Below are 61,252 nucleotides of genomic sequence, written 5' to 3' on the forward strand. Positions count from 1 at the left end.
TCGAGTAGATGGGAGTAGAATTCGTCGAGTGTCATGTCGTCGACTTGCAGGTTGATGGAGGTGACGAAGGCGTCGTAGCTGCTATCGAGGCCGGTGAGGATGAAGACGATCATCTCCTCATCGCTTTGTGGCCGGCCGGCGGCAGCAAGTTAATCGCCGAGCGCCTTGGCTCGTGCGAAGTAGTCCGCCATGATGAGATCCTTCTTCTGCAGCTTGGCCAATTGTCGCCGAATCTGGGCAACCCGCGTCCGCGACTGGGACGCGAACATCCGCTCCAGTGCTGCCCATACTGTGCCCGATGAAGTCAGACCGAGCACACGGGAGAGCACTTCCGGGGAGAGCGTGGAGAGGATGGCAGACAGGATGAGTTGATCCTGTGTGTACCAGGCAGTGTATGCCGGGTTTACGACCGATGGAGCATCGTCAGCGGTGGACGCCGGGACGTGCTTCGGTGGAGTCTCGATTTCGCCGTCGACGTACCCGAGGAGTTGGTGGCCGCGTAAGATCGGAACGATCTGCGCCTTCCACAGCAGATGTGTGTCGCGGGAGAGCTTGACGGTGACGAGTTGTGCGATGGACGGGACGGAGATGGGTCCTGTGGCCATCGAACCGATGGAAACAGAGCCGCCGGTCTTGGCTCCGAGAGTGCCCGAGAGCTGAGATTGGGCGGTGGCAGCAGCAGTGTTGGGAGATGTCATCGCGTTGGATTTTCAAAAGTGAGGCTCTGATACCATATTAAAACACGAGGGATGTGTTTGAGGATTCCGTGCATCAACAGGATGCCGGCTCAATCTAGATATATAGCTCGTAGGCTTACAGGATAGATACAAGGTTGGTTATGATATGTCCACAACAACTCGGATCATTATCATACCTAATTCTGTTATACATGTTTATCAACAAGTAATGCACCTGGACTCTACAGCTCGTCTAACAATGCGCACAACAGGGGTAATTGCCCGCCAACGGCGCCAAGACCAAGCCGGGTTTTACAAGGAGGATGCGGCTGCCATTATTGATAATGGCGAGAGGGTATAACGAGCATCTCTCGACCCGGTCGGTGATATCTGGTGACACCTTGCTCATGTCGATTCGGCAGTGCAAATTCCAGACTACATGTGCTCCAGGCTCACTTACTAGAAACCATATGTCGTAGCATGACAAGTTAGGAACATAATCGGAAAAGAGGCATAGGTGCCCATCAAGCTCGGTCAACCGGTGCCTGGACAAACTCTCGCCGTCCATACCGAGTGGTGGCGGCACAATCCCGAACGTCTGGTCAGCGAGGGAGAAGGAGACGATGACCATGTCAATGGGTGTGTCGGCAGAGATGGGAACCTTCTTTTCGGCTAACCAATGCACGTGTCCTTGCGCAAAGACGCTTGGCTCATAAGGTATTACCCAAGCCGGCGGCTTTCCTTGGATTGGCTGCCAGTGCCCGGCGGAGTTGACCACATAAACCTCACACCCCACCGACGTGGGGAGCCCCCCGCGATCACATCCATGGTAGGAGATGCGCACAACTTTGTGCGTTTTGGTCTGATCATCATAGCCGAGCCCTAGGCTCTCATAATGGTTGTCCGAAACACCTTTGTGGCATATCTTTTGGCGGCCCTCTGGAAGTGCCATCATGTGACCGCTTGATGGGTTGCACACGTAGTTCACATGATCCCTGGACGAGTCTTCGAGGACGACAAGGCCGCGGCACTGAAGTGCGACGAGGCGAAGGGCGTGGCCATGGATTCTGTGTGGAACCGTACCGTCATTGCTGTTATGGTGGTCCTGAGACCACATATGCATCTGTGCTCCGTCGTCGAACGAGTAATGCAAGAAGAAGACCCTTGGGCTGTGGCGGCGGTTGGCCAGGCGGTGGTGGCGATCGACAAAGTGTTGCGAGGAGAGCGCCGCGGCCCAGGCATGGGAGAGACAGCGGCATTGGCCCGCAGACTTGGCCGGCAAGCGCGCCAAGATGTCCATGACGATGTCGTCAGGGAGGGAGGGGCATGGCGCCAAAGGCAAAGACACCGGGGGTCCTGGTCCTCCAGAGTCGATCGCCAAAGTGGCCATTGTTGTTTCGAGTTTGGGCTTTTGTGTATCGTACGCGTACGGATTTACAGGCGGCGGCGTGTGGTGTCTCTTGCCGGCCTAGAGTCGATGGATATAAAGAAGATCAATACGGAGATTTTTTTTGAAAAAAAGATCAATATATATGAGGAACCCGAGCCGGAAGCACACAGTCTGTGTCCGGTTGGAAAAAGTAACGGATTCGTGAGTCCAGGTTGCATGCGGGAAGCTTTAGTGTATGCAGACAACAGAATTAGGAAGCAATAGTCCTTCGTGGATTCCCTTTCCGTGTTGTCCTGAGGATCGTCGAGTCTAATTAGATTATTTGTATAATATCTCTGCACCCGACACTTTACGTCCGACATTCGCCCGAAGCACCGATCGAACAGACATAGTGTGTGGTAGCCAACTGAATCGTATGGTTCATTCATCAGTGTATCGGATGGACACCAGAGACCAGACCAAGTTTCGTCATACGCATAGACGAATTCACCGTGAAGACACCTAGGATACGTGTCCGGGCTCCGCGGCCCCACCTGCCAGAGGTCCGGCGAGTTTCTACGGGCTCACGCACAGGCGTGCCCGAAGACGAACGAACATATAGATCGTTTTTCTGGCCCACGTCGTCTCTCTCCTTCTTAATTTCTTTGGCCCATTACTTACTTACCTCTGTCTGGCTTGGTCTTGGGCCTGGTCTTTTCTCCCATGTCAGCAACTCTCAACCCAGCCTTCTCAGAACCCGCTAAAAAAAAAAAACTCAACCTTCTCGGAAAAATATCTCTCAACTCAGCCTGGACCCTGGGCGATCGATCTGCCAACGATGGTCGCTCCTCCCCAGCAAGGGAACTTCTGCTCACCCTCTCCCAAAACTCCAATCCGCGAATAAAAATTTCTCGATTATCCTAATTTGGCTTCAGAAAATAAATAGAGATTATTGTGGATTTTTTCTTGTCAACATTAGCACTTATATTTGCATGATATGTATCTAAATATTCGTTATTTTCATTCGGTAGATTATAATCAAGTTTTTGAGCTTGTCATGTGGCTGGGCTATGACGAAGTGCTACCTCCGCTTTTGGTCGCCGGAAGTGGTAACGGAGAAGTGAGATAGGAAAATATTAGGTACCAGAAAAATTGCAGATATTCTTTATCCGTGAACTTGACGAAATATCTCACATACGGTCACCGGTACCTTTTATTTGTATGTATGAGTTAATAGCCTGTGTCATCTTAGCTCAGATCGTTTTCATTTTGCCCCCTTGAAAATAATCCACGAGAACCAGAAAGCATTTTTTGCATTTTTTTCAGGGGTAAAATGCAAAAATCCGAGCTAAGTTAGCATAAGCTACTAAGTCATACGTACAAAATACGGTACCAGTATACCTGGGCATGGGTGGCCTGGCCCGGCCCAAAGCCCGGTGCACTGAGCCGGGCCCGGGCTTCACTTTTCTGCTCAAAGCCCGGCCCAAAAACCTGAAAAAAACCCGAAATGGCTTAAATTGAGTTTTTTTAAGGGAAAATAGGTATAAAAATACCTTTATTTATTCCGAAAATAATTATTTTAATGGTTAAATGGCCTATTTTCCGGGCTTCTGGCCGGGCTTCTGGCTTGACCGTCTGGCTTTTATGAAGTCCGGCCCAGCTCGGGTTTCCCAGGTATAGGTACCAGCGACCGTATGTGAGATATTTCGTCAAGTTCACAGATCGTAACTTTCGATTTCTAAAATACAGTGAGTATACTTTGTTTGGCGCAGCCATGGGCGTGAATATAGTTACAGTCCTTCATACCGACTCGAGCAAGGAGATCAGTGGTATACTTTGTTTGGCGCAGCATGATGGCATTTTTGGAGCGAGACACTTCAATGCCAAGGAAGTAGTCCAAACTGCCAAGGTCCTTCAGGGCAAATGCAGCACTGAGATCATGAACCAGGCGCTGTCCAGCAGCAGAACACGAGCTTGCAATGATGATATCATCAACGTAAATCAGCATGAATATAGTTACTCCCCCTTGCTGATAGACGAACAATGAAGTATCAGCCTGAGACGGGCGAAAACCAAGCTCCTGCAGTTTGGAACTGAGCCGCGAGTACCAAGCGCGCGGTGATTGCTTCAGGCCATATAACGACTTGTCCAGTTTGCAGACAAAATGCGGAAGTGTGGGATCCTCATATCCAGGGGGTTGTCGCATGAACACATCTTCTTCTAGAACGCCATGGAGAAACGCATTCTTGACATCCAACTGACGAAGACACCAATCTTGTGAAACTGCAATGGACAAGATTAGACGGATTGTCGTGTGCTTGATCACCGGACTAAACGTCTCCTCATAATCCACACCATATCGCTGCTTAAATCCCTTGGCGACGAGCCGAGCTTTATACCGATCAATACTGCCATCCGACCGATATTTAAGCTTGAACACCCACTTGCTATCAATAAGGTTGCAGTGAGCCGGACGAGGAACTAAATGCCAGGTTCGGTTATCCAGTAGAGCTTGGTGCTCTTCATCCATGGCACGACGCCAATTTGTATCCGAGGCAGCTTCTATGTGATCATGTGGCTCGTCCTATCGCCGTGAGAAAAAAACGCAGAGAATCCGCCGAGGGGCCGCCGCGAGACCCAGCCGGTGGAGTTGACGATTCCACCGGAGCTGCCGCGCTGTCCGATGCGGCTGGATCCGCGTGGGCGCCGTGGGATGGAGACGCAGTAGCAGACGCGGAATCAGGCACGTCTGGCGCTGGCGCGGGAGAAGGTGGCCCCGTCTCGGGAGCCGTGTCGTCGTCCATGTGGTCCGGAGACGAGACGCCTGCATGGCCCATGCGCATGGACTCGTCCGGAGTAGCGTCGTTGATCAGCGGAGCAGCTGCGCCTGTAGTCTGCATAGAAGGAAAGAACGGATCAAACTGCACAACATTAGGGAAACCGGTCTGTCCACTGCCCACGTGATCATCTACACCATGCTCCACAGCCTCGGGTTGAAAGGAGGATGACGGAAACGATGTGGGAGATAACAGTAGCTGATTATGAAGAATGTCAGGTGTCGTGGGAGGAGATATATCCGAATATGGGAACACTTGTTCATCAAAGACGACATCTCGGGAGATATAGATGCGGCCAGAAGATATGTGTAGACATTTATACCCCTTATGTAGGCTACTGTATCCGAGGAAAACACATCGTTTGGAACGGAATTGGAGCTTGCGATCATTATATGGGCGTAGGCACGGCCAACATGCACAGCCATATGTCTTGAGAAAGGAGTAATCTGGCTTGACACCGAACAGACGTTCGAGAGGAGACTGCATTTGGATAGTGCGACTAGGCATGCGGTTAATGAGAAAACAGGCGGTGTGGAAAGCTTCATCCCAAAACCTAAGTGGCATGGATGCTTGGGCTAGCAAGGTGAGTCCTGTCTCTACTAGATGGCGATGCTTGCGTTCAGCCGAACCGTTCTGTTGGTGTGTGTGTGGACAGGAGACATGGTGTTCAATGCCAATGTTGCGAAAGAAGGGGTGGATCTTCTGATACTCGCCTCCCCAGTCGGTCTGCATTTTAAGGATCTTACGATTAAGGAGTCGTTCAACATGAGCTTGAAATTGGAGAAAGACTTTTTCAACTTCAGATTTATGGCGAAGACAAAACAACCAAGTAAATTTGCTGAAATCGTCTATGAAACTCACATAAAATTTAAAACCTCCAGACGAGGGACACGCAGGCCCCCAGACGTCGGAGAACACAAGCTCAAGAGGTGCTGAAGAAACTCTATGCGACCTAGGAAAAGGAAGCTGATGGCTCTTCCCTTGTTGACACGCATCACACACCGATGCTTTATTTTGTTCCCTAACACACGGAAGATCAAACTGATTTATGACTCGATCTACGATAACTGAGGATGGATGCCCTAGCCTGGAATGCCATCTAGCAAGACTAGGTTTATTTGCTGAGAACACAAACTTTGAGAAGCTTCTATGGCCGGTGGAGATAGGATAGAGCCCTCTTTCACATGGTCCGCGAGCCAGCACCTTCTTCGAACCCCCCTCCTTTATGAGAAAGTAATAAGGATGAAATTCGATAAAAAGATTGTTATCTCTGGTGAGTCGATGAACTGAAAGTAAATTCTTGTGTGTGTGTGGAACATGTAAAACATCTTGGAGAAGAAGAGGCTTATGTGGAGTATGAATATAGGATTGACCAACGTGAGTAATAGCCATACCAGCTCCACTTGCCATGTGCACCTGATCACGTCCACCATATTGCTCCCGAACATGCAGCTTGTCGAGGTCACCGGTGATGTGGTCAGTGGCGCCGGAGTCAGTGTACCAGGCGCCATCGAACCCTTGCTGATGTCCAGAGGAGACGTTGTTGATGAAGCGTTGATCCTCGGGCTGGAAGTTGTGGTCGAAGCGCTGGTAGCTACCTGCTAGCTCCATGCTCAGATGGGCTCCATGCAGAACGTCAGAAAGTCCATGCATGCATGCTCAGAGTGAAGAGGAAGTCACGTCCCTGCTAGCTCCATGCTCAGATGGGCTCCATGCAGAACGTCAGAAAGTCCATGCATGCATGTATCTGCTGCGCGGCTGGCGTGCTTCCATCGCTGCTTCGCGTCCCTTGGCGTGTGTCGTCGTCGCCGCCCTTACCTCCTTGGCGTGTGTCCTCGCCGCCGCCCTTACCTCATGGACGAGGCTGCTGTGTACCGCCGCCGCCTGGGGCGCGTCTTTTCTTCCCCTATCTCTGGCCTCAGGTGCTGGCTTATATAGGGTTATCGGCAGGGGATGAAGGTCAGGAGAATTTCCTAAACCACTGATATTTCTTGATTGATGGCCGATCTCGCTGATACTTCGCCAAAGTGATTGACGAGCTAGCTAGCCAACTCCTCTGCGCACCGCCTCGAATACTTGGAAACCAGCGATCCTCTCTGATCAGTTAACGATCTCCTGATTCTCTCATGTCATGTAGGGCACGCAGCTGCGTCAAGTTCCAAATATGAGGCAGGGGAAGCCTTCACGCGCAGGTTGGGCCATGCAGCGTGTGATGAATCCCCTATCTTGCATGCAACATATACGCATGCATGTGCTGGTGGTGTCCAGCTGATTTGAACTCATATGCGTATGTATACATGCATGTGTATATGGATTAAAGGAGGACTGTTTAGCTAATTAAAGCTCATACACGTATATACATGTCTAATGAAATAATTGGGTACAAAATCTCATCGAACAGAGTTTTAATAAAATTTAATATTTTGTCAAAGAGTTTTTGGACTTTGGACAATCTCAACAGAAAATTTTGGGTCCTAGACAGAAAAGCAAACCAAAATCACTGAAATTCAGAAAATATTTCATCAACTGAATTTGTAATGGTCAAGAATGGTAAGACAACATGGAGTGCCTGTGAGGTTTCTTCATTTGTTTGACTTCTTCGTATTTTTCCGCAAAGGTTTGACTTTTCCAGGAATATATTTTCCTAAGACAATGGCCCTCTCCAGGCTCCATTGGTTCTCATAGAAGAAACTGCCAAAACGATCGTGATATGTGTCGAGCTGATTTGATGTTGCAATAATTTTATGTTCTCTTCATTTCTGTGTCTTAATTGTAAGCATTTCGGTGCATTTAATAGAATTTTCATTGGTACGAGTAGGTATCAATATCGCGTCAGGCAAGTTGCACCTGCCGCCTAAATTGGTCGTTCAGCCATTCGGTGTGGTATGTGGAATGTTTGCCGCTCTATCTTGTTTGACTTCAACAAGATAATTAATTAAGCGTGGCTGCTATGCAATGACATGAATTATTGTGGGTTTTTTTACATCAAGAATTATTGTGTTTCTTCGTATAATCGTATTCCTCAAAAAAAATTGTGTTTCCTAGTTATGTCGATTGCCGAGTCCGCCGGTAGTCCAAGTAAGAACGAAGTTTCCGGTCTTACAAGAAACTCATGTCCCTGTCTCTAGGCTGCTCTGAACCATGCGTGATTAGCAAAGAAAGTCAATGAGATCAATCGATTCTCGTCAAATGGCCAAGACAAACCATTATATATCCATCCAAACTCTGAACTGAAACGATAATCAACGCTCGGCCGCTCGCCTCACAACCATGAGAGCGCTCACGGTCCTGACCACCCCGGCCGCCTTCCTCTTAATGATCACCACAGCGACCACGCTTCGTCTGGCTCTCGCGGCAAGTGATGACGATAATCAGCACCGGAGAAGCAGCATCCTGTGGCGCGGCAGCTACCTGTCCGTCGGCGACGACGCCCTGGTGTCCCCGAACGGCGCCTTCTCCTGCGGCTTCCACCGCGTGGCCACCAACGCCTACGCGTTCGCCATCTGGTACACCGCCCCGGCCGCCGTCGTCCCCACCCTGGCCTGGACGGCCAACCGCGACGCGCCCGTGAACGGCATGGGCTCCCGCGCCGAGCTCCGCGGGGACGACGGGTCCCTGGTGCTACAAGACTTCGACGGCCAGGCCGTGTGGAGCACCAACACCACTAGCACAACCGGCGCGGGCGCCGAGCGCGCGCAGCTGCTCGACACCGGCAACCTGGTGGTGTCCGACGCCGAGGGCCGCACGCTGTGGCAGAGCTTCGACTGGCCCACGGACACGCTCCTCCCTGGCCAGCCCATCACGCGGTACAGGCCCCTCGTGTCCGCCAAGGCCAGGGGATCCACCTACTCCGGCTACTACAGCTTCTACTTCGACAGCTACAACGTGCTCAACCTCATGTACGACGGCCCGGAGATCAACATCAACTACTGGCCGGACCCCTTCAAGACGTGGTACGACAACAAGCGCATGGCCTTCAACAGCACCCGGCAAGGCCGGCTCGACGAGCGCGGCCGGTTCACGGCCAGCGACAACCTGCGGTTCAACGCCTCCGACTACGGCGATGCCGGGGTCTTGCGGCGCCTCACGCTGGACTACGACGGGAACCTCCGGGTGCACAGCCTGGTGGACGCGTCCAGGGGGACGTGGCGCGCCACGTGGGCGGCGCTCCCGCGGCTCTGCGACGTGCACGGCATCTGCGGCCGCTACGGCGTGTGCACGTACGAGCCGTCGTCCGGCGCGGCCGCGTGCTCGTGCCCTGAAGGGTTCGTGCCAAGCGACCCCGGGGACTGGAGCAAAGGATGCCGGCGCGCGTACGGTGACGTCGTGTGCGGCGAGGACGTCTTCTTCGCGGAGCTCCCGCACGTCGACTACTGGGGATTCGACTACAACATGACCTCGGGGGTCACCTTCGAGACGTGCCGAGAGATCTGCCTCGACGACTGCAACTGCCAGGCGTTCGGCTACAAGAAGGGCGGGACCGGCAAGTGCTACTCCAAGGTCGGCATGTGGAACGGCCGGGGCCCCGACGCCAAGCAGTTCATCTACTTCAAAATCCCTACACGCGTCCAGAAGGACCTCAACCTGTCTTCCTCCTCCGTACTGCGCCTCATCTTCGATGGCCATGCCTGCGACACGCGTGAACGAGACGCCAGCATCGGCACCGGCATCGGCTCCCGTTACCTCAGAAATTCCGGAGGCGGCAAGATAAACTTCGTCTACTTCTACAGCTTCCTGGCGGGGCTGTTCGTCGTGGAGGCCGTCTTCATCCTTATCGGGTATATCTTCATCTTCGTCTTAGCTGACCCGGCCGCCTCGCGACGCGTCCACGACGAGGAAGGCTACAGCTTGGTGCTCAGCAACTTCAGGAGGTTCGAGTACGACGAGCTGTCGCATGCGACTTGCGATTTTGCAGAGGAGCTCGGGAAGACCGTGTACAAGGGCGTCTTGGCCGACGGCCGGGACGTGGCCGTGACGCGGCTGGCGGAGGCCGCCGACGAGGTGTTCCGGTCGGAGCTGAGCGTGATCGGGCGGATCAACCACATGAACCTGGTCAAGATATGGGGCTTCTGCTCCGAGGGCTCGCACAGGCTCCTCGTCTGCGAGTACGTCGAGAACGGCTCACTCGCCGAGGCACACTTCGGCGCCGAGAAAGAGACCCCGCTGGCATGGCACTCGCGCTACAAGATCGCCGTGGGCGCCGCCAAGGGGCTGGCGTACCTCCACCACGAGTGCCTCGAGTGGATCCTGCACTGCGACGTGAAGCCGGAGAACATACTGCTGGACGCCGACCTGGAGCCCAAGATCACCGGCCTCGGCCTGGTGAAGCTGCTGAGCGGAGAGTACGACGCCGATGACGCAGCCGGCGGCCAGGTGCCGTCGTCGTCCCGGGCGCAGGGGACGAGGGGATACGTGGCGCCAGAGTGGGCGCTGAGCCAACCGGTCACAGGGAAGGCCGACGTGTACAGCTTCGGCGTCGTGCTCCTCGAGCTGCTCTCCGGGCAGAGGGTAAGCGAGTGGCTGGTGATGGAGGGAGAACGCACGGGGTTCCAGCGGCTCGTAGCGTTGCTCAAGGACGAAATGGAGCGCCAAGATCGGACATCGGTGCCGGCGTGGCTACCGGAGTTCGTCGATGCCAGATTGCTCGGCGACTTCAGCCACTTGCAGGCCGCCGCGATGCTGGACTTGGCTGTCACGTGCGTGCATCATGACCCCAGCAGGAGGCCGAGCATGAACACTGTTGTGCAAAAGCTTATCAAGTCGCAGGAAGGTGTAGTACTGTCATCGTCCCTGCGCCATGCGTGTCCTGCACCTGTCCGAAGAAATTCAGTGTAGAGTTCTAGGCTTGGTTTAAATCTCTTGTGTTTAATGTATCGACTTGATGTGCTATGCCAGCCTCTACCAACTAATTTTGATCATTGGAGCGGTTTTAAGGTGGGGAATGAACTGTTGGCACAGATGACTCTGTCGACTCGTGTATTTCGAAGATATACTAAGCAAGAACAACAAAAACTGACGGAGTAGTATTTTCCGATGTGCCCTAACAAGGAGTAGTAAGTTGCCGGCGCGTTGTTATGGAACACAAAAAATAGACACAAACATGAGCCCACATTACCACTTTTCAACATCTTGGCTACAAAACTCAAGGAGGGAGATCAGTGACCTTCACGTCACCTAACGTACGGTAGCGGAGCCGTGTCCAAATCTCAACCCCTTCACTTGTAGTACCTCCTCCTACCTATTTTGGTCTTGGTCTGGTTCTGAAAGTACTCCTCCAGAGAAGGATAGAAGAAGAAATCCAACACGTCCCGCAGAAGTGGATAACTGAAAAACTAAAAGAAAAGAAATACTATATGCACCTGTGAAGCCAAAATAAATATGAAAGGTTACATAGCTATATATGTATATATCTTCCAAGAGGAATTATAATTCTGCAATCAGTTATAGAGGAAAATGATCTCCATGTTTTCACCTATGATTATGCAAAAGTTTGTGGCTTGCTACTTTTTCAGGTATTATGATTGATGGTTTGTTCAATCAAAATATTGCTAAAGTGTCAACTATAATTCAAGCTATGTTGCAAGCTTCTCCGTGTAGCAGTACTAAGTGGGCGACACTTTTTATGGATCGGACAGACTATAATTCAATTCGAAACCTCAAAATTCTTTGCAGGACACACATGGGGGGCAATTTATGAAAACCTTTACACCGTACTGCAACAACCAATTGATATAGCTTACCATCATATAAATTATAAATAGCATTTTTCTAGCGTTAAATAGCAGTTTAATTCCAGACAAAGAATGTTCTTTTTAAAGATCTGCTTCCCAATCAATCAAACATAAGTTAACTAAAATGCAACTGTAGTTAGTGAACTAAAATTGCAAAGCAGTGTCAGCAACTTATCTCTAGTCTCTCCTAGTCTCCCTCACTGAATCCCCTCTCCCACTGCTTTTTGCTGCTGCGAGTTGCGACCTGCAGGCTGTCTAGCTGCTACCTACTACTGTGCTATATGCTGCCGCTAATTGTTCTTTTTTGGTAATTGCAATATTTTGATCTTTTGCAGTTACAATGTTACTGTATTCATGCCGTACGTAGCCTTCAAAATCTGCCCTCCACTCTCAATCCAAGGGTTCTCCTTCTTCCCCTATCATGCAGTTATGTTTTCCTTTAATTTAATTGGTACCATTTTCAGTACTGAACTAGTTTGGATATGCACGGTTTTCTTTACACAGGAGTTATAATTCATTTTATTTTGGAGATACACATCAACCATACTTGTTAATATGTTCAGTCATTAAACAAAAATACATCTCTTAAAAAAGTTTAATAAAAATATTAAAACAAACTTCTGCATTTTGTTCATCTGTTTTAAAAATCTGCACCTTGCTCTTTTGTTACTAGATCTATATCTCCTTATTTCCATATTGTTTGGCGCCAAGTCTAAAGACATAAGAGATTTTTGCTCCATATTATTAGGTGTTTGCTTTCATTTAGTACCAAAACTATAAAGGAGGAAGGACAGCCTTTGGATTGAGAGTGGAGGGCAGATTGTAAGAGCTACAGCATGAGACAGAAATAACTCAACTGCAGACGATCTGAACCCGGAAGGAAGCATGGCTTGGAGGCAGACGCAAGCAACAAATGGGGCAGTATTTTTTATCATGTCTTGAAAAATTTCTTTCATACATGACATTTTTAATTATTTATATATATTATATCTCAAGATGAGATCCAAGGTGTAAACGGTTGAGAATGCAGAGGGAATACATTTTAAAAAATAATGATAGCATGAGCTTCAGGTCGCATTAATCAAAGTTTTCAGAATCCTAAGTTTGGGATGGCTTGGCAACAAGATAAGTGTAGCGTAGGGTTATTTACCTGTCAAAGAGTCTTTGGTGATCTGAAATGCCTTCATCTCCATTTGTTTTCCGAACATGCTGTAGCAACAAAAGGAGCAAGTAACCCAATTTAGTACTCGGAGTACTAGTCCCTCTATTTCTAATTAATTGGTGCCGGCTGTTTTGCAAAGAAACTCCTGTAAATCTCCAAAATAAACCTGCGGTCGGTCTTATTAGAACATTTGCAAAAAAAAACCTGTTGTTTTTCAAAATCAACGCGCAGTCCACGTTTAATTGAAAATGTGTACTGTAGGTTTATTTCGAATTTACAAGGATTTTTTTGCAAAATAGCCGGCACCAATTAATTAGGAACGGAGGGAGTACTACGTAAGATTGATGTCAGGGGAACACAAGCAAATCAATTACTCCCTTCGTTTCTAAATACTTATCGTTGTTTTAGTGCAAGCTTGGAGTAAAAGTTAAACGCTGTAGTGCAAGTCGATGCGCCTCCTAACCTGCCTGCAAGCATCGACCAAGCCCATGGCTCGGCTCACATCACACACCACACATCACACCGTAAATGTGGCACGACCAATCCATCATGGACCTCATTTTCCTCACTCACCGACGACAACAGGGGTGGAGTGAGGCAAGGTGGGTCGTCGACGGCGTGTGAGCGACCGAGAAGACATGGTGGTTCTGTTGTTGCGAGGAGGTTGGACGGCGGCGGACCAAGGGGAGACGAGGTCGTCATGGGGAGCGAACTGTGCACAGGAAGGGGAGACAGGAGATGCGGGGGCACGGGGTGACTGGGATCGGATGTTCTTTTCGATGCGTGACCGGAACTGGAAGCGATCGCGCGATGGCATATTGGACGAAGGAAACATTGCAGAGATAGAGATAAGAAATAAAATTGGGGTGGTTAGGAAAGGATATCATGGTCTGCAAGGATAGGATACGATACGGGAGTCAAACGAACAATACAAATTAAACGGCAAATCCGGTCAGGACGAACCTTAAAAGAAGGGCACCGCACCGTGCATCGATCGATCCAAGTAAATTAAACCTCAAAGTCGTAACAGCCATGGCAACCGAAGTCGCCGCCGCCGAAGAGGAGGAGAAGAAGAAGATGCAGATCTTAGTAGTCCCTCCCTGGCCCCGCAGCTTCCCGGAGCCCAGCACATCGCCCTAGACGCAGAGACCGGCGACACGGTCGCGAGCGTCAAGGCCAAGCTCGAGGCCAAGGTGGGGATCCCCCCGCGCCGGCAGCGTCTCTTGTTAGCCGGGACGGAACTGGCGGACGACGGCCGCACGCTAGCCGACTACGGCATCGCCCTCGCCGACGACTCAGCAACAATCCATCTCGTGGAGACCAAGATGCAGGTGTTCGTCCGCATGGTGAAGGCCGGTCCGGGCTACAGCCAGACCTTCTCCGACCTGGAGAGCAGCGACACGGTGGAGAGCTTCAGGGCCAAGCTCCAGGCGCGGACGGGCGTCCCGCCGGAGAAGCAGCGGCTCACCCTCTGCAAGGACCTCAAGGACGGCCACACGCTAGGCGGCTCCGGCGTCTGCGGCGAGTCCACGCTGCAGTTCAACCCCAGGCTGGGTTCCGTATCCCGGCGAGGAAGGTGGAGCTGTACCTGCGGGACACGGACACGGTGCGCAGGATCAAGGAGCTCGTGGAGGAGGCCGACGGGGTGCCCGTGGGCTACCAGCAAGTCTTCTGCGGCGGCAGGGAGCTCGAGGACGGTCTCACGGTGGCACACTACGGCTTCATCCAGTCCACCAACACGGTGTCCATCTCCTGCCAGCGGCCGGCGGGTGGCTACCCCACGAGTAGAAGTACTACTAGTAGCGACGCCGCCGGCGAACCGCCCGTCGCGAAGCGAATCAAAACTGGAGCTGACGTCCAGCAGCTGAGTGGCACGGCGGAAACGCCGGAAAGGACAGAGAAACAAGACGAGGAGGAGGGGAAGAGTTGTACGGTCCCTGCGGCAGCGCCTGCCTTGCCCGTCTGCAGCGGCGAGGGGCGGGCTAACTTCGTTCGCAGGCGGGTGCACCAGGGAACCGGGCAGCTCGGCGAACACCCCGGCATGCCAGGTTTTTTTTCCGAAAAGGGTGGAAACCCCGGCCTCTGCATCAATCAATGCACACAACCATTTTTATTGCAAAGTTATAAAGAGTAGGTGTTACAAGTCATCGACAAGCGATCGTGGATACAAAAATAAGCCAGCTAAAAACATCATGACGAATCTATAATTGAAAGCGTCTAGTACACCGGCAGCCAACCTGGTTGAAGATATCCCGAGATACGATCTCCAGCCGGTTGCATCCAATATCCATAAGTCCCCACAGGTGCACAGGAAGCAGGAAACCCCAAAGACGGATCCAGTGCGTAGCTTTGAAGATAACCTGCAAAAAGTTGTAAACTCTGGATCGATTAAAAACCACATCATTCCTGCAATTCCAGATAGCCCAACAGAAAGCCGAAACTCCCATCCGCATATGAGCTTTAAGTTTTTTCTCTACCCCATTAAGCCAGTTACCAAACAGATTAGTAATTGATGTCGGGGATGGAAAATTAAAAGTAATAAAAATGATGCGCCAAATAATACGAGCAAGAGGACAGGAGAGAAAAAGATGTTGAATGCTCTCATCAGCATCACAGAAGCAACATTTTAAATTCCCTTGCCAATTCCGCTTCGCAAGATTGTCTTTAGTTAAAATAACCTGCCAATCTAAGAACCACATAAAATTTTTGACTTTGGAGGGAATCTTTAACTTCCAAATATATTTTCGACGAAAAACCGTTTGCCCATCCATAAAGTCCGCGTACATAGACTTTACAGAAAAGACGCCCGAGGGAGTAAGACTCCAAACAAATTTGTCGGGCTCAGTCGACAAATTAACCGTCATAAGCCCGACAAATTAACCGTCATAAGCCGCTGGACCAAGTGCAACCATCTTATCCATTTGTCCCCAATGAGATTTCGTCTGAAACGAATATTCAAAGGAATCGTCTGAAAAACCGCGGCAACAGAAATGTTTTTATGCTGAACAATGCGGTATAGGGATGGATATTGGTAGGCGAGCGGCGTAGTGCCAAGCCAGGTGTCTTCCCAGAAACGAATTCCAGTCCCATCCCCAAGGATAAAACACCTGCGATTAAAAAAATCATCTTTAACATGCATGAGGCCCTTCCAAAACTGCGACTCAGTCGGTTTGGCCAGCATTTGGGAAAGAGTGCTATTCTGGAGGTATTTATTTCATAGCATCTCTTGCCACATACCTTCCTCGTTAAGTAGCTTAAACAACCATTTGCTAAGGAGACATCTATTTTTAAACTCCAGAAGCTCAATGCCCAAGCCCCTCGGATCTTTGGGGCGACAAATAATATTCCATTTGGTCAATCTGTACTTGCGCTTATGCTCGTCTAATTGCCAAAAGAAACGAGATCTGTAAAAATCCAATCTTTTACAAACTCCAACGGGAATCTCAAGAAAGGATAACATAAACATGGGCATAGAAGTCAACACCGAATTAATGAGGGTTAGGCGGTCACCGTAGGACATTAACTTCCCTTTCCAACAACCCAATTTTTTCTCAATGCGATCGTCTACAGATTTCCATTCCTTATTAAGAAGCGAGCGATAATGAATTGGAATTCCCAGATATCGAAACGGGAGAGTTCCAGATTCACATCCAAAGATGCGCTTGTAGCTAAGCACCTCATCTTTGGCATTACCGAAAAAATCTCACTTTTATGGAAATTGATTTTAAGACCAGAAAGTTGTTCAAAGATACAAAGGATTAATTTCATATTAACGGCTTTCGCTAAATCGTGTTCCATGAAAATAATCGTGTCATCTGCATACTGAAGAATAGAGACACCTCTCTCAACGAGATGAGGAACTAGAGCTCCAACTTGACCATCTTCCTTGGCACGAGAAATTAGGATGGCCAACATATCCGCAATAATATTAAACAAGATCGGGGACAGAGGATCGCCCTGTCTCAATCCTTTGCGAGTTTGAAAGGAATGATCCACATCATCATTAACTTTGACTCCCACGCTCCCTCCCTGGACAAATTGCGAAATCCAGTTGCACCACATTGGGTCGAATCCCTTCATGCGGAGCGCTTGTTGTAGGAACGGCCACTTGACTTTATCATAGGGCTTCTCAAAGTCAATTTTAAAAAGCACCCCATCCATTTTCTTCCGATGAAGCTCATGGATGGTCTCGTGAAGAACAACCACACTTTCTAAGATGTGTCGTCCTGGCATAAATGCTATTTGAGTCGGGCTAACCACCTGGTTAGCGATCCCCGCAATGCGATTAGTAGCAACTTTTGTAAAAAATTTAAAGCTCACGTTAAGCAGACAAATAGGTCTATATTGCTGGATTTGAACAGCATCTTCTTTCTTAGGAATCAACGTAATGATCCCAAAATTAAGTTTATACAGGGCAGCTGGCCGGTTTGAAGCTAGCAAAGAGAGCCATCAAATCAGATTTAATAAAGTTCCAGGAAAACTGATAGAACCCCGCAGGAAAATCATCAGGTCCGGGCGCTTTGTTATGTTCCATCTGGAAGATGGCATCATGCACTTCCTGCTCGGAGAATACCGCCACGAGAATGGCATTCTCTGCCGCAGGTATATCATCAACTTGGGATTCCACGAGGGAGAAAGAATTCGGTTCCAAAACTCCAAATAATTTCTTATAAAATTCAGAGATATAGAGTTGAAGATTAGCCTGCCCTGTGATGGTCCCTTCCTCCTGCTCAAGTTGAAATATCTTTTTCTTTCTGCCAGGTATCGCATATTATAGGGGTTTACCAGAGTACATCCCGAGCATCGGCAAGTGGCGCCTCACCGTCTTTGTGCTGGAACGGGAGCATGATGAGTAGCCAATCGATCAGCAAGGCCTGCTTTGCTCGATCTCTCGTCCTCCGCCTAGCTTGTTGTTGATTGCTCTGATGCTAGTCAGCAGTCAGCACTACTACTATCATAGTATCATACGAATAGATCAAGCATATAGATACGTAGCCAGATATAATTAGGATTGCTACCATTGCATTGGGAACAAAAATCAAGGAATTGTTAGCAGTAACCATAGTACCCAGTATAGAGTTTGTTTGAAAATGAAGTTAGAATTTTATGCCTTCATTATGATCGAGTTGAAGTTTGCAGTTAGTTAATGCGTTTGGACACATGCCTTTTTCCAATTTGCAAATTGCAAATTATGTTGCGTGAACGTTCTCCCTGGCGTCTTCTCGCGCAGCGCGCGCTCGCTCGTCTGATGCGGAGAAGGAGGGACGCGCTATCTCGTCGCGTGGCAAGGCCATGCCGCGCATCCACGTCAGCGCCAGCGTGGCATCAACTGCTTGTTTGAACATTGGTAACCGCGCCTGCTCCCCTTCGCCTGGCATAACTTCCCAATCCCCCGCCCGTCGCTCATTAATCTGCCGGAACCACCCAAATACACTTCGCCCGCACCCATCCCTCTCCGCGCGCCTCCCGGTGTTCACCTCCGTCGTCAACCGCAAGTCCGCCGCCGGCGAATCGAGTTTCTGTACCGATCAAGCGGCGCTGTTACCAGGTACCGTTTCAGGGGCGAGATTTTGACACATTTTGGGAGCGGACTCGTGAGATTCTAGCAGCGACTAGTATCAATTTCGTTCTGGGAGTCGGATTCAATTCCCTTTGATTTTAGGATTTTGGCACATTTTGGGAGCGGACTCGTGAGATTCTAGCAGCGACTAGTATCAATTTCGTTCTGGAGTCGGATTCAATTCCCTTTGATTTTAGGGTTTTCCACCGATTAGATCGGCGTGGTGAGGGTGGGGCAGGCGGGAGAGGATTCGATGGCGTTTGATGGCTGATTGTGCGAGGTGGTTGATTGAGCGAAGTGGTTGTCTGATGCATCGCGGGTCATTTCTGTTGTTGTCCTTATGTCGCTTGGTGTTGGGGAGGGGCCGGGCTCGAGCGAGATTCTCTTGGGGGGTGGGTGGGGCTACAGAGAGCTGATGAACTCAGCCCCCCGTTTCTGTTGCTTGGGGTGGGGGGATACGGAGAGTGTCGGGGGGCTACGGGGAGCTGATGAACTCAGCCCACCCTCACTGCATGCATTGTGTATTAGGCAAGGGGTTCGTTCTGCTTTTGACCATCATCCGGTCACTAGTGGTCATGCATGTTGATTACTGGAGTTGATTATGCACTCACTTTTAGTGGTTTGGTAATTCTCGTTGAAACTGGCATTCGGGGCGGGGGGGGGGGGGTTACTGGATTCAAAAACGGATGAAATTGGTGATTTGTCGATCTATGCACCCAGGGGTTTGGTTCCGTACGTGTTTTTGGGACTGAAGTGGGGGGGGTGTGCGACGGTTTCTGAACTTGGAATTGTGTGATACAAAGATGGTGGTATTTCCCTATTTTGGTTTGCGTGGTTTCTGTGGGCGTGTTCATGTACTGAATCTGGGATGTGTGTGTGCTGTGGGACCGAATTTTTGGTGGATGTGTTGATTTCTCTCATGATCTGGAACAGACAGCGCTGGTAACTTTTTACGGTCCATGCACGACCAGAGGGGAAGGGGAAGGGGAGGGGGGCGCAATAACTTTTAGATTCTCATGAACCATTCTATAATTTAATTCAAGTGTATTATGACACTAAGTCTGATAATTGTTGCTAATCACCAGAGGTGGCAGGAGCCATGGTTAGAAAACGGGGGGAAGTTGATTCTGGCGACGAAGACTTAAAGGTATATGTTCTGTATTTTATACATAGATGGCTCACTTTGGCAAATCTTAGTGACACTCGATGGCAACTTTGATCAGGCACATTTTACATGTAGATGGTTTTACCTGGCAAATATTGTACATACTTGACAGCAACTTTTACCATGAACATTTTATTTTTCTTGGCAAATCTTATACATACCGGATGGCAACTTTGTAATGCAGAGTTTATTTTTATTTGCAAATCGTATACATACTACATGGCAACTTTATGATGCACATCTTTTATTTTTACGTGTGTAAAAGCCATCTGAATTGGCCCCGGGGGGGGGGGGGGGGGGGAGGCCATGCTAACTGAATCATCATGTTACTGTTATTCTCTTTAACGGGACTCTCCGTATCATTTTTTTTTGTGAATTTATATGCAATGTGTCATAATGAAGTCTCACTAGAAACCCATGTATCATTACTTACTCGTTGTACGGCATGTAACCTAGAAGGCACGTTTTGTAGGTTTGTAGTGGGCTCTACTCTAGACGACAAGCTTTTTTTATGCTATCTAGTGTACTTATCTGACACATAGTACATAGTTTTTGATCTGTATCAGCCTGTTGGTGTAAGGAACAGGGCTTCCCCATATGGGCTCACCAAACTATACAAGGGCTTTAATGGTGCTCAAAAGCTGGATTTCAGGAACATGGAGTTTACTTCTTTCCTCCATATAAATACCACTAAGCTTCACAATAAATTGATTGATTGGCTTGCGGGTTGTTATGACCCTGCAGCTAGGGGCCTTCTTATTCCCGGCAGGGGCAGGATCCCAATGACCGAAGAATCTGTATACAATGCTCTTGGGTGCCCACATGGCACGGAGCCTATCCAATATAAGGTGGATAAGGATATCGAGGCTCGGCTTGCTCCAGAGATGTTCCCTGGCATGGATTGAAGCGACCGCCCCCGTATACGGGTTCGATCTCTGTGCTTTAGTGCTAGTCCCTGGATCGACTCACTAGCACACACAGTTTCAAGATGTAATATCATAGAACAAAGGTCTCAATATTACAACGAATCAACCAGAATTTAAAAGGTACTTACAACTCGCATAACCTCACGGGTTAGCTGGAAATAAAACAACTGTTTAGCAGTGGAAAACGGAAGATACAAGGGCACATCAACACCACGGTGAGAGCGTGTTGGAATGTAAGCCCGTAACCCAAACATGCAGAACGTACATCTTACTCGTCGTCGGAGCTTCCTGCATCATTAAACGATGCAGCCACTAGGGTCAATACATTGAATGTATTGGCAAGATTCACTAGGAGTTATATCAGAACCTACCAAGTATATGCAGTATTTGGTAAGGTGGAGTTCAGGCTATTTGCGTGGAAGCAGAACATAAATTACCCTACTACAAAGGAATGTTATAATAATGTTAACTAATGGACACGGGGTAGACACACCCATGCTCCTATTAACCTAGAGTACATTGAAGTGGATTCTTCAAGTGCTCCTACCCTGTTCAAACCATTCATTTTATTTAAGAAATTGGAATGAGTGAGACTTTCCTTACAGCCCCAATATCTAGTTGCTCATGATTGTCCGTAACCGAGGACACGACTAAGTACTTAGTTTTGACGCTCTCGAGAGGTTGTACACTTTACCCACAAGAAATCGACGTGTTAATCCCTTGCTGTCCTCAGGGTAGAGTAGCAACGGCATCGATTACAGGAATTTTCAGACCATAATCACCCAGACCACCTGAGGGACCTACGTTCCCACCTACACGGCTACATCTGCACAATCCCTCGGATCCAGGATCCTATGTCTTACATCCATCCTGGCAGAGCCCATATTACCATGTGGTTGTACTGGAAGCTACTAAACAGTAAACTAGTCCAGTCTCTGTTACCCCAGGTGGCATTCCACATTTGCAACGTACGCGCTCCCCGAATCCACGGGAGAGACGTCCATGGACGATCCATTCCTGAATCCACAGGAACTCGACTCAGAGGGACCCATAGAAATGGACCTGACGCCGCTAATTCTCAAAATCCTCAAAGCAGCCCACCCAGGATGGTTCATTGAATTTGTTGTTTTGCCTTACATCTAACAAAAACATTTCATATAGCCAAAGGCATAACAATATCATAATGTAGTTATTTCCCCCACGATACTACCATAGCCTAGCATTCAACTACAATCGATGGCAATTTGGTGGCAAGGTAATGGCGAGGGTAAACTATACTACCTTGGATTTATAGCTAGCATAGAGGTACGAGTAATAGTCCTATCAATGCATCTCTACCAACAACACTAATGCATAAGTATTTTAAAACAACAATAATAATGGGATATGATCAAAGTGAACTTGCCTTGTCCAAGTTTGTGGTAATTCTCGCACTCTTCGCAACAACAAGGAATACACTCCACACAATCTAAAATAAAAGGAACACACACAATAAACACAACATTCAATACAAAAGCCATGCCATGATGCATATGCTATGATGATGCACACAAAGGTTACTTCTAAAGTACAAAGTTTCGTTTCGGCTTTGAAAAGTTTTTCAAATGATTTGGACAGAGTATACAACATCCAAGAGGTAATTACTATGCATGAAACAAGGGTAGGGTTTAAATTAAAAGATTGCGTGGCTTTTGCAACATAGAGCAATATTTAACTTGTATGCCATGATTATACACAAAATAATTTCTTCTCTGGTCTTAATGGACAGAGAACAAGTTTAAATAATTTTATAGCAAGCTAACATCCTCAAAACTATTTTGAAACAATTCATTTGAAATTTAAACCATATTCAACCATTCTGAAATAGCTATTGTCTAAGTTGTTCAAAACTGAATTTAAACAGTGCCAAAATATTCTACAAGTTGTGACGATTCCAGAAAGGTGCGGAACACAATTTTTGGACAAACGGTTTGAAAGATATGATGCTTTGAAGTTGCAGGGGCTTTTCTGCAAAAGTGCATTATCTAATTCGGCCGAATTAAAATAAAACAAATAATGATAAAAAAATTCTCGCCACGTGGCAGCAAGCGATTGGCCAGCACCTAGGGTTTTGGCCGGCGGGGTTAGCTCGCTAGACGGCGGCGGCGGGCGGGTCGCGCGGGGCGGCTGCGCGGCGGCGGGCGCGGGCTGCGCGGAGGCGGCGCGCGGGTGGCGCGGGGCACGGCGAGGCGGGTCGTGCGGGGGGCGCGGCCAGGCGGAGCGGGAGGCGGAGGCGGGCGGCTCTCGCGGGGCTGCCGGCCGCGGAGCAGCACGCGGGCGCGGGCGGAGACCGAAGGCAGCGCGACGAGCGGGCGGCGGCCGGCGCTGAGGAAGATGGCCGGCGCGGGCGGCCGGAGGCGGCGGCGGCGGCCAAACGCAAACGCGAGCGCGTCACGGCGTTCGGGACGGGGAGAGGAGAGAGGCTAGGGGAGTGGCGCAGGGAGAACCTCACCGGAACGGAAGAGAAACGCGAAGAACGGCGGTGGCAGCAACGAACTCTGGCGAGCAATTACTTTCTAACTGGTGCGAAATTGGACGTGGGGTTTGGGGGAAGTGGAAGAGGAGTTCGAGGGTTTCGATATGACGCGCGGGGTTTCGGATTTGGTGGTTCGTGCGCGAAGAAAACAGAGGTGGAGTCTTGGGCAGTTCGCGGACGTGCGTGGCCGGATTTCTCGGATGGAGGTTGAAGATGACGCGTGGGTCCCACCGGTCAGTGAGAGCGGGCGGCTCGGGCTGGGCTGAGCCGGTCGGTCCAGTCCGGTTCGGTCCGGTTCGACCGGTTTTTTTCGGTTTTTCCTTTTCTTTTATTTATTTTCTGTTTTTGAACCTTAAAATTGACTCGAAGCTCCAAATCACTCCAAATAAATGCAACAAAATTTGTAAAATCATATTTTCATATGATCTAACTTTTGGAACAAAATTTCCTCAAAATAAAATATTTAAAAATACATTTGCCTATAAAATGGCTTTTAGGGCCGTTAGGCTATCGAAACAAATTATTTTTCAAAATACTTTCAAAAGCCAACTTATGGGATAGCTCTATATATGCATTAAATTCCCTTTTACCACAATACCCTCATGGGTTAAAATGCAAATACTCAAGAGTAAGATCAAAGCCCAAAATCAAATAAAGGCGTTTATGCAAAAGGGTTTTCTGGGCAAATTTTAGGGTTTTGAAAGTGATCAAATGCAAGGGTGACATGATGCTTATGATATGCAATGCATATGAAGAGTTTTGAAAGTTGGGATGTTACATGGATTTATCCAAAGCACCACTCCACAGTCAGGTCAACACCATCTTGAAGAATATGACGGAATCCGGTGACAGATTCAAGAGGCTCGTTCTGTTGTACATCATGAGCACTATATTGGCACCAACCACCAGCACCAGGATAAGCAATAGGTGTTATCCTGTTTTGGTATGTTTTTTTGTCCGTATGCAATTTCTTAATCTCGCAGCATGCGCAATATAGATGTTATGGCAACCATTTTATACATTTTTATGGAAACTCTTTTATATATGCTATGGCAACTTCAGAATTACGTGCTGGCAGTTTACATGTTATGTGTATGGCAATTCTTAAATTTATTTTCCCGCAATTTTTTCATAAATTGCAACCCGATTCGTATTCTTGTAGCATGCAGTGTACTCAGTTGGCAACTCCTTTATACATGTTATGGCAACTTATGATTATGTGCTGTCAATTTACAATTTTTGCACGTGTCAACTCATAGCATTTGTGTTCATATTTCTAACAACATCACTTTTTTTTGGCTTTTTCAAGGATGACATTGCCAAAGTGCACAATTATAACTTCTGCAAGTTTGTCCTTGACCAACTCCATGAGAATTTGTCCAAGAAGAAGCTAAACAAGGGCTGCCGTCTTTACCTCATTGTGTGCCACTCGACATTTTGTTTTTTCTGCGGATCCAACTTTCATTATGTCTGTATTGTCTTATTTAGGTTGCTCACCTTTTTTACATGTTGCATGGGCAGCTGTTGTATGTTGATAGTGTGGATATCAGCGAACTTGAAATATCCGTGCCTACTGCTCCTTTTGGAGTCACTGCATGGACCAACAGCTCGATCAATGAAGTTATGAAAGCAGATACCAAAGAAGATGGCTTTTTTGGAAAACTGCAGGTTTATTCCACCACAGTCTATCCACCATTCTTTTGTTACATGGCACTGCAAGTGTTTTCTTTTTCTTTTTTGATGCGTTTTTATGACATGTGTTCCTATGATCCTTTTTTTCTTTTTCGGCCCAAGCTTGCATGCGACCATGCTGTGAATTATACATATTTTGGTGGCCCCGAAAAGTTTTCTAGGTGGATTGACATGAATAGCCACCCTGACATCACACCGAAAGTTAATTCTTGTAATTCTCATGTGTAATTCAGTCCCTTCTTTGTTTCTCGGATCCAGATTGTGCCCTCACATCAATTTTCTAATTCCACTGTTATGCTCACCACGCTTTTTTCCTACATTTTTTTTGTAGATGCGGAATAAGGTCGAAACTATTGTGGGTCAGTTCGCGTCAGGTATGACTTGCCTACTGGGCAATCTCGTGCAGGGGTGGACCGGGCTGACGCCGCCCGAGAGTGAAGAAATGACGCGCCGTTTTGCTACGGTCACTGGCGGCGTGCCCACACGCTCTCGCACTGCTAGGGGCAGGTTTGAGGGTTTCACTTACCCAAGCGACACAGATACCGATGATGAGGAACAGGAGCTAGACGGTGGTGACAGCAGCGATGGCGACCCACCCCACAACCAAGATGGCGACAATCAAGATGCGGGAATGGATGGAGACGACGATCATGAGGGTCAAGGTAGTGGGGCTGATGGCGGGAATAACAGTGACCATGGCACGCACACGGACAACGATGAGGCACCACGCAACGATGGACCCGGCAGCGAACATTGTGGTGGTGGAGGTGAGACGGACGCTGGTGCCAGCGTCACGGCGAATCCGATAGATGTGCACCGAGACATCACGAGAATCGTGGCCGACGAACTGAATTTGAAGAGGCAGAGGTACAACTTTTAGCTACCTGTTCATGGCATTTTTTTTCATTTACAACTGAATTTGAATGGCAAATTTGCCTTTTATCCCATGGCAAATCTAAATGATATGAGCATGGCAACTTTACTCCTCACATTTTTTTCAACTTCTGAATGGCAACTTTATTTTCATAACATGGCAACTTTAATAGCAGCACCATGGCAACTTTACCTTTAGCTACCTGTTCATGGCATTTTTTTTTCATGTACAACTAAATTTGAATGGCAAATTTGCCTTTTATCCCATGTCAAATCTAAATGATATGAGCATGGCAACTTTACTCCTCACATTTTTTCAACTGCTGAATGGTAACTTTATTTTCATAACAGGGCAACTTTAATAGCAGCACCATGGCAACTTTATCTTTCATACCATGGCAACTTTAATTGTATCACCATGGCAACTTTACCTTTCATACCGTGGCAACTTTAATGCATATGCTTGTCTTTTTTTTTGTCAAAACAGGAGCGAGACGTTGTCTGATGGTGATGTCATCAAGTGTAAGAAACCGAGGTATGTTTTCCCTATTGACCCTTTTCCCTATACGTTGTGCGACAATTAACTATATGCCATTTTTTATGGGAATGTTTTCTGGGTTGTGCAGACCTACAAAAATGGTTCCGACAAAGAGTACTAGACATGTAAGGAGGTCTCATCAGTTTTCTCCAACCAAGGGTGGTGCAGAAGAGATAGACCCACCTGCCGTCGGAGCCCCTTCTATCACTAAAAAGGCAAATACGAAGCTTGCAATTCCTTCAAGGAGATCACCTCATCTCCGCCCAAACCCGGATGGGTCACAAGATGATGATCCGACCGACGCGGCTCATATACCCGAGAAGTAAGATCAATCTTTCCTTTTTTTTGCACTGATCCCTTTTTTCACATGGCAATTATATAGATGCACATGTGGAAATTCTGGTCAATTAGTTGTCACTTTTCGCTGCCAATTTGGACACATGATGTTTATTGTTTTCACACATTTTTTCCACACGCCAACCATGTGTTTACTTACTTGCTATTTTTGTTTCACGTGTTTTAGGGTGGCACGATCTCGTGCTATGGAGCGAGCAAAAGACAAATAAAGAGTTATCCATTCACTACACAGTACCAACGTTGTTTTTGGCAGGCTGCGCTCTCAGCTTAAATCATGCACCCCCAAGTCTTCAGCCCAGATGTTGCAGATGGGCATATTGTAGACGTGCCAAACGTGCCCCCTCCTGCCGTTGATACTGCTGCGGTGGAACACCCCAATATGTTAGATCCCAATGAGGCAGATCACAATGTGCCAGATCCCAAGGATGCAGACGGGCCTACTGTTTATGCTCCAACGTCAAAGCTGCATCAAGCTGTCAAGGCGAGTGCCCCCGTGGGGTCGGCCGCCAGGCCTATACTGGTAACATTGCCTGCCCCTGGAGTGGTCCCCGCCTCTGGCAGCAGGGCCGTTCATGCGGTGTCGCCTGCTGTTGGGTCAGCATCAAGGCCGGTTGAAATCGTGTAGCCTGATGTTGGGTCAGCATCCAGGCCGGTTGAAATCATGTCGCCCGCTGTGCCACATGCAAGGCTCGGACCTCTACCGTTGAAATCAGGGGGTGCATCTGAACTGGGTCAAGCAGGTGCAAGGGAGGGAGAATTGATTGACGAGCTTTCGCCAACTAGCCTAGAAGCCGTGGAGGGTTTAGTTGGATTACGGACAGGCATGTTCCCTGCTTCTCTACTGTTCAAGAACCGTGGTCAAGAAGCGGCTGCACCGAAGACCAGTGGAAGAACAAAAGCCACTGTTAAACTTGGCCTTGGATGGAGGAGTGCTATTGCAAAGCGGCAGTCACCAAGCACTGATCAACAACAAGTATGTGATGCAGCAGCAGCCACGAGCGACAGACCAAGGTCCCCAATTGCCGCTATGTATGGCAGCCAACGCCATCCGATGTGTTTCACCCCACCTTCATGCAGTCTTGGGTTCAGTCCGGTTGTTAGCCAACCGAGCCAACCTATCGTGGGGAGCGCCCAAGTCAAAGAACCTGTTGCGAAGGACGTCAATAGCGTGTCGTTTGCAGTCCCAGAAGTGCAAACGGGTGCGTGCTCTTTTTTTTCCGCCGAGCTTCCTGTTTCTTAATTTAACTATCGTGTAGAACTCTTTTTAACATGGCATTTCACATGTTCCATGCCAGGCAACTTTTCTCGTGTTACTTTGTTTTCTTCCAAAACTCATAGTTCTGTGTTAAATTATTTCACACCACTTCCTTCTGTTTGCAGGTTCAAAGAAGATGAAGTGTGGAGATGTTGTTCTATCAACTGTATCCCTGTCCCTGGAAGAAGTCGAAGCTTTTGATATAATGGACAGGCAAGCACGGGAAAGGGACGCGGCTAGGCAAGCACAGGAAAGGGACACGGCCGTTTCGGGTGATCCTGCAGGTAATTTGCATATAATCACTGCCGGCAATTACTGCGTTAACACCTTGGCAACTTTAGAGACCATGTCAACTATTGCTTTTAACTTCAAGATGGCAATTATTGCCTTACCTACCTAGCAACTTTAGAGCATTTTTCTTGGCAATTTCTATCACTTTTCTTGTTGACAATATTATCTTCTATCTTCTTTACTTGTGCCAGCCCCCGACAACTTGGAGACTCTCATGAAAAAATTATCTGCTGGAAAGAAAGTCGACTACAGTGCCACTCCAGCGACAACAATTATCCCAAAGAGGGTTGTGCAGCCGGCAAAATACGTGTGCGGGCTGTACATTAAAATCAAAGCTTCAGTCGCCGAGAATGAGTTGTATCAGAAAGTTAAACGGCACGGCGAAGGCAGGAAGACATCAAAGACGAAGAAGTAAGCAGCCTTATTCCCTCTCTCAAATTCTTTTCATTGAAATTGTTCTCAAATTTTAATTTTGTTCATGTTCAACTTATTCTTTTGAGCTCCACATTTTTTCTTGGCCAGCTCTAATTTATCCCGGACAATTGTAATCCAGTGCAAATCAACATTCGTTGAACTTGGTGAGCTCGCTATGTGTGTCAAGCCTAGGGGGAAGCTGTGCACCAACCTTGCTAAAGCCGCAATTGAGTATATCCAGCGGTTTGAATGCTCAGAAGACAAAGTCGTGGTCCCGTATGTTGTTGCTAGGAAGCTATCCGAGGGGCAAACCCGCCACAATCTGATAAATAAATTGTTTAGTCAGGACCCCGCGTCGAAGCTCACTCGCAAAAAACTTGTAAGTACAAATGACACCAAATTCTTACTGTGTTTGAGATTTGTTTGTTTTCATACCATGGCAACTTATACATGTTAACTGGTGGCGACTTACATATTTCTAAAAGTGCAATTCATGTTGTTTTTTCTGTTTTTTAAATTGTAAAACCAGGTCACGAAGGTATACAATGCTTACAACTTTGGAATTCAAACTATCTTTTTCTTTTTCTGTTTTCCGGGTTATGTTTCCTTTCCTGCAGCTATGGGGTGAATCAGAGAAGGACAAAGAGGGCCATTGGTACTCCATTTCACTAAATATTAATCAACGGAAGTTTGAGATTCTGGATTCCCTTCGTGGCCCTAAAGACGATGAGCTGATACTTCATACTGGCGAGATGGTGCTGCACATTAAACGTGCATGGAGAGAGCATTACGCCGGCGCCAAGATGCAGATCCCGGATTTCACTACTGAGCACATAGCCGTGCCAATGCAAGATAACATGTAAGTGCTCTATAGAATACTTCATTTTTTTCCCCATTTTCCTATTTTTTTTGTTTGCTGCTGTTGTTGTGCATCAACGTGCTGTTCATGCCTTATATTCTGCCCCCCCCCCTCCCCACCCCACAGCGACGACTGCGGCTACTACATGATCGAATTCATGAAGAAGTGGGATAGTAGGATTGTGCCCGCTCTCGCCCTAGATGATATTGTCGAAGCAAGGAAGATTCTCACCCACTAGCTGATTACGAATCAGAACTTTAATGAGAAGAGGAACGCCAAGGAATTTATCGAGCAATACTCAAAATAAGGTAAGCGATGCCAATACATGATCTATTTTTTTCTTTTTACCCCGAAGTGATTTTTCGCTTGTTTACAGTTTTTAGGTGCTGAAATTTGCACTTTTTTTTGCATGATTTATAACGAGCAAACATTTGCATTTTAGTCTCTCGGAGCGAATGCTATGTTGACCATTCGTTCAAATGCTATGGTGAGAGCTTTAGGTTCGTGGGATGGCAACTTTTAGTTATGTACAGTGGTGACTTTACTATGCGATTGTGGCAACTTTAGTTCTGTAAGGCTGGAAACTTCCCAGTCTATGATATGTCAACTCTAGGCTGGCAACTTTGGTCATGTAAGGCTGACAACTTAGTGTAAAAAAAAAATTGCTCTCATGATATTACTCCAACTACAGTGTGATAGACACTACTTAATTTAATTTTACGTTAAATTCGAATGCCAGGAATGAATCTCGGCTCATATCGAAAATTGGCCGGCAACAGCAAAATGAAATCGGGGACATACCAAAATAATAGCACGTTAATTAAACATTCTTCATTATGTCAAGACACGGGTACTGATAATTATGTTTTCAGATCATAACACTATATGCCATATAGGGTTATAAGTAGAGGAATTTCTTTTGGGTCCAAAAGAACATTCTCCACGCCCACACGACGCTCTCTAAGTGCACGTTGCGCGGTTCGCCATCTTTTGTGGACACGTCCGGGCGTCGTGCTCAGGAGATCTGCAGATTTTGCACCGCCCCCTTTTCTTCGGTGCTTTTGGTTCGATATCCAGGGGCGATTTGTAACGACTCTCCCTGGGCCTCCCTTTTGTTGCTGTCATTGGCAGGTCTCGAACCGCACGCCCGGACGATGCAGCAGAAACTTCATCTGTAACAGTCCACTCGACGCTCCCCCCCCCCCTTTCATGGTCTTCTGTTCCAGCACCCAGGGCAGATCCATCTGTTGTAGCTCCCGTCGCAGACCCCACTGGTGGCGCTTCTGATGTTGATCCTAGCGCAGCACCCGATGTAGACCCATCCGGTACAGCCCTGTCCCTCCTATACATTCCCATTGATTCTCTTGCTCTCGCATCCTTCTCTTGCCTTTTCCTAAGTGCAGCCAGTTCTCTTCTCATCTCCTTCATGTGTCTCTCCACTATCTTTGTTGCATCCTGCCCATCACAAGCGTCCTTAGCTATCTCAGCTAAACCCTTGTTCCTTGTTGCGTAGCGCATCAATTTCCTAGAATTCTCTGGCATCTCATGTTGTGTCGGGTTCAGCTGCTGCGTGCCGTGTGGCCCGAGTGCGGCATCTACGTTCCAGGTCCACCTTTTCAGAATGTAGTGTTGAGGAAAGACCCTGACCCCTTCATGCTGCATAACTCTCAGAATGTGGCAACACACGATGCCGTCCCTGTCAAACTTGTAGCATTCACAAGAGTACATATCCGCCTCCATGTCAACCGCCAATTTATATGTTCTGCTGCCGTACTGCCCGGAATTGCCGGTCATCGACATTGTCTCATATGTGTTCACCCCAGTGCGCATGCAGTGGTATGAGGAGGTCATCTGCAGTTCTTCCTGAAATCTACAATTAACAGCAAATCAAAGTTAATACGACTTTTTACATGGCAACAACAGGTCAAATCATGTGGCAACTCACACACTACCCACTGGCAACTTTAATTTTTTCCCACTGGCACAACCAACTGGCAACTTTATTCATTACAAGGCTGGCAAATCTACCCAACTGATACTGGCAACTTTTCTTTTAGGCAAGTTTAAAACTTTACAAAGTATACGTGGAAATTCTACAAGCGTGAAAGTGGCAAATACAGAAAAGTGACCATGGAAACTTTTTTTTTCTCTAATGACAAAATGAAACTGTAGCAACAATTCAGCGTCTGAGATGCAAATTTGTTGTGCATAACTTTTAGTTACCTGTTAAACATCCTTCTTGTGTATACCAAGTTCACCTGCTCCTCAATCAGGCTGAACCCCCACTTCCTCGACACGGTCAGCGTCGTCTCAGCCTCAGCTTGCCTTTCTACCCCAAGTATCTTTTCCTGTAGAACCGTGTATTGGCGCACAAATTCGTATATTGAATTACTAGGGCTCACATATCTCTTCAATACAGCATTGAACCCCTCGCTGCGTTGTGTTGACTGCAAGAAGGGGTAAAAGTCTAGCATGAAGTAAGCAGGCACCCAACTTGTCCGGTTTTCCCACAAATGACCTAGATCCTGATTATCTTGAACTTGATATTTCTCAATCATTGTGATCCACTTCAACTCAAATTCTTGCAGCGTCCAGCTATTGTTTATGCAGTCCTCAAAATCAGCATGCAGCTCCAGGTTCCTGCCCATAAATCCCCCCAGCTTTTCTTGCGCTCTTTTCATAATATGCCAGCGGCAATTCCTGTGTCGTGCATCTGGAAAAACCTCAGCTATCCCGTTCCGCATTGCAAAGTCTTGGTCTGTTATGATATTCACGGGGGCAATCCCATCCATTGCTTCTAAGAATGTTTTGAACAACCATACAAAGCTGCCAGTGTCTTCGTTTCTCATGAACCCACACCCAAACTGAACCGACTGCCCATGGTTGTTTATCCCAATGAAAGGTGCGCACGGCATGTTGTATTTATTCATCAAATATGTTGTGTCAAAGGAGATCCAGTCGCTGTAGTACTTGTACGATCTCCTAGCTTCTGCATCCACCCAATACAAGTTTATCACCCTATCTTCATTGTCTAGCTCAAAGCTGTAAAAGAAGTCATCATCCTCTTTTTTTAGCTTGTTGGAATACTGGAGCGTGAATTTCATGTCCATTACATAATGCTCTCTGCGAAGCGCCGCTCTGAAGTTGGCCATGTCTGTCCTTGTGTACGAAAAGTCTTCCAGCTTGCCATGGAGGGTCGACAGGATCTGCATCATTTGGCTGGTGTGAAGGTTGCAACCATGTAGAAGTTTCACAAACTCCCTCTCCTCCCTCGGCATGTGGCGGTGTGAGCGCAAGTACCTGGCGAGATTGAATTTTTTTAGCACATGGTGGTTATGTTCTTCCTCAAAATGCTCCACGATATATGTTGCACCGTCAAGCTTCACCTTCATTCTTGCTTGGCAGCCAGTCCTTTCTGTGATGTTTCTCTTCCTCTTTGGAACAACCGATTCAAGACGTTGCGTGTCCTCTTTTCCCTTTTTGTTTTTGCCAGCTTTGTAGCACACAAACTGAGCTCTGCTTGTTTCACCGCTTTTTATAGGCCTCTGGTAATCAATCCTTACGCCAAACCCGTTCCATCTCGTGTAGTCCACATAGTGTTGTTTTGTTGCTTCAATGTTATCGAACCTCATGCCGACCGCTGGCTTCTTAGGGGCGGAAATACCATCATCTCCATCATCATCATCCTCATTGATTTCTACATCATCTGCCATTTCTCCATCCGATCTGTGCAATGAGGGCTCTGCTGCCGACGTGCTCCCTCCAACATGTTCAGTGTGTGTATGGGTCCCCACAGTGTCTGGAACTGCAGAATTCATATTATCAATATAGATAAAAACTGAAAAACACAAGGAAAAAAAAACATGTGCCAACTGCTGTACATGCACATGGCAACTTACTGGGCATGCACATGGCAACTGTTGTTCCATTTTTTTTTTACAGCGGCGGCAACTGTTGTACATGCACATGGCAACTTATATACATTTTTGACAGGCAATTTCTGAACAAGCGACGTGGCAAATTTGCAACACAATTTTGAATGGTTACGTTTTTTATTTCACGACCAGCTACGCATGAAAATTTACATCACAAATAAATAAAAATTAAGCTGCATATAGTTGGGGTCAGTAAGGGAGAGGAGGCCAGGATTTTTGGTTGGAGCGGGGAGGCGGTTTTCTTACCTCCTGTCGCCGTTTGTTGCAGGCAATCATGATTGCCAGCACCACCAAGTCGGGGCGTTTGTGAATGGTGCGCAACATGTTCTGGACCTGCAGCAGAGTAATTTTTTAGCCACATATCATACCGAGGCTAAAAACACTAGAGAACTATGCTGTTTTTTGCGTTTAACATCCATACCTCCATGCAAGACTGGACGAAGTAGCATTTCAGAATGATCCGGGCCAATCTCATCATCCCGCACAAGATTAGTGTTTGTATCCTGCTCCGTATTTTATTGACCTGCGATAAAATGGGGATAGCTATTTGCTCATTTCAAGCACAACAAAATAAAATGCATGCCAATTTATTTTAGGCACTCAACGACAACTTTTCACGATAATGATTAGCACCACTCAATAATCTAAATTGGAACATTTTATTTTTCTCAAACCTTGCGACAGGGAAATGACTTGCTGCAGTAGCGGTAGCAGCGGGTATGATGCATGCAATGCATCAAAGTCTTCCGCCATGACGTCATTTGGTGTCAACGATGGGAACCCCCATGAACCAAAAATCTGGCCCATGTCCCCTTCCATGCTTGCGAAACTTTTTTTTATCTGCTACACGTTCTCCTGCGAGGATAACACATGGACAAATTAGAGCTCACATCCTTGCAAGTTAAAAAAAAATTCGAGTGTTATATGCTATAGTTTTTGGTTTTCCATTTGCTTCATAAACCTAACCATGGGTTGTACACATATCTTTTTCCCCCGCAGGGATACGTCATGACGGTGTGAATGTTTTCCCTGGCCCACAGACGGATGAACAAACAAGGAAGGGCCAGATATGTACATATGAATATGCTTGTTTTTTGCTTTCATAATTGCAACCCAGCACTATATGAACCCTTAAAATGGACGCACGGTTACCAGTGTATTGTACTCAAGATATAACGTATGTCGTAGTTCTATAATGTGGTATCTTTTTGCGTAAATGCAAGGCAGTTTAATCTCACACAAGATGGCAACTTATGATTGTGCATATTTTTTTCGGCAGCCAGACATGAATATGTGGATATTCTGATACTCCTAATATGGGTGGGGGGGGGGGGGAGGGGGTGATTCCTAATTTGTCAGAATCCTTTTGTAAGCACAAGGTTCTGAGATGGCAACACATGCATGTGCATGTGGTAGCTTTCCATTTAAAACACATGGCAGTTTAGACACACACATGATGGCAACTTTGGTTATTTTGACTGTCAAAACACAAAAAGTGTTGATACTCCAAAATGGAGGTGACCCATAGTATTCAGTAATCACATTCCATTTTTTGCCAATTTAGTGTCTGAAACCGGCAATACATGCATGTATGTGCATGTGGCATCTTTAGATCTAAACACATGGGAGTTTATTATCTGTTAGAATGGCAACTTTGCCTCCAAACAAACAGGATCCCACACAAGATCCAAGAACACAAACATAATGGAACATATAGGATCACGCACATGATCAAAATTAAGTGACACAAACTGGGAGGGTGGGGTGGCAATTCTGTGGAACATACCAAATCAGATCATGATTCGACTTTTAGGAACCTGAAGTGTAGATGATGGGGCAGAGAAGTTGGTGGGGGGGAGAGAAGGGGGGGTAACCTGTTGCGTTACTTCTCCTCTGCAAAACTGACGAAACCTATGATCAACAATGCTTCACCATGTTCTGTTTCTCTTTTCCGGATCTGAGTTGGCAATTCATGTCTTTGTTTCTGGAGTTGGCCTTTTTTGGGGATCTAGACTGGGGGCGGCCGCTATGGATGTCGCCCTTCTCTCTCGTCCCCGTCCCCCTTCCCTGCCCGTTCTGATCTGGATAGAGCTGCCGCGGGGCTACTTGGGAAAGAAGCAAAACCCTTGTGGGGGCGTATGGGCTGGGGGCAATTTCTGGCTATCCAACATGGCAACTCACCCGATCCAAGCCAATTGGGCCATAATTAGAGTCCCATGTTCTCTTTTTTTTCGGATCGGAACTGCTGGGCCTTGGTTGATGTGGCACGGGCTGAAGCTGGAAACTTGGCGCGCTGCCGCGCGAACGAGCCAGGCTCGTGCTCGCGCACCGCCGCGCACACGCGCTCGCGACCGAATGAAGCTGGCAACTTGCCGCGCTGCCACGTGCGCGATATATTGTTCGGGTTGACGAGATGAATCGGTAAGGATCCTGCTCGAGGGAAGTTGATACTCCCTCCGTCCTATATTAAGTCACTACCGAAAAATCCAGCAACGTCCTTTGCCCGAGAGGCTTTCCATCGGCAAAGCCTGATTCTCCAGGAACTAGTGTCGCCAGTTTTGTCTAAATATGTACTCTCTCCGTCCCAAAATAAGTGTCCTGAATTTGTATAAGATCTTGTACAAATCCACGACAGTTATTTTGGGACGGAGGGAGTAGTACACAACAAAACACGTCTAGATACATGCATATGTAGACAAAATTGCACCGAACTAGAAAGTAAGGAAGATTTGTGCCGTTCGATCTTGATCCGAGGGATTAAAAAAAATCAGGCGTTAATTGTTGACCAATTGAATAATGTAATCTCTAGTTTTGCCCTTCAGGGAAGTACGGAAACAATCGAACAACGAAACACACACGGACACACCAACAACAAGGACCCCTGATAAATCAAGTTACACCAACACCTTCGAAGTAGTCTTCTCTAGTTTCACTGTTTGCGTCTCATTCCTCCAAATATTTGGTGAAAAAATCCACAGAAAACCAACCTAGCACAAGATCTTAAAGATTTTAAAGAGCCGCTTAAAGAATCTTCAGCAGAGCTCTTAAACAGGGTCCCTATCCCGTTTTTAGGAGCTGGAGGCAAAAAAAACGTCTTCAGCAGGGTCCCTATTGAGGTCCCTGTTCTAGGGAGGTCCCTAGATTTCCCCCTCAAGCCCCCATTCCCACGGACCCCCAAGGGAGCTCCTATTCCCTTCAACGTCAGATTTTGTCTGTCTTCTTCCCACGCATGCACTGCCAACTCCCCGCGCGCCGTCGATTCCTTGGCCGCCGACGAGCGCCTGGCCGTCGTCGCCCCAACCTCCAACCGTGCATGAGCCCATGTTCGTCGCCGCCGTCGCGCCGCTCCCCGCGCTCTCTGCCCTTGGCCGCCGTCGCGCACCGCCCTCACTCATGTTCAACTGCATCGCCGGCCTGCGCCGCCACCCTAAGCCTCCGCCCCTGCCTCCGCGCCCCTCCGCCGCGCCGCCCCAGCCACCCACGGTCGCGCCCGGCGCCCTTGGCCGCGCCGCCTTTGCCGCCCCTGGCCGGCACCCTCGGGGAAGAAGGCCACGGCACCACGTTGCTTCTTGTCGCGCATGACGATGGATTGGGATCAAGGAGGAGGCACATAGTGGAGATGGATTTTCACGTAGAAGAAGAAAGAAAAAATGAAAAGGAAAAGAAAAGGCAACTCTATCATTGACAAGTCGGTCCCGCATGTCATAAATAGAATAGGGGCTGTGGAATATGGAGCATTGCTGAAGACAATTATATGTTTTAGGACCCTAAAATTCGAGGAGAATCCCTAGATGCAATTTAAGGACCTTGTTTTAGGGGCTACTGCTGAAGATGCTCTTACCCTAATAAATGAGAAACTTAGAAATACCCGTAGTTTTAGACTTTTATGTTAAGCGGAAGAAAAAACTGGTATTTGTCAATTGTGAATGGTCTTTGAGCCTAGAGCTAGCCCAAGGATGGCATAGGCTAAGCCATTCTGTTTGGCTAACCACATGGGCCGTAGTTTTGTGAATATTGAGTGTGCTAGGTACATATTTGGTTCCCTAAAAAAAGAGCTACCACCACCGTCTTGAAACAAGTGACGTAGATTTGCAACGTCACTTATTTTGGGACGGGGTACTTATCTGGTCTTGCAGACCCTACACAACATTTGCTTGGAAAAAGTAAGAAGTGATGGAAAGACACGTATGTTTTCTATCGTTTTTATGAACATACACAAATATACCTAACTCCTTCTAGCGCATTTTGTGTGTTCTTTATGACTGTACAGATAAATAGTAATTTTTTTTGAAGGGAGATAAATAGTAATTTTAGACACACAGGCAAACAAGTCAGCATCAAATAAATGAAAAACACATTTTGAAAAGCCAAAAAGTTAGAAGAGTTAATTTTGGATAAAATATTTAAGATAATAAAACCAAAAAATAAATCAGAAAAACCGTGTGATTTTAGACATTAGAGGGGGTACAATGAGATAGCTCATTCCACAAAGGCCTTGGCAATACGAAGGATGCATTCTATCGCCAGGCGGTTTGCAAATCCATAATATGTTATAGAGTTACTTCAAAGGGATTGTAATAAAACATTATATCTTGAGTAGTTATAAATATTTCTCTTCCTGCCAGAAAAATCCACATACACCCCTCCACAACAGCCAAAAAATACACATCAAATTTTGTTCATCACATCGTCAACTATAGACCATCGGCTAGGTCACGTTCCGCAAGATTTGATGTCTACAACAACATATCGACTTAGTACAACAATGATCTACCTTACTGCTCATGATCGGAACTAAATTGTGTATACTCTGGTCTAATATCTTGTACAAAGGGCTGACCACCTAACATATAAACCATAGACTATTTGTTGATTAAATTTAGGTATAAAACAAGTTTCCAGCTTGCCTTTAATGTGAACGTCAGTTCAATATACTAATTGACATCATGCACAATTAACCAGCTGGTTTTTTTAGGGTACACAATTAACCTGGTGAGTACGTAGCTCAATGTACATTCGTACTTAAAGATATGGTAGGCTCGACTAATTTTGCGTACTGATCCAAATATGGCATGCATGCATACGAATGACCAACAATCTAAGGACTAAAACTATGTACAAACTACCGATCAACTAGACCACGGACAAATTCTAATTCACCATACTGATTTAAAATAAGTACAAATGACATATTTTCACTGCATTACAACCCGTAATGCAAAACGAAAAATATAACAATACATGTAAACATATATATGTTCAAAAACTAAAAGATGAGTGTTTCTCACACGCGCAGGGGTGAAGCAAGAAAAATGCACCCTCAGGGTCACTTTTCAGAATATACTCGTGTCATTGCATATTTTTAAAAGTATTTCTCTAATTTAAGAAGGATTAGCAAAATTTTGAATGACACCAGCGAATACATGCTAGCTATGCCCCTGCACACGCGATTGCGTGAGACGACACGGCGCTACTGTTAAAAAAAAGATATATATGCAGATGGAAATCAAAACACATGTGTAAACACATGCCTTGTGAATAAAAACTGAAACACGTATAGCTTGTCTATATATATTTGGTTGAAACATCAAGCTCCGAATATGAAACCTCAATGGAAACTCTTGTCTGAAAAGCAAGTCAGTGTCTGTATGTAGGCCCGGGCAGAAATAAATCATGTCTCTAGCTACTCGATACAAAAAAAATCTATTCGCAAAAAAAAAATCATGTTTCATATGGCGAGTGGCCTCAGGGTCGAGGACCGGGGTCGATCAGTCCTTTTCAGTTAAAGCTAGCATATGGTTTTGCATAAACAGTAAGTTGAATAGTTGATGAAAAGAGAATGTCAAGCATTGATGGGGTATAGGATGGCCACCTGGGATGATGTGTGTCACCTAGCTTAGGACGCGGAAGGGCGCAGCATGCAAAAGTTCGACATTAGAAGAAGAGAGATATTGGCACGGCTCAATCAGATACAGATCTTAACACTGATGTAAAATCTAGCATCGGATTGAACCTCACCAATATCGCTCCTTCCATTGCATGGTCAAACCATGCACACAAGTGTGTAGATCAAACTTTAATTCTCGTGCAAAAATGCTGCCTGCCTCCACTCCGATCCCTCGATCCATTAGCTTGCACTCCTGCAAGATGACAGCACCTTCAACGCTAGAATTATTCAAGCAAAGGGGTAAAAGAAGACATGTGTATACTACATGTAAGATACATATATGAAAAGGTTGTACTAACCAGATCAATCAAGGAACCAAAGCTGCAAAGCAAGTCTTGACTAGCTGGTGTTGCTAGCTAGGGTTAATCACTGGATCCTTCTAAATAAACATACATGCATCGCATGTACATCTAGGATGTAGCTTGTGCCAGATAGAGCGATGCAGCGCATGCACCAAATCCAGCCAGTCGCAGTGCTTGATCGATCTGCATTTAGCCATGCAAGATGGATACACAGATAAGCTGGCCATGGCATGAACACAACTACAAAGGCGAATTGTATGGAGAGGATGGGTTGTGTGGTGGAGAGGGGCCGGGCATGAAATAAGAGGAGAGGCATGCGTCCGAGTTTTAAGCTCGATCAATCTCCATGAGAGAGAGGGAGAGGATAGTGAGCAGAATGATGAAGAAGAGCAGGCCAAAAGATATTTACAGATCTCTCTCTCCCTCTCTCTCTCCCTCCCTCTCTCTCTCGCTCTCTCTCGTTTTATGCATAGATGGTCGGCATGCGGTAGCAGTAGTAGTGGGGTAGGTCGAGCGTTTTGCGGACGAAAACGGTCATTATTCCACGCGGTTCAGTTAGGAATTATAGAGAGATCAGAGCAAATCTCTTTCTTAAGGAAAGAGATAATCTTTCTAGCTAGTTGGAGGCTTGCAATGGTTGAGGATTCTCTCTTTAATTAGAACTAAGAGTCGCTGTGTTTTAGCAGAGACTTAAAGCTGGGAGAAGGAGAGGAAGACGACGGCGATCGGCCACCACTGGTAGCTTAAGCTAGGGCATGCATCGGGAGCAGGAGCGCAGAATGTGTGTGCCTAGAAAGGAGCCTCTCGGGTGGGTTCCGTACGAAAGGTGGGCAGTTTCTTAATCGGGAGCACCTTGCACGTAAATCCGTCGCAGTTTCTTAAGAAGACAGCAGGGGCAGGGGCAGGCAATGAGAGCGGCTGCCACAAAGCGGGGACAGCGGCGCCAAAGCGGCTCTGCCATGACACCGCGCCAGGGGACACGCCTCGCATAGGGAGGGGTTACTCCTCCTCTCACCATCCCGGCCTCTGGTTAGGTGTTTTAGATCGATCGGTTCTAGCTTTGTCCCATGATAATTGTTGTTTTCTTTCCGTTTGGCTTCTCTTCCTTTTTGCATCCCTCCTCACTCCTCATTGTTTACATCATACTTACTCCCCTCCCCTCTTCTCTCTCTCCAAGTACTTGTCAAGAAAAATACTACAGCACTATACTCCCGTTGCTCGAGTATATATACATGCTCTGCATATTTTGTTTTTTCTTCACTTTAAACTTTCATAAAAATTAACTAATGATCAGGGTTTTGGTTACCGCCTAGTAACCACATTTACCGCGTCCCACGGTAAATGGATTTATCGGGCAAAACATACCGGATCATTTTGAAAAATTTGAATTTAAATTCTTATGACGGGTTGTATTGCCTATTATCATTCTCGACACACAAAGGCGTAGGTAGTTTGTTGCGGAAAAAATTTGAATTCAAATTTAAAATATGAATTTGACATGCACCATGTATGAAATATTCGTCAGTTCTTTATACACATGGAAAGTAAGTACATAACTAACGAATATTTCCACGCAGGCACTTAATGGGCCCGGGCGGAGCAAGCAAAGCTAGGGGGACAAAGCTAGAAAAGCAGCGGGGGATAGAAAGGAAGTGGTTCGTGGTGGACTTGTTGAGACGTGATGATAGGAGTGGCTCGGGCCGGTCTCAGAGTGGCGCGTGCCAGTACATCACTAATCAGATTCCCACGCGCTAACCCCAGCCCCCATCATCCCCCCTCCCACACTTTTTAACCCCATCAAAAACAAAAACTGCATGCGGTCAAACTCAATTTGACAGCGGGAAGCTTGTGTGCTTTTTTACAGACCGTCCGTCCCGTGAAAAGCCCTGCACGTATGATGGTAATTCGTTGCCTATACCCGGTTGTAAGACGACGAAAAGGCAAACATACTCAGGAGTGTACTGTACACGAAGTCGCCAGAATGGGGGATGGGGAGGTTAGTTAACGTGTGGATGACAAATCAGGAGACGACATCCTTGCATGTTTTGCTCTGGGCCAACATCCTGAGACCGAATCCACGCACGTCAAAGCCGCTTTTTCTTCCCGACTCTCTCCGTTTCTTTACTTGCTCGGAGTTGAGTCGTCCTCGCTTGTACCCATGCACGCGATGCGCATGTGCGCGGAGGGAGGCAATACTTATATTTTTGGGGTACTCCACTACAGTACGCGCTATGCATGTAACAAGGGGGAGCTTTTCTACTGCCTTTCTCGGCACACGATCGAATATCACGCGTCCGCCCGGCCGCGGCGCTTGTGGTGCTCCCGTCATGATATTTTAATATCACCGGTGCCCCGTCGTGCGACGCGCGTACCTGCAGGACAGTATCGGCAGCCGGCTCTCCCGGCGTCAGACCCAGGAGTTGCGTGACCGGAAGTTTCCGCTGGGCTCTCTTTTTGCAAGCGGCCTGCCGTGTGAAGTATTTTCCAAATGGGCCGGCCACTGGGCCGCTCATTCTGCACGTCCCATGATTCTCTGCGAAGTTGTTGGTGGCTGTTGTGGCAGGTGACGGTTGAAGTTTTCACTCGAGCGCAAGGATGGGCACAAGTATCTTACAACTTGAGATGATTCAGCTTCGCAAAAAACGACTGAGGTTTGGCACGAGGCTGTGGTGGCTGTTCTAGTTCTCTAGTTCAAGTGTTGTAGGCAGCTTTTGCTTGTTGGGGGAGTGCAGGGTGATCAGAAATAGTTTGATGTATCATGTTGCTTTCGTTTTGTGTTAAGCCCGAGTTATGTATTCTTTCCGTCCAACAAATGATGTCTCAACTTTGACTAAATTTGAAGGCATCTATACACTAAGTCATGTCTACATACATCCAAATTTTGACAAACTTAATACATCTTTTGTTGGACAGAGAGAGTATAAGACACTTGGTTTTCTTTAATAAAACCGGAGGGAGAGCCCTCTGTTTGTCAAAAAATGCGAGTACATGTGTCGAGAATAAGTGTTTATATATGTATTATAAAGATATGCATGTACCTCTAAAAAATTATTCATATATTTAGAAACAAAGTTCGACTTTCAGAACAACGGCATGCAAATCAGAAAGAAAAAAAAGTCATGTACTTACAGCAAAGAACAAGTGAAAAGAAAAAAGTGAATAATAAATAAAAATGAAATGGAAAGTGAAGCAAAAAAGGATCAGAAAAATAAAAAAAGGATGAAAAGAAAATGACACAAGAAAAGAAAGAGGAAAATCGAAACAGAAAAACAAAAGGAAAACATCACAACACGTGCTTGGGCCAACCAGCATCGGTTCACCTATTTGACGGCACGAGTATGAAATACACGGTTTATCCATGTTTTCGACCTGGTGTTCTAGTGGCCGGCATGCTGGCCACTTCTCAGTTAGGGACAGGCCAACACGAAGCAACCTTGCGGCCCATATAACTGCCAAGTTCAATGCACCCACTCCCCTCCAGAAAAGAAATTCAATTTTGTTCTAAGTCAGTATAAATGATACCTCCGATCCATAAAAAGTGTCGTCTACTTAGTACAAAATATGTACTAACTTAGTACAAAATGGACGACATTTTGTATGAATCGGAGGGAGTACAACAGATTTACAAATACTAGGTGGTAAAATGTGGCACATAATTTAAAGGAGTGTAAACACTCTCGCAAGTCGCCAAACAGGAGGCAAAAAGGTAAAGTTCACTTAATATTATTATTTTTGCCAATAGATACATGCATATCTCTCCAGAGTCCAGACTAAACCTGTCTATGCTGATGAACTCAGCGAAGTTGGACACATACAGAATTGCATCTGATTAATCAAGAGGATCTCAAACTTCTTTTTTAGAAAGCAGAGGTACGGCCTCCGTCCTCTGCGTCGCGCAATGCCATCGCAACTGAATGATGATTAAACAGAAGAGTAACAGACTAATTCACGTATGTGATACTGTATTAATAATCATACAAGAGCACAGTTCGTTTACCAAATCCCTTTATTAGAAAAACTACAATTAATTCGCCACATATATATCCAAGAAACAAGCTAACGCTACGCAATCAGCAACCCAACAACAAAAACAGTTAGCTGAAGAATTAAACCAACACATGCGAGCCCGGCCGGTGATCCACCGGTCTATCGGCCGGTCCAATCAACAGAACCAGCTAGTGGCCGAGAACGACGAGCTCGTCGTCGTCTTGATCCTCTTTGGGCTGGTCGGGGTCGCTGTAGTCGTCGTCGCTGTCGGTGTCCCCCGAGCCGCTCGGCGCCTTCACCTTCACGTTGAAGAGCCCTTCCTCCTCCTGGTTCTCCGGGTCGTGGTGCACCGCGCCCACGCGGCACGGCATCGCCGCGCCCGACGCGCACTTGGGCTTCTTCGCCGGCGCCGGCGCTCTCGCCGCCGCCGACGACGCCTGGGCGTCGGCCGAGCGAAGCAGCAGCGTTACCGCGCACGCCAGCGCCGCCACCACTAACCAAGTGCGCACGGACGCCGCCATGGATGGGGATTCTGATCAAGAATTACACTTTCTTGGAGACGATGATACGGGAATAAATTGTGTTCGCGCGAGACGATCGATCATCTAGGCGGTGCTGCTGGCCGTGGTGAGGGATTTAAGGAGAGAGGTTTGCTGCTGCTGCTAGCTAGCGCTGCGTGTTTCGTGGATTGCATGGCGGAGCTCAGGCTGAGCTCCCGAACCTTCAGGAGACACCGCAAAAACGTACCGAGTACCGTTCTTGCCATTTTGTGTTGTGCATGGATGGCCGGTCACCCGGGTTCTTCTCAGGGGGAATTAACGAGCGGTCCTCGATCGAAACATAGCTTCCATTGCTTACTTCGTTGGAAAAACAACTAGCTCTGCATGAATAAGCGCGTCAATTCGCCAGGACCTTACGCACTCAAAAAAATAAAGGGGCACGGACAATTGGGCATGGCATATCCGCGGAGCGACTTAATTTGAGTAAGCGTTTAAAACATCTTGATAAATAATCCTAAAATTTCCCGAGTATCCATTTGCCACGCCAGGTGAAACCCCGGTTTTGATCCAAGTTGAGAGACGAAATTCGCATTAAAAATGTAGAGGGTGAGAACTCCACACTTCCGCAACAATTGGGAGATGAGAAAATACACTTATCTACTCCGTACATAAAATTTGCATCATAATTTCTTTGGGGGAATGGCATGGAAAATGTAGCAGCCTGCACGTTCATGGGCGCGGACACCCTGTAAGGCAATCTAGCTGTTGAGTAAACTCCAACAATATGCCATTTCAACACACAGAGGAGAATCTCAACATTTCCATAAGCGAATCACGTCGAAACGTAACAAAGCAAGTCCCGCTGTGGGGACACACACACAAACACGTATGCAAGACAAGACACGATCCTGCAGCCGGTGTCACCTGGATCGACCCCAACTGCACAATAAAGTCCGTGATGGTGATACGAAACTTCCATATCGATCCACCGCTTATGCATGCCCGGTGTCATGCAGCACAAAAACAGTGCAAATTAAGGTACCCCGTCCGGATAGTACATATTTTGGAATGTTAACGTACATGTACAAGGCTCACAATTAACTCGCAAGTCGCAACCAACTAAAGATACGTGCGCGCCGTAGCTAGCTAGATTTCTCGGGGAAAAAGAAGGTGTAACCGTCGGTCGATCGATCTCACGCGGGCGATTAGGTAGATCAGTAGATGGAGGTTCCGGGTGGCTTAGTTTCAGTTTGGTCAGCTCGCTTCAAGCGTACGTATTGGCTGCTTAATTTCTCCCTTTGCTCTGGTTGTTGTTGGCGTCGCTGCCAGGATTCAAGGCCCATGCAGCCCGGGTGGGTGGTGCGTACGTGCATCATGGAACGAGTTATGGTCTTTTTTGGAAACAATCGGCGCAGGAGAGCGACCCGCTGCCCGGGTACATGGGTAAACATGAGTACACGGTACACCTGCGCGATCTAGATCATGCAAACTGCGTGCATGCGCGCGAGGTGCCGATTGATTCGTCCGATTCTCTCTTCTTGTTGTGGAAGTTCTTTTTTTTTTCCAGTGAAAATCAAACAGTCTTGTGCTCGGTGTACTCCCTCCGTTTCATAGTTCTTATCGAAATATTACATGCATCTGGACACTTTTTAAAAATAAATATATTTATTTTTGGTTAAATTTGAGATAAGAATTATGAAACGGAAAAAGTACGTAGGCAAGTGATCGAAGTGCCGGCATGAAAGCGAGAAACCACGTGCATGGTGGACTAAAATGATCAACCATGCATGGATGGAAGGATAGTGAGTCTTCGCCATTTCGTGATTAATATGCGCCTCCTGCAGCCTGGACTGTATTAATTGTGCTTATTTAGAAACCGTATCCGTACAGTGATACAGGCACAGTGGGCACGTAATAAAGACACGACAAGTAGTGTTCAGCTGCGATTGATTAACGAAAATACTACAAGTAGAAAGGTTTTTTTTTTGTATTAGTCCATCGGTCCGTCCTATGCCATGTTAATTCCTCCAAAGAGTGCACGTCTTTTACACAAGCTAATTGAGAAAATATTAGAGCCACAATTAATCGTCCTCACTTAGCGTTGATACACGTTGCCTCCTTAATGTCAACACGCAAGCATGCATACATACTCCTTAATTGCATGCATATACTCTGAATAAATAACGTACGCTATGTCAGTTCTAGGGATTGAATCCAGGACAGGTGAACGAGGACTAACAATCTCGATCGATCCATATCACCATAAGGCCATGTTACAAATTTGATCTCCATCAACATGCAGGGTAAATTTGACCACCATAACCGCATCAAACAAGCCGCCTACTAATATGTACTAGGGTTTACGAGCTCAAAAGAAAAATCCATTTTGTATTTTATTGTCAGCAGGTCATTTGCTTTCTTATTTGTGATGTCTATAGAAAATACTTACTACTACAAAATCCCTTATTTCGGACACGTAAGAAAACCTCTTGTCTGACACAAAACGGACCCGTTACTAATCAAGTGTCAAAGATTAATGTAGTACTGCTGAGGCATCGAAAAGCGTTAGAGACAAGCATAACCTTCTGGCGCTTCTTTCGCGTGAAGTGTCATAAGTAAACGTGGCAGAGCCCGGTATTAGCTCCTAGAGATTCCTCTTCTAACACTTTCACAATGCGGATTCGCTACCAACGGTTAATATTGAGATGAGTTTGCTCACCAGTCACACCATCCACTTAAAATCTTCCGTGTAAAACCATCCTGATGTACCATCAATTTACAATGTGAAAAAAAATTGACATCTTCATTTAATGGATGTGGTTATATATCAGACGCCTAATTTCTAAGAAAATATCTTAAATCTCGGTCAATGTAACAGAGTCGTTGAAATTAAGATCTAGATGCCATACTCACTTCTTCCTCTCACACGTGCTGCCATTCGATTAAGATCAAATGGACAAGCACGTTGATTTTTTTCTAACTACAAAACAGATGACTTCTTCTTAGCAAAACCGTAATTTAAAAGTAATTAGTTGGTTGCAACACAAGATTTTCTTTCTTGCTGTTTTACTAGTAAAGAATCATTTGAAAGTGTTTTCAGAAATTAATCAGAACCGATAAGACGTGTTTGCGTGTATGTTTCCATACCAGTGTCATATATATCAACTGGTCCAACAAATCAGTTGGGCCCGGTAATGAATTGGACGATAGCTCGACGTAGGTGCGAATGTGGTATACGGATCAATTCCTTTTCATGAAAAAGGCCACCCAAAGTAACATCGATTAAGCACAGGTTAATTTGCTTGCGGCGAGAATACCTCTGCCTCGTACGGAGTATTTATATTCCTCAAAGGGGTTAGATAAGGATTACAAGAGACAACAGCGAGGGTTGTTGTGTTTGCCGGATATGTTACAGTGTTTTCCGGAGCCAGATTTGCTATATTCAATCCATACCTAACTTAGTTAGGATTTACTTCGGTTAACAGTGTCCCAACTCCCAAGCGCAGGCTGGATCCCTACACAGGCGCCTGACATCTCGTGACGACGTCCTCTCCTCGGCTCGGCGCCCCCTATTTAATGGCGATCGACAAGCCACATTCGCAGGCTAGGTAGGAGCACGTACCACCACCGCGCACCAGCAGCTAACTACATTAGCACACACTGCGCGCGCGGCCATTGATGGCAAGGCCGACGCCAGCGCTGCTGCTGCTGCTGCTGGCGGTCACGGCGGCAGCAGCAGCATCGTACTCGACGACGGCGCCGGCGCCGGCGCCGAGGAAGAAGCCGGCGGTGCCGGCGGTGATCGTGTTCGGGGACTCGACGGTGGACACGGGCAACAACAACGCCCTCGGCACGGTGCTGAAGAGCAACTTCCCGCCGTACGGGCGCGACCTGCGGGGCGGCGCCACGGGGCGGTTCTGCAACGGACGGCTGCCCCCCGACTTCGTCTCCGAGGCGCTCGGCCTGCCGCCACTCGTGCCGGCGTACCTCGACCCGGCATACGGCATCAAGGACTTCGCCACCGGCGTCTGCTTCGCCTCCGCCGGCACCGGCCTCGACAACGCTACCGCCAGCGTCCTGGTACGTACCACCCGGCCATCATCAACCACCGGCGCGGCGCCCATAATACAACTCGTTTACGTGGAAGGTTAGAAAATCTCAACGAAGCTATACAGTACTCCGTAGTAAAAATCCAACGCAGAAACGACACAAACAAACCGCCGAAAACAGAGACGGAAAATAATGCTAATTATTTGCTTGTACGGTCGTACCATACCAGGCGAAGTCAATAAGGACCCGGTCCACTGCGTAACCCACCCACATATACATGCCGGTGGAGCCAACTGTTAGGAAATTTATTTTGCACCGCGTTAAAGGCCTGCATTTCAATTTCCAGCGAGATTCCGACGCTCATTTTTTTTTCTCTAACTTAACATCGTCTCAAGTTTCCAACAAATTTAAATGCTAACCGTGAAAAAAGCACGTTTTTCAAACATAGATACATCCATATTTGAACAAATTTTTAACAAGTAATATGGGTCGGATGGAGTATAGGAATTTCAGTGGAACGTTAGTTCGTTTTTTTCCCGAAGATTGTTCCTTTTCTTTTTCACTGCTGCAGGTGCATGCAAACGATGGATCCACTATCTGTACCTCTTGGGTCTCAATGATCGAACCTATTATGTTTTTTACTTTCGAAGAGGAGGATAATCTCCGCATCGGTTTACCAAATCTAGTCTACAGAGATTAAGTCGTACATTTTCCTCATTCAATGGTTTTAAAGTTCTCTTTAACTTCTTCTTTTTTTCGAGATGGCTCCTCCCACATATTGCAGGTGTAACGTGGAACCACTGACCCGTGGTTCTCTTTTTTCGCGTACTTTATTCTATCTGATATCTTGAAACCGCATAATTTTCATCCCTGACCAATGGTTTTCTCATTAACGCTGTACGATTTCTACCCTACTTGCCACGGTACTCCCCAAGGCAATTTCTTGTTTCCCCTCCTGGTTCTGCTTTCATCCTCACTCGGTGCTCCTCTGCCTTCGCGAGTTTGAGCTCCACATGGTTTCATGCCTCTATTGTGTTTATCCTCTGTTGTTTAGATGTGTTTCTTGTGTCATATATTGATGTGGTAAGTCCATATGTGACAGTGTGCGGATGGACGTACAAGTGGCAGGTCGATCGGCTGAAAAATCATGCTGCATAAGAAACACATAAGAAAGGACACCATTTCAACTTACGTAAGGTACCAAGTTTGTTCTGTTTAGAAAGATAAGTGACTATAAAAGTATACCAGGTTTTGTTGAGACTTTTCTTGTGGCTTTTCTTTTAAAAATAGCTTCCTCTAGTTCTTCCTTTGTGTTTCCATTATGCTCCAGCCACCAGGTGTAGCTTTCTCTCCGACTTCGTCTTTTGCAATAAATAATCCATGATAATTGTTTCTAATTGTCAAGACAATGTTTTGACCAAGAATTGCTTTGTTCAATGAAATGTCCGTTTTTGAAAAAGAACTACCGTGTTAATATGTTGTTTATATGACTTGAATTTTTTATCACTACATTTACAAAAGTATTTACTGTTACTGATAACTGTGATTTTATATCATATAAATCACTTATTAGTGGTGCAGTAACTCTGGGTCAAAATTTTATTGAATGAAACCTAATACACCTTATATTATGAAATGGGAGAAATATGTCTGTTATCTGTGTATATTTTCGGATGAACGGAAGCAGCATTTCTCTCCGTCGCCAATCTGGCCGGTGCATCCGTGGTAGCAGAAAGTAAGCAGCCATGGAAAAGTACTACTGTGCTATTATTGCTACTGGAGAAGGCAATTTCCAAATTTGTAGGTCGCCCGGCCTTTTCTTTTTTGGCCTCCTTTTACTAAGATTCTCCTCCTAATCGATGAATATAGAAGTTCTCCTGCAGTTATTCAGAAGGTACCCACGGAAAGTAGTCCTCCTACTGAAGAAGGTTCCAAATTTCCAGTACCCCAGTCTAGGAAGAGCTGCAATTGGCAACAAGTAGTTACACTTTTCCTTAACATGGTTGTGGGTTGACATGCTGAACCGCAATTGTCCTGGCCATTAAAGTCGTAGTTTAATATGCTGCACATAGTAAAAGTTCTTTGCTGTATAGAATTTATTTTATCTCTGACGAAGCGTATACACAGAAAACACATTTGCTGAAAAGAGGAACTTCTTTTTTCTCCAACCATGTACAGCAGACCTTGATTAGACGTTTGAGATCACCATAGGAAGATTGGTCAACACTCAACAGCTCTAGATCCACCGTCAAGCTGGATGGTCACCTAATCACACCTTTGCTAGTATGCAAAGGCAAAGCATTCCGTTGGTTGTTGTTCGGCAAAAATATCTCCGGCGGCCTCCTCCGGCCAACCAACTGTGCTCGCAGAGGCATTAATTCCCTTGCATTTAGTGCTCGGAATAGCCGAGCACATGCTTCGTTTAGTATAGCGATCATCATCATCAGGAGCTCGGTCCTCAGTTAACGGTCTAACAACCTGCAGTTAAGCTTAGCTTAAGCCTAGCTAGCTAATGTTCCTCGATGCATTCTGTTCTGTGCCATGTTCTGGCTACCTGCACAGTCTAACGCACGCAGCAGGTGTTGGTTCGTTCAGGCACCAAGAGTAGTTCTGTACTATGATCAGACGCCGAGATCGCCTCCTCTTCTTTCCATTTCCTTGTGGTGACAATGTTTGTGTGTGGTCGAGAATAACGTGTGGTGGTTCTGCTGACACATTTATTAGCGGTCAGTTCGATCACCGTTTTCTGAATTTAGTGGAGTCGATTGGTAGTTCAGTTCCTACAGAATTTATGAGCCAAAAGCTAGTACCCCTGCTAGTTTTGTTCATTGTTCTCACCAGCTATCCACCCAAAGCCTGGGCCAGAATCCATCTACAGCCAGCCCAGAAGTACTAACTGAACATACCAATCAAACGTAGAGTACTGATATAATGTACAAATCCTGAGAGACGTCCATTCATACTCTGCATCTACTGTACCAAAACGTAATCCAGAATTCAGGAAATCACTGATCTTCAGAATTCAGGAATCCACAATTACTCCCCATCATCCTCACCAAACCCATTTTATACGGCATACATGCAGGCGGTGATCCCTCTGTGGAAGGAGGTGGAGTACTTCAAGGAGTACCAGAGCCGGCTGGCGAAGCACGCCGGGCGCGGCCGCGCCCGGCGGATCGTGGCCAACGCGGTGTACATCGTGAGCATCGGCACCAACGACTTCCTGGAGAACTACTACCTGCTGGTGACGGGCCGGTTCGCGGAGTTCTCCGTGGACGCGTACCAGGACTTCCTGGTGGCCCGCGCCGAGGAGTTCCTGACGGCGATCTACCGCCTGGGCGCGCGCCGGGTCACCTTCGCGGGGCTCTCCGCCATCGGCTGCGTGCCCCTGGAGCGCACGCTCAACCTGCTCCGCGGCGGCGGCTGCATCGAGGAGTACAACCAGGTGGCCAGGGATTATAATGTTAAAGTGAAAGCCATGATCGCCAGGCTCCGGGCCGAGCTCCCGGGGTTCAAGCTCGCCTACATTAACGTCTACGACAACATGATCAACCTCATCAACAATCCTTCCAAGCTTGGTGAGTCGTCGTTAATTTTGGTCCATCGATCTACAGAGGACTGCATATATGCTGGAACGCTGACACCATTATTGTTGCAGGGCTTGAGAACGTATCGGAGGGGTGCTGCGCGACGGGGAAGATCGAGATGGGGTACATGTGCAACGACAAGTCCCCGATGACGTGCGAAGACGCCGACAAGTACTTCTTCTGGGACTCGTTCCATCCCACGGAAAAGGTGAACCGGTTTTTCGCCAGGTCGACCACGGAGCTATTCTTGAAGGAGCTCCTGTGATCAGAAATGCCTACGTACGTACAGAGTTGTCAGAAAAAAAAAGAGATGTGTTATGGCCTGGATGTCGTTCGTCAACTGTCGTAGATAAATAGATAGTGTTCGTCGAGGGTGGTTCGATTTCGATGCTTGTACACTGTCTCGATCGACCCACCATTCTTTCGGTTTCAATGAGAAAGATGAAAAAAAAATACAGATTTGGGTTTTACAGACAATTGACAGATAAAAAGGCACAAATTGACAAGCTAGCAGCAGGGCATACATGTATGCATGTCAGCATGTGTATATCGATCGTTATAGCTTGCCTTAGTTACAGGACAATCTTATCAGCAATTCAGAACAGACGTGATGATGAATTTGATCAAGCATGCACGGGTATGGACAAGTTGTTGGCGATGCATCCAATCCTGAAGATCCTGGCGAAGTTGCTCCATAGCCTCAGCTCCTGACTCACCATTATGGGCGTCCCGTCCTTGACGCAGTGGTCGTACTTGTCCAGCACCGACACGATGTAGCTGAACTCGGGCCGCCTCGCCGGGTTCGCCGACCAGCACCTCTTGATCAGGTTGTTCAGCACCGGCGGGCACGAGCTCGACAGCGGCGGCCTCAGATTCTGTTCACCACATGGACACACATAACAATCGGTAAATGTGTTCAGAATGTATATATGAGAGTTGAGAGCTAGTATAGGAACCTTCTCTGAGGCGGCGTAGGCGGCCTGGACGGGGGTCATGCCCTGGAAAGGGAGAAGGCAGGTGGTGAGCTCCCAGAGGACGATGCCGAAGCTGTAGACATCAACCTTGCGGGTGTAAGGCTTCTCCTTGATCATCTCCGGTGCCATCCAACGGTAGGTGCCCTTGTTCCCCTTGGTGGCCTGGCACCTGGTCTCCAGGCAGGACGTGCCGAAGTCGGCAACCTTGACCCTCATCTCGTCGTTGAGCAGCAGGTTCTGGCTCTTGAGGTCCCGGTGGATCACCCCCTGCGCGTGCAGGTACTCCATGCCACGGGAGATGTCCAGCGCCAGCTTCAGGATGGTCTCGGGCGACAGCGAGTAAGGGTCCTTCTTGTTGAGGTACATCCGGAGCGTGCCCTGCGACATGTACTCCGTGATGATGCAGTACACGGGGGGTTTCTTGCACGCCGCGATGAACTGCACGATGTTTGGGTGGTAGAGCCTGGACAGGAAGGCCACCTCGGAGTTGAACTGGTCCTCGAGCAACGCGCGCCGGGCCTCGTCGCGCTCCGGGATGCGCACCATCTTGACGGCCACGGCGCGCTGCTTGTAGATGCCCCGGTAGATGCGGCTGTTGGCGCCCGCCGCGAACTTGTTGCCGATGAAGAGGTGCGACAGGTCCGCCATCCATTCCTCGCGCCGGCCGCTGTGGCGGGACGAGGACGAGGACTCGCCGGGACCGGAGGAGGAAGGCCCCATGGCCGTGTCCAGCAGCATCGACCAGGATTCCATGCTGTCCCAGCGCTTCTTCTCCATGTCGTCCGTGGCCGCGTCCGATGACGGCCAGGGGTTCTTGATGCCCGACGTGGACGGGGACGGCGCGAACAGGCTCGCCGCGAACGGCAGCCGGGGCGACGATGCCGACGCGCCCCCTTGCTGGCTCGCGTCCCCGGCCGGCCGTGCCAGCCGGAAGCAAGAAAGCATGTTATATCAAGAATCGCACGACGACGACGACCGACACGCCGTGCCAGGGAGGAGGCAGCCTCGTCGGCGACGGAGCGACGACACCACCACCACCACGCCGGGACGTGGCGCCACGAACATTGCTTTGCCTGCCGATGCCGTACCAGGGGATGATAACAGAACTAGTGCTACTTATGACTCGATCCGAGTTGAAGCAAAGTATTCTTGCCCATGCAAGAAAACTTCCCTGGCCACGGCCTACGCTACCTTATCCTAAGTACCTACCTGACGCTTCTTTGGAACAAGCACACAAATGGCAAAAACTAAAGGCCGTCGAGAGCATACGTACGGATGGATGCTTTCTTCTTGTTGTTGTTCTTCCTCCACCTGACCTCGTTGTTTGGTAGCAGCAAAGATGGTACTCTTGAGAGGCAAACTGAAAGATGGTGCTGTTGACACTGGAGATAAGCCATGGATGGATGGGAAGATTAAACAGAAATTAAAGGCGCTCAAGGATGTCTCGTGAAGAAGCAGTTCAGGCTAAAAAAAAAGAGCCACTTGATCCATCATCTCTCTGTCATCACCCCACATCAGGGACACTGGGGGACGAGGCATGCATCGATCCATGCACCTGCAGTATCTGTAAAAGAGAAAGAAGAAGGGGAGACATATGACATGACGCGATGTGAGATGGATATTAGAGGGGGGGAAAGGGTGTGTCTGAAAGGAACGGATGCATCCAGGGCAACGTACTTTACGCTTTTATCCGCATGGAGGTGTTTTTTTGTGGTGGTGTGAAGTATGAACGGGTGAAGGGCTCGCCGCCGCCGCCACTGTATACTTGTGCGAATGACATCACCAGCTGCGTCATTTCTTCCCGGAAAGCAATTGCAGGGCGAGGAAGAGGGGCAAATGGGAGCGCCCGTTTCAAGTTTCAATACCCAAAACGTTTGTGGCAGGGGATTGTTATAGTAGGCTGAAGCCCGCTATGTCGATGTCCGGCTCAATAGTGGCCCAATACTGTGATGTGGGCTCTAACCCCAAAGAGCAGCCCAAAAAGGAGCCTCTGAAATCCTGCGGCAACTAGGGCCCTTGATTTTTCTAAAAAAAAAACTAGGGCCCTTGATCGTTACTCTAAACAAAACTAGGGCCCTTGATGAGAAAAAGTTCAGTATCCATCCCCTAAAAAAAAAGTTCAGTATCCACTCAAAATTAAGGCGTCCTAACAAATGTACTCCGTAGTAATTACTGCTCCCTCTAATTCTAAATTGTTGTCGAAATATTACATGTATGTAGACGTTTTTTAAGAATAGATACATCTATATTTGGACAAATTTGAGTCAAGAATTTAAAATCAGAGGAGTACATTTTTTTTTGCGAGAGTAGTACTTACTACATTGAGTAAATTACAAAAAACCACCACATTAGAGGTTAGGATTTCACATAGGTACCGGTTTTCGTTTTAGTTGCAAAAAACCACCGGATTAGATTAATCTCTCACTCGCTAGCTTCTAAGCCTGTTTCTAAGAAGTCGGGTCCACCAATCGGGCCAACGTGGCGTGGCGTCCATCTTGGCAATATCTCTTCTACCTCCCGGCATGCTCCCTCTCTGTTCCTGATCTAAAGGCCGATGGGCTCACGGGCCATGGGCGCCAGAGACCCCGCGGCGAGGAGCGGCGCAAGTGGAGGAGCTGCAGCGGCACGAGCGGAGGAGCGCGGCGCCCCGGCACGCGGGGAGCAGCCGCACGAGTGGAGGCGCAACAGGTTTGCCACGCACGCACGCTCGCTCCTCATACGAGCTCCACCTCAGCCGTACTGAGAAGCCGCCAGAGGACGCGGGGCGAGCGGCGCGCGCGGGGGGCAGCGGGGAGCAGCGCGAGCAGGGGCGCGGGGCACTCTCCCTCCTCCGCAAGACGGGGCTGTGCAGCGGGAACTGGGAAGCTCGAAGGCAGCCTCGCGGGAGAAGGAGCACAGACGGCTCGGCGTCCTTGCCGGAGAAGTAGCAGGGGTGATGTGGTGGGGAGCAAAGGAGAGAATAGAAGGAGAGCATGCTAGCAGGCTGAGTTGGCAAGACACGCTGGCCTGACAGTGGGCCATACCTGTTGAAAACGGGCTTAGATGCTAGCGAGCGAGGGATATATTACACTAATCCGGTGGTTTTTTGCAACTAAAACGAAAACTGATACCTATGTGAAACTCTAACCTCTAATGTGGTGGTTTTTTGTAATTTACTCTACTACATTATAACTACAAATTGAACATTACTCTAAAGACGAGTCGTGTGAGGATGAGTGTGGAGAGGAGTGTCAAGAGGAGCAGGAACAAAGCCAGAGGAGGCACTAATCTTGACGGAGCCTGCGGGAGAAGGAAGAGGGAGGCATTAATCTTGACGGCGCTTTGCAACGCGGTGTCGGTCGCCACCGTGAGATGGCTAAACTGGGCTAGACCGACAGGTAACACTACACTTCCCATGCTTAGGACAAGAAGTTTGAGGTGTGACATGTTCGAAATCCTGGAGCAAAGGTTGGAGAACGGCTTGCGACGGATCTGTCGTGGCGAAGAGATGAGTGTGGATCAATTAATGATCGGTCCGTGATTTGTTTTTGGTGTGCCTACAATCGTACATTCCAAACGTCCGAATTTAATAGAAAAACTTAAATCTCAATCGATGCAACAGAACCGTTGGATTGAATGGTAACTGCATCTCTACTTCCTCATCTTCCATGTATTGCCGTGCCGTTGGATGAAGATTTAATGGCCAACATGTCAACTGATTTGACGATTTCTAGCAAACTTTTTTTTAGCGCTGATCGATCTGTGCTAAAAGCTGCTTATGTCAACCGCACCAGTCGACCCACTGCGTTCTTGACGGTCATATTCAGTCAGAGTCAGCCGCCAGGAACAAAAGCGGCCCTACATTCTTTTTTGAGAATACAAAAAGCGGCCTTACAAGTCACTTGCGACAACGATGACACGGAAGAAAGCCCGTCAGGCGAGGCAAGGCCCACATTGTGATCACACGGGCCGACAGCCCATCCCCGTCGCCACCAGGCAACCCTCTTATCCCACGTGTCCCAACTCGCGTGCCCCCCCCCACCCAAAAAAAAAACACGCGTCCGCTTCAAGCCGTCGGCAGCTACCGCCCCCTCCCGCGTGCCACTACTCCCGCGCGCCCGGACGGAAGAAGGCCACGTTGGTCAGCAAATCGAAACGCGACGGCTAGGCGGCTTAGCTGGGCGCCTAAATTTGCCCCATCATTTACGATTGCTTATTTGCTTTCCGACTCATGCTTTAGTTATCTCATATTCTCATGCTAGCTCCACTTGTCCAGAATCAGCGTCTAAATATCGATGTCTCGTGGAAATCAAGGAAATAATCGACCATAATACTTTCTCCGTCTAATAAAAAATGTCTCAACTTTGACTAAATTTGAATACATTTATACACTAATTTATGTTTAGAGATATCTGAATTTTGACAAACTTAAGACATTTTTTGTTGGACGGAGGAGGTATATGAAACCGCCCCGGGATTTTGACGTAGCGGCCGTGATCTTGTCTAAAAAATCCATTGTTTTTTGAAAACCAGCCGGTGTGACGGAACTCCAGCTCGATGTCCTAAATGTTGTGAAAATATCTAGAACAAAAAGCGGCCTAGCTAGATGTAACATAAAAATTTACTACTTCCTCCGTCCTAAAATAAGTGTTGGCTATTTTCTTAGATGAGCGAATCTACGTGATGAAACGCGTATCTAGACAAAATTGTGACACTTATCTTGGAACTTGGAGACACCGGCATATTTATCCGAGCCGGCCTAGCCTCCTTTATCTCGGTTAGAACGGTCTTTGTTAACTCGGCCAGAGTGGTGTCGTCACGACCCTACCCAGGGTCATTCCCCCGACACTAGTCCCCGAAGCTGGTGCGATCCGGCATGGAAAGATGTCGGGTGGCGACAGCTTCCCTCAACAGAACGCCGACTGTTTACTCGGTTTTAGCTGATACCAATGCCGGGGTAATTTCCAGTTCAGCTAGCCGAGACTCATTCAATCCGGGACTCCGAGTTGAGATATCCCCCAACTTCTAGCCGAGATCCTTCTCTCTTCACGACTGATAACTGGAAACTCCCATTTGTTGAGACAATGGCTGCCAATGGGAAGATTAGGCTCGAACTTCTGCCGTCGCGCTCTTTGAGGCGAACCTGCTGCCGTGCCGGACAATAGCGCCGGTTAACTATTAAGGGTGACCTTGATTCCCGAGCGGACAGATATACGCCGTGTATTGCGGGATTCTAGACCGCACGCCGCGCGGTAACCGAGCGCATGTCTTGATGAGCATAACTGCTCATATCATGGGCTGATCCCCCTAGCCACTCGGCGGATATCATGGGAAACGTGCCCCCATTACTCCGCCTCGGCCATAAAAGGGGACACAGGCGTGAGGAGAAACCCCTTCGCGATCTTTGCCATCTTCACCCTTTCGTCTTCCTTGCGCCCCTAAACTCTCTGCTCCTCGCGTGCTTCGCCGCTGCTGCTCCGGGCAACCCTACCGCCGCGGTTCCTCACCTCTGAGCTCGTAGCCGCCGCCGCTTCGCCCGCAACCCCTTAGGCTTCCGCCGCGGTTAGCTTGCTAGCTCCGGCCTCACGCGGGCGCCTTTTCTTCCGAAACCCTAGATCTGTTTCTTCCGTCCATGGCATCCTCTTCCTGTGCTCAGGCTGCCGGCTCTGCTGCTCATGTGGAGGAGAAAACCTCCGAGCGAGCCGCGTGGGACGGCTCCGAGGTCACTTCGGCTGACCTCAAATGGCTTCACAACTCTCGCCGAATCTCGATGGGGGTCCAGTCCTGGCTTCCTGGCGACGAGGTCGTCCCCGTCCCCGAGGAAGGTGAACATGTCGTCTTCCTATCTCACTTTGAGCGCGGATTTGCCCTTCCGGCTAGCGATTTCTTCCGTTCTTTCCTTGACTTCTTTGGTCTCCAACCTCACCATCTCCCGGCGTATGCCATCCTTACTCTCTCGGCCTTCGCCACTTGCTGCGAAGGTTATCTCGGCCTCTGGCCATCCATTGCCCTGTGGTCCTGGTATTTTATGTTCCGGCCGCAGGTTATCCCGGACAAGGAGAATCCCGGCGCATCGAAAATGATGACACAGTGCGGGGCTGCCACCATCGTTCCTCGCCGCAACTCCGAGTTCCCTAAAATCCAAGGCCTCGAGTCGTGCAAGAAATGGCACCGGATCTACTTTTATGTCAAGAACGCCACCGCGACTGACTATACCAACCTTCCGGAGTTCGAGATCGCCCCCCCGGAGGAAAAAAGAAACTGGTCTGTCGACTCCAAGGACTCCCTCCCGCAGGCTGACGAGATCCATGCCCGGATCCTCGAACTCAAGAAAAACGGGATGTCGACCGACGACCTCCTGGCCACCTTCATATACCGGCGCCTGTGCCCACTCCAGCACCGGGATCACAAGATGTGCCACTATGGCGGTCGGTTTGATCCGGACAGGATCTTGACCGTCAAACTTTCGCATGCGGAGGTACGGCGCTGGGTCAGAGCGATCGCCAAAACCAGTATGCCGAAAGACTGGTCGTGGGGTATGCCGGCATATGCTCGGTATCGTCGTGCTCCCAAGGTAAGTTTTATGTTTCTGCCGCTTCATATTCGTATCCGAAATACATGTATGCCGGCTTCTATCTAACATATTCTTGTCCGGTTTAACCTGACTCCCTCGTGTAGAGTTTTACCCTTCAACGCCAAGAGGATGGAAACTCCCCCGACAAACGCTTTGCGCCTCCAAGCATAACGGCCGACAATGAGCACCCCGACTCGGAGGACTTCATGCCAATCTTGCTTGCGATTCCACGTCGCCTTCAGCGTAAGTACCCCTACACTCTTTCGTGACTGCTGAACTTTTGTCAATGAGGTGATCTTGACTATCTTTCCTCGTATTTAGCCGAGTCAAGTGAGCCTATTGCAGAGGCACCTACTCGGGAGAAGCGCGCCGTGTCAAAGAAAAGGCGTGCTCCGAGACAAAACTTCCGCCGAAAGTAAAGCGGAAGAAGATAGCGGCTCGCGGGCCCAAACCCAAGCCCCTGATCGTCGGGTAAGGCCTAGCTCACCTCAATTACTTATGTCGGTCTTCTTCTTTTGTTGTCTAGCAAACAACTTAACTTTCTTCTTTGCAGCGAAGCTTTGGATGCAACCCAGTCCCAGTCGTGCATCGCATCCGAGATTCCGTCTTCCCAGCCTCCCCGCACCGAATCCTCTGAGCCGGCTATGGGCGGGATTGAGACCGACACGAATCCGACATCACCGGCCCGGGATAATGATCTGAGTACCAACGCCCCCGTCTTCAGCCAATCCGAGATTCCTACGGCCGGGGTCTCGGCCAATGAAAGTGTTGCCGAGCCAACGCCTTCCTTGGTCGCAACGAAAACCACCTCGGAGGCACCAGCCTCCGAGACTCTGCAAGAACCGGGAGCGGCTCTCCAGGACCCCCAAGTCTCAGAACCGGCTCCAACTCAACCCTGGATACCAACTCCGCCGCCATCTCCAACGCGCCCGGAGCCGACTCCTACTCCTGCCCGGATTCCAACTCCGCCATCATCTCCCAGGCAGTCGAAGGAGACTACCTTGGCTACTGTTGCCCGTGCCGCCAAGGCTAAATGCCCCGCTGCCGCATCGGGATCGAACGTTTCAAAACCGGCTGCCTTGCGTCGCTCATGCCGGCAACATGATATCCCGGTTCAGACGAGCAGCGGGCAGAGCTGGGGGTCACTTGGCCAGTTCGTCACGGACTGGAACCAGGCGGATCACTGCGAAGTGACCTCCAGCACTGTGCAGGCGGCACGACAAAACCCTTTGGTGGGGCAACCACCGGCAGCGACTCCGGAGTCCGTGGCGGCCCGGATGTACCAAGCCCGAGTGGCCATGTTCGAGGCGGACCGAGCCACCGAGGTACGCAAAATTCCTTGACAAATCTTAACTCCGAGCTCAAGTATAGTACCCATACTCCTAGTCCCCGAGGTTCAGGGCGGGTAAGAATTAGTCGGCCTGAAGCTTAGCTTGCGAAACTTCAAACCCTTATTCCCCGAGGTTCAGGTCGGGTTTAGAATAGTCGGCCTGAAGCTTAGCTTGCAGAACTTCAAACCCTTATTCCCCGAGGTTCAGGTCGGGTTTAGAATAGTCGGCCTGAAGCTTAGCTTGCAGAACTTCAAACCCTTATTCCCCGAGGTTCAGGTCGGGTTTAGAATAGTCAGCCTGAAGCTTAGCTGTCTGTTTTGGTAATCTTACTTGCACCCTTTGATCTGGCAGCTCTGCATGAATAAACGCTCAGCAGCCTTCAAAGGACTGTTGGGCATGTATAAGTTGGAGGCGTCGCACGAGGCCTTGAAGGCGGAGCGCGAGAGCCAGAGTAAGTATATCCTGCCAGTATACAATCTCTGTCCACGTATGCATAGTAGACATAAGCTGACATCTGTTCTTGTCCTCAGCCAAAGACGACGCTCAAGTGGAGGAGCTGCTGAGGCGCGTCTCCGAGTTAGAAGGTAAGAATCTGCTCACAATCCGAGTTTTACTGACCTTGAATGTCGGCTCCTATAACATCTGTTCTGGCTTACCAGATGAGAAGACTCGGCTAGCCGAGCAACATCAGAAAGAGGTCGCTCATCTGCAGGCTGAGATGACTGCGCAGGTCGAGGCGCATAAGACCGAGGTGAGCCAATTCACCTCGGCCTTGTCCGCTCGAGAGGAAGAGAAGATCCGTCTGGAGGGCGAGGTCAAGAAAGTCAAGGAGGCCGCCGCCGCACTCGAGACTCGGGCGACAATT

General features: G+C 48.0%; 6 protein-coding genes and 1 non-coding gene across 7 annotated transcripts; 3 read left to right on the forward strand and 4 right to left on the reverse strand.

Moving 5' to 3' along the window:
• Positions 1-930: 930 nt before the first annotated feature.
• Positions 931-2,067, reverse strand: LOC104582131 (F-box protein At3g07870). The gene has a single exon (XM_010231477.2). The coding sequence runs from the start codon at positions 2,065-2,067 to the stop codon at positions 931-933; it is 1,137 nt and encodes a 378-aa protein (XP_010229779.2).
• Positions 2,068-8,153: 6,086 nt separating this feature from the next.
• LOC104582132 (putative receptor protein kinase ZmPK1) lies at positions 8,154-10,801 on the forward strand. Its single transcript, XM_014896207.2, has one exon. It carries the CDS (start codon positions 8,154-8,156, stop codon positions 10,716-10,718), a length of 2,565 nt encoding a protein of 854 aa, XP_014751693.1. The 3' UTR covers positions 10,719-10,801.
• Positions 10,802-13,786: 2,985 nt separating this feature from the next.
• LOC104582133 lies at positions 13,787-15,268 on the forward strand (the record flags this gene model as incomplete). The annotated part of the gene is made up of 1 exon (XM_024457639.1): positions 13,787-15,268. A coding segment is annotated over one exon (858 nt), but the record flags the coding sequence as incomplete, so codon positions are not given.
• Positions 15,269-39,094: 23,826 nt separating this feature from the next.
• MIR171E (microRNA MIR171e) lies at positions 39,095-39,189 on the reverse strand. Its single transcript, NR_127113.1, has one exon. It is a non-coding gene; the product is annotated as a microRNA MIR171e (primary transcript).
• Positions 39,190-43,339: 4,150 nt separating this feature from the next.
• Positions 43,340-44,261, reverse strand: LOC100840501. Its single transcript, XM_003563528.4, has one exon. The coding sequence runs from the start codon at positions 43,911-43,913 to the stop codon at positions 43,581-43,583; it is 333 nt and encodes a 110-aa protein (XP_003563576.1). The 5' UTR covers positions 43,914-44,261; the 3' UTR covers positions 43,340-43,580.
• A 3,217-nt stretch (positions 44,262-47,478) lies between these two features.
• LOC100840801 (GDSL esterase/lipase At4g26790) lies at positions 47,479-51,986 on the forward strand. Its single transcript, XM_003563529.4, has 3 exons — positions 47,479-47,972; positions 51,028-51,520; positions 51,601-51,986. Exons 1-3 carry the CDS (start codon positions 47,571-47,573, stop codon positions 51,792-51,794), a joined length of 1,089 nt encoding a protein of 362 aa, XP_003563577.1. The 5' UTR covers positions 47,479-47,570; the 3' UTR covers positions 51,795-51,986.
• LOC100841107 (serine/threonine-protein kinase HT1) lies at positions 51,939-54,167 on the reverse strand. Its single transcript, XM_003563530.4, has 2 exons — positions 52,486-54,167; positions 51,939-52,404 (listed from the first exon to the last, which is right to left on the reverse strand). The coding sequence occupies exons 1-2, from the start codon at positions 53,446-53,448 to the stop codon at positions 52,153-52,155; spliced, it is 1,215 nt and encodes a 404-aa protein (XP_003563578.1). The 5' UTR covers positions 53,449-54,167; the 3' UTR covers positions 51,939-52,152.
• Between the last annotated feature and the right edge of the window lie 7,085 nt (positions 54,168-61,252).

Source organism: Brachypodium distachyon, chromosome 1 (assembly GCF_000005505.3).
Source record: "Brachypodium distachyon strain Bd21 chromosome 1, Brachypodium_distachyon_v3.0, whole genome shotgun sequence".
Lineage (NCBI taxonomy): Eukaryota > Viridiplantae > Streptophyta > Magnoliopsida > Poales > Poaceae > Brachypodium > Brachypodium distachyon.

What these genes read in the sequence shown, in the direction of transcription:
- LOC100841107 (XM_003563530.4), bottom strand. Translation starts at nt 53,448, where the DNA reads ATGCTTTCTTGCTTCCGGCTGGCACGGCCGGCCGGGGACGCGAGCCAG. An exon ending in CCTACGCCGCCTCAGAGAAG is followed by an intron (nt 52,405 to 52,485) that starts GTTCCTATACTA and finishes TGTGGTGAACAG; the next exon opens with AATCTGAGGCCGCCGCTGTC.
- LOC104582132 (XM_014896207.2), top strand. Translation starts at nt 8,154, where the DNA reads ATGAGAGCGCTCACGGTCCTGACCACCCCGGCCGCCTTCCTCTTAATG.
- LOC100840801 (XM_003563529.4), top strand. Translation starts at nt 47,571, where the DNA reads ATGGCAAGGCCGACGCCAGCGCTGCTGCTGCTGCTGCTGGCGGTCACG. An exon ending in ACGCTACCGCCAGCGTCCTG is followed by an intron (nt 47,973 to 51,027) that starts GTACGTACCACC and finishes GCATACATGCAG; the next exon opens with GCGGTGATCCCTCTGTGGAA. An exon ending in CAACAATCCTTCCAAGCTTG is followed by an intron (nt 51,521 to 51,600) that starts GTGAGTCGTCGT and finishes TTATTGTTGCAG; the next exon opens with GGCTTGAGAACGTATCGGAG.
- LOC104582131 (XM_010231477.2), bottom strand. Translation starts at nt 2,067, where the DNA reads ATGGCCACTTTGGCGATCGACTCTGGAGGACCAGGACCCCCGGTGTCT.
- LOC100840501 (XM_003563528.4), bottom strand. Translation starts at nt 43,913, where the DNA reads ATGGCGGCGTCCGTGCGCACTTGGTTAGTGGTGGCGGCGCTGGCGTGC.